Raw genomic sequence first — 72,089 nt, 5'->3', positions numbered from 1 at the left:
GGTATGGGTGTGTGGGTGTGGTGTGTGTATGGGTGTCAGGTGTGTGTTGTTTGAATTGTCCAATGTGGTGTTGTTTTGTCTGTGGGTTTCCATTGTGAGCGCGGCAGTATGTACTGCCAATGGTTTACCGCCGTTGAATGTCCGTCATGGTGATTCGTTGGTCATAATGTGGTGGGCGTAGTTCTGTTGGTGTAATGGTGTGGTTTTGGGACCGCCAGTTTATCACCGACCTTTGGTCTGGCAGATTTGTGTATGCGGCTGAATACTGACGGATTGGAGTGTGTGTGTCATAATATGGTGAACAGATATCTGCGGCGGCTGCAGTAAGTTGGCGGCCATCAGCGGGGCGGTAAGTGGGATTTAAGGGCCTTAGTGTTGAAGTAGATTCTATGGAATCATATGGTCCGCAATCTTGAAGGGAGATTGAGGGATTTATTAAAGGTTCAAGCACTTCAGTTTCTAAGGGCCCGGATGAACTCCCAATAGCTCTTATTAAACAGGAGGCTTCCTTATGGGCTACTTCTTAAGCCCACTGCTCCAGTACTGATATCTGTCTGGTGAAATTCCAACTTCCTGGAAAGGAAGTATTATTGTACCCTTATATAAAAAGGATTGCAGGTCTCTCCTGCCGTTTATAGACAAATCGCCTTTCTTGACGCAACACGCAAATTATTTGCCAAGAGTTTGTTACTTCATCTTCAAGAATGGGCATTTGCCAGTAAACATATACCTACTGAGCAGGTGGGTTTTGGTAAGAACTGCGGAACTCTTGATAACATTATGGCTCTTCAAACCTTAATAGAAAAGAATCTCATGGCTAGGGGCATGCCCATGTATTCCGCTTTCATTGATTTCCCCACAGTGTTCGACACGGTTGACCTTGGACGCTGTGGTCAAAATTGTTAGCATTAGGAATTCCTGTTAATCTTTTGAGGCTAATTATCACCCTGCACTCCTCTACCTGGACTCAGGTTTTAACAGGAGGGAAGCATGGATGTCAAGTGGAGTGGAGACGCACAATGGCTTAAAGCAGGGGTGCCTCCTTGCATCCCTTCTCTTTTCGCTTTATACTTATGTCCTGCCTTACAGAGTTGGTCTCGTAAGAGGGGGAGCTACCTAAACCTGTTTTAATGAAAGTTAGTTGCCTACTTTACTCAGACCATGTGATTTTGCTGAATCTTACCCCAATAGGCCTTCAAAGATGTCTCTGTGCGTTGTAGAAATATGCGGAAGAACATGTTCTAAAAATAAACATATTCAAGAGTAAAGTTATGATTTTTAGAACAAAGAGGTGCAGAATTAGGCAAAATAGTAATTGCTCTCTGTGGAGTGCCAAGATAGAAGTAGTGCAGTTTTATTACTTGGGTAGAATCTTTTCAAGTAACTGCCTAAATAAAGATCATATACACCATAGTAAAAGTAAGGTGTTGTCCCAGGCCTCTGATATTCACAGATTGTATAAGTGTTGTTGGCAAAAGCGTTTTGCAGATATCCTATTGGTTTACAAGATAATACGTACGCTCAAAGTGAGTTATGCCTGTAAAGTGATGGGTGAGGGCACAGGTCTTTTTCTAAGAAAGTAGTGGAGCACACATGGCGCTAAATTTGTAATCTGAATTCTTTGGCTTTTTCACCTGCTTTTTGGCTTGAATTTGGGTTACCCTCCACTTTTGTGCTTGCTATGGCAGCTGTCCAGATGTAGGGGAACAGTGTGCTGGGTAGTGAAACGGGACCATTCGAGCAGCACTAAAGCATGAAATCTTCGGGGCGGGGCCAGACAAGATGGCAGGCTACATGTGCATTTTACAGCTCCCAAACCTCAGCTATAAATCCTGCCAAAATCCTTTCAGTTCTTAGCCATCTAACATCCCTCTGTGCTTCCCTGTGCCCTACTAAGAAAGGGGGATCTTATTTCTCCAGTAGACGGCTCTGCGCCACCAATGGACCAATCAGTACTTCCGAGGCCTGAGTGCTGCTGTGACTGGCAGATGGCTACGCTGCTTGCACCTGGGGACTGACAGCCAACAAATGTAAAACAATACCCTTGCTCTATGTCAGCAGTCTCAATCTGTATCCTACCTTGGTGGGCTCTGTTGCCCGCTGGGCTTGAAGAGTTGCTAAAGAGCCTTGTGATCGTGTCCAGTGCTGACAGAGACAGTGAACAGAGCAACCCATGGCCCGCTGTTGTGAATCGGCCGGAGCTTCTAATGCTTGGGCCCTGGGGCTTTCCGCCTTGGACTTGCAGTGGGGAGAGCGGAACTGCAGCTGGAGCTGGGGCAGGGCCTTGTAGGTGGGGCTCCCCCTGCCGTTCAGAATCTCTGGGCTCGACCGGGCTGCTCCTTCTCTGCACTGGAAATATCACCTGCCCCACGAGGTAACAACACTGTGGTGGCTTGAGTGAAAGCCCGGCCGGGGTTTTATAGACTGAGTCCAAAGCTTGTATGGCTGGGCCTGCAGCCTGGGCTGCCAAACCGTGGCAGGGGCTACGAGGTAATACACAGCGGCCAGCCTAGAACTTTTTTGAACTTGTGCCCTTAGTCCCTCCTGCTGCCATATCAGACTGAAAAGAGCTGTGCCCTCTGGATTGACCCCTAAATTGTAGTGCAAGTTTAGCCAAACATGATTGCACTACTACTCCTCATCTATAATAAAGGTCCAGCTGACCAGTGGGCATGGCTTGGCCGCTGTGAGGTTCCATTCTGGCACTGCTATTGCGAGTGACATATCCTAGGGCAAAGGTAGGATCCTTCAAAGTTCAGCACCCTATGCCTTCCTACTAAGGCCTGGTGGCTGTAGTTGTGATACCTCCCCTATCTTCTCCCCCTTACGGGACACACCTACAGTAGTGGTGATACCTCCCCTATCTTCTCCCCCTTACGGGACACACCTACAGTGCAACAGACTAGTATCAGTCAACCAATACCCATAGTCTAGCAACTACTTGTTGTGGATCCAGGGGGACCTGTCTGATAACACTACGTTTGGGGGTAGTGTAGATGGGGATCTCTTTAATAGCTGGACGGCCTCCCCTCTTCACATTTGGTTGCCTCTGCTATCATTACTATTAATCCGGATTTGCACTGTACCTCCTTGTGTGGCACCCTCAACGGAAGACTCTGTTCTGACAGTCTTGATCAATCTAGCACTAAAATAGGGTGCCAACATCTGGCCCTCGTTACCGTCACAGCAAACTCCCAACCTAGCGGTACCAGGTGAACAACCCAATACCAGTCATCATAGTGAAAGATAAGAGTTTGAACTCAGTTTAGCCAAACAAGATAATCAACTATACCCACTTGGTGCTGCCCCTGCCCACCCGGAGAAAGGGGAGTGAATGTGGCGCCGGACCACCTGGAGGGGAGGGTTGGCCCTTGATTCTCCTTTGTTGGCAGCCTTAATGGTGGCAGTTCAGGTCCCTATAACCAAAGTTGTCAATAGGATAGAGGCAGTGGCGGTAGATGTTACCTTACTATGAGCTGATCTGTGCAAGATGTCAGAAAGAGAGACTGATACGGAACAAAATGTTGCAGTACTTCAGCGGGAGATCCACTGTTTTGGACATACAAAAAGTAACACTCCACTTGGATGATAACCTTGAAGACTCTGAGGGCTGGTCTAGAAGAAATAACCTCTGTTTTGTGGGATTCCCAGAAAAGGTGGTGAGGTCTTCCGCTGAACATTTTCTGAAAGAGTAGATCGAAATGACCCTTAAACCAAAAAGGCTTTCAAACGTTTTCACAATCGAAATAGCCTGTAGAGCATTGGCACCCCTGCTGAAGCTGGGAGCGCCTCCAAGAGTTATTATTGCCAAATGTTTCAACTTCCGAGACTGCAATGCTATACTGCAGTGTACCAGGTCATGGAGCCTCCGTCATATCAGGGTACACATATCTCAATCTTTCCAGATGACATCTAGTGGGTACAAGAACAGAGGAAAACTTTTATGGCAGTTAAAAAGAGACAAAAAGGATACAACTTGAGATATAGCCTCCTCTTCCTGGCGAAACTCTGGATCCAATATAGAGGATTTGCCTTGTTCTTTTACAAAAAAAGATCAGAGGGTGGACGGAATGGTGAACAATGGCAACATTCACCCCAGTCACAAAGATCTGGATTTAATCCATTGTTTTTTTCGCCCACCCACATCCCAGTTTTGACCCAGCCATATGCAAATCAGTCTTGACCATGTTCCCCATGGGAACAGTCCAGCTTAAAATACTAAGCCAGGTCCTCCCTGGACCGGAAACAAGCATCCTGGGACTGGTTTCAGGGTATCACCCTTCATCAGCCAGGCTAGCTTGAAACCAGTGGTGCAGTGAGCACAGGACCCAGATCTGTGACTGAGGGTGAGTGTTTGGAAAGTTTCAACACTCCATCCATCATTTTATTTTGTGTTACGACGTTGCCTTTTTCTTTTACACTCCAGCTGAAGCAAACAATTGGTTAGACACTCTGCCTCAGAACTCCAGCAGATCCTTTGTTTGCAAACCCCTCAGCAACAAAGAAAGTCTCTGTGATCAGGTCGACATAGGAAGAGGAGAAAGGTAAGTGGGGACACCACCTTTCAGGTGGATAGGATCATCATCGGCGCAGATGGAATGCTGCCGGCGGTGGATTCAACGCTGGATTCCAGAGACTTGCTCCAGGCTAACTGTTCCATCCTGGGAACAGCTAGAGAGGACTCTAAGACAGAATAAAGTGTGGTAACAATTTGCGGTCCCGAGTGTTTTGTCCTGCTGCACCCAGGCCTCTTTGGAATACATTCTGACACTGTTGTTTTGGTGGTGATGGTCGCTTCACCCTTCCGGGAGAGCTTTAATGTAGATAATGCAAATTAAGTTATCCAATACCAGCATTCTTAAGATGGCTTATATGCATATATACTGCGTCCCCATGCTTAGCTGCAGATGTAATTATGGCAGGGGACTACAATTGTGTCCTGGATGGGGACAAAGACTAACTCCCACCCCGCTGACACACAAAACCACACATGACAGTGACATTAAGAAATTTAATTAGAGAATTGCACCTAAGCGACATGTAGCAGACCAGACATCCGATGCACAAAAATGCCCCTGTTACACACCAGACTAACCGATCCAAGATACGGCTGTGGTGTCTTCACCTAGAGGCCCTCACGACCCTCCCTTTGCTGTAACAGTCCAGGGCATGTTAACACATTGGGCCTGATTACAACTTTGGCGGAGGGGGTTAATCTGTCCCAAATGTGATGGATATCCCGCTCACCGTATTACGAGTCCATTATATCCTATGGAACTCGTAATACTGTGGGTGGGATATCTGTCACATTTGGGACGGATTAACTCCCTCCGCCAAAGTTGTAATCAGACCCATTATTTCTGTGAGAATTAGGGCTCTTTGAGGAGCCGGGCTGTGGACAGGGAGGTGATGAAGGTTGTGCTACAAGGTGTTTGCCTCAAAACATCTTATGGGGTTAGACAACAAGTAGAATGGGATATAAAAATCATGAACAGACTGTGGAGGACATTGAGAAACAGCTACCTGCCCACCCTGAATGCACACAGGCCTGGCGAGATGCGCACTCACAGCTCCTAAATGATTAGCACTGGCTAGAAAAATATAGCTTTACAGCTTACCGTCAAAGGATTCACGCCAAAAGAGACAAAACAGGTGCAATGCTAGCCCGTCTGGTTAGACAGGAGAATTCTAGGGCTCCTATCCTTAATCTACATAATGATGCTGGACAGCTAGTCCACACCCAACATGCCATAAATGGAGTATTCCACTCCCACTTATGTATGGTTTATGCTAGTTGGCGAGGTTCCTAATCGAACAACATTGTAGAATTCTTCTTGAACACTGACCTCCCCAATCTTCCCCCTGATACTGGCCAGACTTTAGATGACCCCATCACTCATGAGAAAATCCTTGCAGTCATTCAATCATTAAAAACTGTGAAAACCCCTGGGAACGATGGTCTCCCAACATAATTTTATTGTAAATATGCAGACTTGCAGTTGGACAAACTACTGGATATCTACGAGGATGCCCTACAGTCTGGTAGACTCCCACCTTTGCTACAGGAACTCTGATTGTCATGATACAAAAAACAGTCAAAGACCCCCACTCTGGCTTCTGCGTACCGGCCTATTTCTCTCCTTAATATTGATGTTAAGATACGTGGGGCCAGATGTATCAAACCTTTTTGCATTCACAAACGGTGCGAATCTCAAAATTCATCCGTTTGCAAATGCAAAAATGCCTTTCACGATGTATGAAAGGCATTCACAGTGCAAATATAAGGAATCGCTAAAATAGTGATTCCTTGCAACTGCAACATGAATTTGCGTGTCGCAATCTGCGTATCGCAAATAGCAACATGATATAGCGAATCGCTATCTGCGTAACGCAAATTGCAACCTGGATTAGTGAATCGCAGATAGCGATCCACAAAAACATGTCGCTATTTGCGATACACAGATTGCGACACACAAATTCTGTTTCACAATGCTATGCATTAAAAATTCGCAAATAGCGAATATTCGCAAAATGGCCTTTTGCACATGCAATTTGCCACGAATTGAAATCAGGTGGTAACCAGGTGCAACCTATATAAAGAGGCCCAGAATGAGTCAGCCTCTTTTCCATGATGGCTGCACTCTACATGATGGCGAGGAGGATGAGGAACCTGGCAGGTTTGAGGAGAGGGAGTAGGAGACAGGAGCGCATTTTTAGAGTGCGCATAACTCTTTTTGACAAGACAGAGGAGGAGATATATGAGAAGTACAGGTTAAGCTCTGCCATAATACTTGACCTGATAGCTGATCTACAACCCGTATTGCAGCGCACTACACACAGGACCAATTGTATACCTGCCCATGTGCAGGTATTATCCTCCCTGCACCAATTAGCCTCAGCGAGCTACCAAGGGGTTATAGCAGCAGCTCGAGGGGTCTCACAGAGTGCCCTCTCACGATTTTTCAATGCATATCTCAATGCCATGCTGAGCACAATTCAACAGCACATAAGATTCCCCAACACCCCACAGGAATTACAGCAGACAAAAATCTATTTCTACCAGATTGCCTAATTCCCACATGTCAGAGGTGCCATCGATGGAACACATGTACCTATCTGTCCACCATCGACCACAGAGTATGTTTATCGGTACCGTAAAAATTCATAATCCATTTACATAAAAGCAATTAGCAATGCCTCCAACATTATAACCGATCTTGTGGCCAGATATCCAGGTAGAATACCTGACTCCTACATCTTTTGCCACAGTGGAATTTACACAAGACTACTAGCTGGGGATTTTGGTGAAAGATATCTACTGGGTAATGTAATAGTTGACAATGTTGCATTGATGTAAACGTGATGTAAGATGTGACAAGTACTCATTTTACTCTCATTTCAGTCTAGGAGACAGTGCCTAAGCAGTTGCCCTACCTGAGTCCTGCAACGCCAGCCAAGATAAGGTACAATGCTGCTCACAGGACAACCGGCAGTGCTATGGAGAGGACCTTCGGACTGCTGAAGAGCCGCTTCAGGTGCATCCACAAGAGTGGTGGTGCACTACAAAACAGCCCTGAAACAACCTGCAAAATCGTGGCTACATGTGTGTAGGAAAATGCCCCTCATGGCATGGTTACCCCCAACCTTTTGCCTTTTGTTGATGCTAGTTATGATTGAAAGTGTGCTCTGATCCTGCTAACCAGGCCCCAGCACCAGTGTTCTTTCCCTAAACTGTACCTTTGTCTCCACAACTGGCACAGCCCTGGCATACAGCCAAGTCCCTGGTACCAAGGGCCCTGTGGCCAGGTAAGGTCTCTAAGGGCTGTAGCATGTATTATGCCTCCCTGGGGACCCCTCACTCAGCACATGCACGCTACCTCACAGCTTGTGTGTGCTGGTGGGGAGAAAATGACTAAGTTGACATGGCAACCCCCTCAGAGTGCCATGCCAACAACCCACCGCCTGTGGCATCGGTAAGTCACCCCTTTAGCAAGCCTTACAGCCCTAAGGCAGGGTGCACTATACCACAGGTGAGGGCATATTTGCATGAGCACTATGCCCCTACAGTGTCTAAGCCAAATCTTAGATATTGTAAGTGCAGGGTAGCCATAAAGAGTATATGGTCTGGGAGTTTGTCAAACACGAACTCCACAGTTCTATAATGGCTACACTGAATTCTGGAATGTTTGGTATCAAACTTCACAGCACAATAAATCCACATTGATGTCAGTGTGGGATTTATTGAAAAATGCACACAGAGGGCATCTTAGAGATGCTCCCCGTATACCAGCCCAAATGCTAGTGTTAGACTGACCAGTTCCTGCCAGCCTGCCACATCCAGACGGATTTCTGGCAACAAGGGGTGAGTGCCTTTGTCACTCTGTGGCCAGGAACAAAGCCTGTACTGGGTGGAGGTGCTTCTCACCTTCCCCTGCAGGAACTGTAACACCTGGGGGTGAACCTCAAAGGCTCAAGCCTGGTGTTACAGCGACCCAGGGCACTCCAGCTAGTGGAGATGCCTGCCCTTCCGGACACAGCCCCCACTTTTAGTGGCAAGTCCGGAGGAGATAATGAGAAAAACAAGGAGGAGTCACCCACCAGTCAGGACAGCCCCTAAGGTGTCCTGCGCTGAGGTGACCCCTGCCTTAAGAAATCCTCCATCCTGTTTTGGAGGGTTCTGCCAATTGGATTAGGGATGTGCCCCCCTCCCCACAGGAAGGAGGCACAAAGAGGGTGTAGCCATCCTCCAGGACAGTGGCCATTGGCTACTGCCCCCTAGACCTAAACACACCACAAAATTGAGTATTTAGTGGCGACCCTGAACTGAGGAAATCAGATTCCTGCAACCTGAAGAAAGAAGAAGGACTGCTGACCTGAAAGCCCCCCAGAGACGACAGAGACAACAACTGATGTGGCCCCAGCCCTCCCAGCCTGTCTCCAGACTCAAAGAACCTGCACAGCGACGCTTCCAGCAGGACCAGTGACCTCTGAGGACTCAGAGGACTGACCTGCACCTAAAGGACCAAGAAACTTCCAAGGACAGCGGCTCTGTCCAAATCTGCAATAAAGAAACCAACTTTAAAGAAGACTCTCACTTGGGAAGCGTGAGTCTTGTCATTCTGCACCTGAGTCCTCGGCCCGTGTCCAGAGAGACTAACACCGCAGAGAGGACCCCCAGGCGACTCCAACGTCGTGGACACCCTGAGTTGACCTCCCTGCACCCCCACAGCGACGCCTGCAGAGAGGAACCAGAGGCTCCCTCTGACTGCGACTGCCCGGTAACGAAGGAACCCGATACCTGGAAGAAGCACTGCACCTGCAGCTCCCAGGCCCGAGAGAAACCAACTACCGGTGCAGGAGTGACCAGCAGGCGGTCCTTATCCTTGCCCCATTGGTGGCTGGCCTGAGAAGCCCCCCCTGTGCCCTGCCTGCATCGCCAGAGTGACCCCTGGGTCCCTCCATTGATTGCTATCTACAACCCGACGCCTTGTTCACACACTTCTCCTGGCCGCCCCTGTGCCGGTGAGGGTGTATTTTGTGTGCCTGTTTGGGACCCCCCTAGTGCTCTACAAAACCCCCCTGGTCTTCTCCCTGAGGACGCAGTTAATTATCTGCTAGCAGACTGGGACCGGAGCACCCCTGTTCTCCATAGGCATCTATGCTATTTGGGCCCTACTTTGACCTCTGCACCTGACCGGCCATGTGTTGCTGGTGCTGGGTGTTTGGGGTTGACTTGAACCCCCAACGGTGGGGTGCCTATGCCCAGGAGACTGAACTTGTAAGTGCTTTACTTACCTGAGAAACTAACTATTAAACTGTTGATTTTTGCAGTGTCTACTTTAAAAAAAGCTTATTGCCATTTTTGCCAAAACTGTGTATATTACTGTTTTAATTCAAAGTTCCATACTTACCTATGTGAAGTACCTTACAATTTATTTACTTACCTAAATTCTGAATCTTGTGGTTCTAAAATAAATTAAGAAAATAATATTTTTCTATATAAAAACCTATTGGCCTGGAGTTAAATCTTTGAGTGTGTGTTCTCATTCATTGCCTGTGTGTGTTCAAGAAATGCTTAACACTACCCTTTAATAAGCCTACTGCTCGACCACACTACCACAAAATAGAGCATTAGTATTATCTAATTTTGTCACTATCAACCTCTAAGGGGAACCCTTGGACTCTGTGTACACAACCTCCTACAATGTGCTATGTTGCACAACATTGCAACAACAAGGGGCATACCTGTGGAACCCACTGAGCCGGACTCAGATGAGGATGGTGATCTCTTACCACCCCCTCACCCAGTAGACAGGAGCAGTGCAGCAGAGGGCAGACAAAGATGTGCTGACATCACGCGCAACCATTTCTGATGTAAGTATTTACAATACCACGTCTATTTTATGTATTGCTGTAGGTAGCATCTTTATTACCTTGACTTCAAGTAACATGTGTGAATAGGACATAGCTATGCACTATAGACAAACAGGTGCGAGTAACATTGTCACACTATTAGCATCATAGTATAACTGTATTGCTACATGTTAAGCTAGTCCCCTATACCCCTCAACATTACTTCCTACGTTAACACACTCCACTTGAGTGCTCAGTGGAGTTCACTGGCACCTCTTGTAGCGGGTTCAAAGGCAGTACTGTGTCTGGTACTGCAATGCCTAGGATCCATCACAGGGGCTGTGAGACTGCTGAGGCTAGAAAGCTCCTCACTATCCCCACCACCAAGTTTGCTGTTTGTAGCACTCCGTGCTGTCTGCATTGCATCCAGAACATTGGTGATTTTCACCAATACCTGTGCAACGTCCCTGCTGCAATGTGCCATCGCCATCTGTATGCCCACAGCAGGTCGTGATATCAAGGCATTTGAGCTAGCGAGCCGACTGACCGATCTGCAGAAGCCATCCAACCTGCCCATAAATTGGTGATGGCGCCTACGGTGGCTGACAAGCTCCTGCTGAATCTCAGTGCAGAATTCCCTAATGGTGTTTGTCATCTCCTTTGTGTTTTCTGCTGCTGTTTGCTGTCCCTCATGCAGCTTGTACATCCCATGTTTTCATTGAGTGCATCCAACTGCTTGTGCAGTACTCCCTTATTATCATTGTGAGACACCAACTGCCTGTGCATTGATCTCATGTGTTTGCATTGCAGACGCTGCACTTTCAGCATGGAAGTTTCAAGGCCGCCAAAGAGTGATGGGCCCTCTCCTTCATCAGTGCACTGTCTGCCTGCATCGTGACCCCTCCTGAGGGGAGTGGACTGACACTGGGGCAGGGACTGCTGTCTTACTGTGGATCTAGCCTCTGGGGGTGGTGTGGGTACTTCATCCGGCATTTCATCTGAGTCCAGGTTATACTCTGGGAGAGGAACACTCTTGCCCTGCGTCTTGTTGGTGCAATAATAATGGACTCACTGGTGTTTGAGTCGGACTATGGCTGTGTTTCATTATACCCCACATTTCCACCTTCTGCTGCGGCAGGGCCCAGGACATCTACAACGACAATGTGCAGCATGTCATTTTTGAATATTTCACAAAATGTTGCATAATAGGTATCAATGTACACTAACATTGTATCACTATGAGTTGTTTGTGTTGTTGCTCTATGTGGCTGAACACTAACTTGCTATTTATGTGATATTTGCACTTTAGGGGTGTGGACTACCACTCCCATGAGGCATTGCTGCTTTGTATGTAAGATGTGGCATGGACTACTTATCACACTGCATCGAGCTAATAGCTATTTCTTAGGGGACATTTGTACATGCACATATGGGATACACATCATCACTGCCCTTACCTTTGCTGGTGCTATGTGTCCCTGAGGAGTCAATGTCAGTGACACCACTGACAGCTTCAGGAAGCAGTGTGGACTCCACCATGTCTTCCATTGGTGTGGACGGTGTCTGGGTGGGTGATCCTTCTTCGGTGCTCCTTGCCTTCTTCAGCTTGCTGGCTACCCTCTCTTTGACACGGGAATGCACGTTGTGCAATTGCTTGCGTATCTCCTCAGCAGAGCGCTGCGCAACACCCAATGTGCATATCTTGGTCTGGATGTCTGACCACAGTTTCCTCTTCTCACTTTCAGGTACCTGGAGTGAGTTCTTCCCAAAAAATTTGTCGTGGTTCCTGACCACCTCCTCAGTGAGCACCTCCAACTCCTGCTCACTGAATTTGAGCTTGCGCTTCCTGTCTCCATTCTCCTTCACATTCTCATCATTGGCCATGTTGCTGTTTGGTCCTGGCTGGCTCACAAGGCTGCCTTCCTGCTCCTGGGCTGTGTCTCTATGCCTGCTCCTGTGGGTGTGGCTCCTGGAAACAGCATGGGCTGACTCACTTCCTGGTTGTGATGTCATCAGCCTGTTCTGGTTTGCTGTTTTCGCAATTTGCAATTTTCAAATACCGATTCCCTATTTTTTTTTGCGATTTGGTATTTGCAACTTGCAAATTGTGTTTTAGAATTTTAAGAAATCGCTATTACCGACTCGCAATTTTAATACATTCCGTTTTTTGTATTTCTTAAATAGCGATTTCTTAAAATTCGCCATTTAAGAAATGCAAAGCGGGAGCTTGATACATCCGGCCCTTAGTACTGTTCTTGCCAACCGACAACGCCCTCACCTCCCATTCCTGGTACAAGAAGACCAATCAGGGTTTATTCCAAAACGTAATACACTGCATAATTTGAGGAATCTTGTGCATGTTTATCATACCACATTACACAGGCCTGAGAACCTAGCACTCATCTGCCTCGACACTGAACAGACTTTCGATTAATTGAATTAGATGTATCTCTGGCAGGTTCTTCAAAAAATTGGCTTAGGACCCAAATGTGTCCTGTAGATACAATTGTATGCGGACCACTGTGATTGTATATGAACTGGAGGGGAGGTTTCTGACTTGTTTTGCTTTAAGGGGCATTAGGCAGGGTTGCCTCCTCTCGTCACTTTTATTTGTGCTGGTGATGGAACCCCTGGCAGTTCATCTCTGGCAGATAATGAGTCCATGGGGGATCACTGTGGGGAGAACCACACATGTGATCTCCCTTTATGCGGATAATGCTTTGCTGTTTCTCCGTAGATTCCAATCTCTGTCACAGTTCTTATACAGGTAATACATGAGTTCGGAGAAATCTCTGTCTTGCGGGTTAATGATGCTAAATCTAGACTATACCCAAAGGGCTCCCTGATGGGCATCAATCAGGAGGATCTCCCTTCGATGGATATCCCATGAGAGCGCCAAGATGTCTGTTATTTAGGTATCCATCTTGCCCCTACAGAAACAGAATTTTTGGAACTGAATATTGGGAGAGTAGTCAGAAACCTTCAAGCTTCGGTTTGATTTTGGAGAGATCTACCTCTCTCTCTAATGGGGAAAATAGTGATTGCCAAAATGATAGTGCTTCCTCGTCTGTATGCCATACAGGGTACCTTTTGCAAGATCTTTCATTGGTACTTTCGGATGCTTGATGCTGTATTCGTCAATTTATTATGGGTGAATAAACGGAAACGGGTTAGTCTAGCCACGCTTAAGAGACCGTGGCCTTCTGAAGGCATAGAGGTTCCCAACCTAGAATTTTACTATATAGGGGCACACCTACAGCATGCTGTCTACTGGTTGGTGGAGGGTGATTCTTGGGTAAGAATGTCATTGGATGCTCCTATGTGAGCGCAATTCTCCCTACCTTACTGATGAGCAGCCCCAGGGTTCCTCCTGACACATCTTTTGTGATCCGACATGTGGCCCATCTATAGGAAGAAATGGTTAAGAGTGTGATACAAAGGGCCCCATTCCACACAGATCTTGCAATCTGGATACTAAAACGCTTTCACAAAATTGAGGAATCTATGTCACTCCTGAGATGGAGGGAAGTGAGATGTCTTACGCTAGGTGATCTTTACCCTGTAGACTGCTTCATAATGTATGTTGAGGTGGTTCACTCATTCTCTTTAGGTTCAGGTCAAGTCTTTCAGTATCCCAAACACTCAGCCATAGCCCATGGAACTTGGTTCACATTTCCGGACAACGAAGCACGCTCTGTCACCGTTGCCACTCTATTAGACATGGCCGGGGGCTGCCGTTTAATATCACATTTATATAGGGAATTGCATGCTTCTCACGACAGCCTCTTCTGATTCAGACCAGATGGGGCGAGCTATTCCTGGACCCATTACCTACCTGAGACTGGGAACATATCCATGAAGGGGTACGCATAGCTAGCTCAAACGCACAGTTTAAATTGACACATTACACTTTCATCCACCAAACTTATCTTTCCCCTGTCACCTTAAGTAGGATTTTTTCCACACGTTCAGGCAGATGTTCTCTATGCCATAACCCGGCGACTGACTTTGTGCATATGTCATGGACCTGTGTGTATAAATCCCCATACTGGCAACAAGCCCTCATCAACCTAAATAGGGCTCCTGGGTGGGAACTCCCACTAGAACGCAAACAAATATAATTGGGCCTCATTCCTTCCCTGCCCACATGGAAACTTAGTAGGAAGTTTATCCTGCCGGGCCTAACATTGACAAAACAACATATACCATAAGGTGGTTGAGTCCCAATCCCCCTAAATCTTCTGAATGGCTTGGAGACATCATGGAGTGGGCAACGGCAGAGGAGGTCTGTATGAAATATATCCTATTCATATGTGTTTACGATCATTTTCCGCCACTTGCTCTGTTTTTAAATGAAAAACCAAATGAAGATTGTTGTTTTGAAAAAAGTGTGACATCTTCCACAGCTGGAAAGGAAGAAGTGCACTTTATTCTGCTCTTACAAAAGCACTGGAAATGTTTGAGGCTGCCTAGAGCGGGGATTTACCATCCCCAAAACCTTTTTTAAAACATTTGTTGAAGAAATAATTGTCCTTAGTGAATAAGAAAAGGGATATTTTGCTTTTTTTATAATATGCAAGGAATGAAATAATTATTGAAAGTAGATTCTGTAAAAAAAAACAATCGTATCAACAATTCAGGGACATTATATTTAGGTTCTGAATTTACCTGCCCAAAACCATACAAATTCAGAAGTTATAGTTATCTCAAGTAACTATGGCCCTCATTACAACATTGGCGGTAAATCCCGCTTACCGCCGTGCAGAAGACCGCCAACACACAGCTGCGGCGGCGGAATTCCGCTACAGCTATTATGACCCACAGCTCAGAATCCGCCAAAATCCAGACACCCACACAAGTCCGCCACACCAAAGGTCAGTGATAAAATGGCGATAACAAAATCGACACTGTCATGCCAACAGGAATACGCCCACACTATCACGACCCATGAATACACACACATTTACAAAACACAACCACATTGGACAAATCGAAATACACACACCTGATACACATACACACACCACTCCCACACACCCAATCCAATATAAAACACACACCCACATCACCCACAAACCCTTACGACCAGAATTGCGAAAGAAGGCCAGAGAGAGACACCACCAGAAATAACACAAGCATCCACAGACACACAACATCATCACCCACACAACATCCACACACCTCAGACAACAGACACAGACACATCCCCTCACACATCACAACACACACCACCCCACACATCACCCACACCACATCATGGCACCTCAACGACACCCCAGGTTCTCTAAGGAGGAGCTCAGCGTCATGGTGGAGGAAATCATCTGAGTAGAGCCACAGCTTTTCGGAACACAGGTGCAGCACACGTCCATTGCTAGGAAGATGGAGCTATGGCACAGAATTGTCGACAGGGTCAACGCAGTGGGACAGCATCTAAGAACTAGGGATGACATCAGGAAGAGGTGGAACGACCTACGGGGGAAGGTGCGTTCCGTGGTCTCAAGACACCAGATTGCAGTACAGAGGACTGGTGGACCCCCACCTCCTCCCCCACAACTAACAACATGTGAGAAGCAAGTCTTGGCAATACTGCATCCTGAGGGCCTCGCAGGAGTAGCAGGAGGAATGGACTCTGGTAAATCAACTCTTAACTATTATGATCCCCACCCTGCCTGCATGCCATCACATACCCCCACCCTCAGCCTCACCCCCATCACTCCAACACCTCACATATGTCCTACTATCACAAACCACCCATCCCAACACCAAGCCCTGCATGCAACACCAAAGCAGGGGCACCCATCCCCAAAGCATGTCCACTACAGATACCCACACAGACCCCAAACCAAATATCACACAAGGACCTATACAAGAATGCAAGCACTGGAGTACAGGGTCACTCACCCATTGCACACGATGACACACACAGATGCAATAATCATGCCTTTGCACCCCTGCAGGACCCCTACCCAACGTCACCAGACAGGAGGTTCCAGACATGTCCACTCCCCCCACAGTGATGACAGCAGCTCTGTACAACTGGATCAAGATGACCAGCCCGGCCCATCTGGGACCTCGGGACAGTCAGTTCCCCTGACACTGGCACAAGCCACCACAGAGCCTCCCCCCTCAGGAAACACCAGCACAGCACCCACCCAGCGGGCCCATCCCTCTGTCCCCAGTACACGTCAAGCAGCAGTGTGTCCACCACTACAGGGAACCCAGGCAAACCCACCACCCCAAGAAAATCAGGGACCTGGGGGAAGTGGCAGTGGGCACACGGTTCAGGGGACAGAGGAACAGGAAAACAGGGGAACTGGGAGGTCTGCTGTGCGACAGGGGGAGGACAGGCCCAGGGAACCCACTCTCCATGAGGCCCTCTCCAACATCATTGGAGCGTACCATCATTCCCAGGAGACGATGGCAACGGTACTGGCCAACTTTCAGGAGACCTAGCGGCTGCAGGAAGAACACTATCTGGGGATCAGGGAGGAACTCAAGTCCATCAACACCACCCTGGTCACCATTATAGGGGTGCTGCAGGACCTTGTGAACACCAGGAGGGACACTGTGGCACAACAAGGGGCCCCTGACACTAGCCTGGATGATGAATGGCCCACCACCTCCGCCGGCGCTAGTGGACAGGAGGCACCGCCACAGGACCACGACACCAGCACCCCACCCCCTGCAGATGGAGAGCCACCCTGCAAACAATCCCTGAGATCCAGGAACAAGACAGAGAACCCCGCCAGGAAATGAGACCCCCCTGAATGTCATCCTTCTGTCCCACTTTGTCACCATGTCCATCCTTAAACTGCCCTAGCTCCACTTCCTATGCCCCTTTGGACAATGCACCTGTGAAACAAAAAGACTGGACTCTGCCATGGACATTCCTCCACCATCACCCCTGGCCATTTTACAAACCCCTCCACTTATTTGCACAAAAATAAACACAAATCAATCACAAAACAATCTGGAGTCAGTCTGTGCTTTCACAAATGTGTATTTACAATAACCATGGAATATAGCAATGTCAATTTTATTGTCAACATACCGATGTAACACAGCTCTAGTCCATGAGGAAATATAGCAGAGGTCACACAGTGGGACCCACATCTGTGAAATGGAAAGCCAAAGTGACAAGTCAGGGTCCATACATTGGGTGAAAGTGACAGACTTATGATAGTTCAAACAATAGAATGAGATGTGTGAGGCAGTGATATCTTCTTACCTGTGTCTCACTGGAAGTATTGCTGGATAACGTTGTTTCTGTTGTCGATATCCTCTTCTTCTGCCTCCTCTTCTTCACTGTCCACAGGCTCCACAGCTGCCACAAGACCTCCAGCTGGACCATCTTCCTGAAGAAAAGGCATCTGTTGTCGCAAAGCCAGGTTGTGCAGCATACAGCAGGCCACGATGATCTGGCACACCTTCTTTGGTGAGTAGTAGAGAGAACCACCTGTCATATGGAGGCACTGGAACATGGCCTTCAGGAGGCCGAAGGTTCTTTCTATAATCATTTTAGTTCGCCCATGTTCCTCATTGTAGCGTTCCCTTACCCTTGTCCTGGGATTTCTCACTGGGGTCAGTAGCCATGACAGGTTGGGGTACCCAGAGTCACCTGCAAATGTCGAGGGACAACTGTTAGACACACACTAACCCGTAGGGACAACCCCAGACAACTATTCACAGGGTATACGGTCCTTGTCCTCACCTATTAGCCACACATGGTGCCTCTGGAGTTGCCCCATCACATAAGGGATGCTGCTATTCCTCAGAATGTAAGCGTCATGCACTGAGCCAGGAAACTTGGCATTCACATGGGAGATGTACTGGTCTGCCAAACACACCACCTGCACATTCATTGAATGGTAGCTCTTCCTGTTTCTGTACACCTGTTCACTCCTGTGGGGGGTACCAAGGCCACATGTGTCCTATCAATGGCACCTATGATGTTGGGGATATGTCCCAGGGCATAGAAGTCACCTTTCACTGTAGGCAAATCCTCCACCTGAGGGAAAACGATGTAGCTGCGCATGTGTTTCAGCAGGGCAGACAACACTCTGGACAACAAGTTAGAGAACATTGGCTGGGACATCCCTGATGCAATGGCCACTGTTGTTTTAAAAGACCCACTTGCCAGGAAATGGAGTACTGACAGGACCTGCTCTAGAGGGGGATCCCTGTGGGATGGTGGATAGCTGACATCAAATGTAGGAAGTTGGCTCTGTATGCACTATTTCAAAGTAAGGGATAGTATGCACAGAGTCCAAGGGTTCCCCTTAGAGGTAAGATAGTGGCAAAAAGAGATAATACTAATGCTCTATTTTGTGGTAGTGTGGTCGAGCAGTCGGCTTATCAAAGGAGTAGTGTTAAGCATTTGTTGTACATACACACAGGCAATAAATGAGGAACACACACTCAGAGACAAATCCAGCCAATAGGTTTTGTTATAGAAAAATATATTTTCTTAGTTTATTTTAAGAACCACAGGTTCAAATTCTACATGTAATATCTCATTTGAAAGGTATTGCAGGTAAGTACTTTAGGAACTTTGAATAATTACAGTAGCATATATACTTTTCACATAAAACACAAATAGCTGTTTTAAAAGTGGACACTGCAATTTTCACAGTTCCTGGGGAGGTAAAGTATTGTTAGTTTTAGCAGGTAAGTAAACCACCTACGGGGTTGAGATTGGGGTCCAAGGTAGCCCACCGTTGGGGGTTCAGAGCAACCCCATAGTCACCACACCAGCAGCTCAGGGCCGGTCAGGTGCAGAGTTCAAAGAGGTGCCCAAAACACATAGGCTTCAATGGAGAGAAGGGGGTGCCCCGGTTCCAGTCTGCCAGCAGGTAAGTACTGGCGTCTTCGGAGGGCAGACCAGGGGGGTTTTGTAGGGCACCGGGGGGGACACAAGTCCACACAGAAAGTACACCCTCAGCAGCGCGGGGCGGCCGGGTGCAGTGTGTAAACACGCGTCGGGTTTTCAATAGTTTCCTATGAGAGACCAAGGGGTCTCTTCAGCGATGCAGGCAGGCAAGGGGGGGGCTCCTCGGGGTAGCCACCACCTGGACAAGGGAGAGGGCCTCCTGGGGGTCACTCCTGCCCTGGAGTTCCGATCCTTCAGGTGCTGGGGGCTGCGGGTGCAGGGTCTTTTCCAGCCGTCGGGAAATTAGAGTTCAGGCAGTCGCGGTCAGGGGGAGCCTCGGGATTCCCTCTGCAGGCGTCGCTGTGGGGGCTCAGGGGGGACAACTTGGGTTACTCACGGTCTTGGAGTCGCTGGAGGGTCCTCCCTGAGGTGTTGGTTCTCCACCAGTCGAGTCGGGGTCGCCGGGTGCAGTGTTGCAAGTCTCACGCTTCTTGCGGGGAGTTGCAGGGGTCTTTAAATCTGCTCCTTTGAAACAAAGTTGCAGTCTTTTTGGAGCAGGGCCGCTGTCCTCGGGAGTTTCTTGTCTTTCTTGAAGCAGGGCAGTCCTCTGAGGATTCAGAGGTCGCTGGTCCTTTGGAAAGCGTCGCTGGAGCAGGTTTCTTTGGAAGGCAGGAGACAGGCCGGTAGGACTGGGGCCAAAGCAGTTGGTGTCTTCTGTTCTTCTTCTGCGGGGGGTTTTCAGCTCGGCAGTCCTCTTCTTCTTGTAGTTTCAGGAATCTAAATCTTTAGGTTCAGGGAAGCCCTTAAATACTAAATTTAAGGGCGTGTTTAGGTCTGGGGGGTTAGTAGCCAATGGCTACTAGCCCTGAGGGTGGGTACACCCTCTTTGTGCCTCCTCCCAAGGGGAGGGGGTCACATCCCTAATCCTATTGGGGAATCCTCCATCTGCAAGATGGAGGATTTCTAAAAGTTAGAGTCACTTCAGTTCAGGACACCTTAGGGGCTGTCCTGACTGGCCAGTGACTCCTCCTTGTTATTCTCATTATTTCCTCCGGCCTTGCCGCCAAAAGTGGGGGCCGTGGCCGGAGGGGGCGGGCAACTCCACTAGCTGGAGTGTCCTGCGGTGCTGGAACAAAGGGGTGAGCCTTTGAGGCTCACCGCCAGGTGTTACAGCTCCTGCCTGGGGGAGGTGTTAGCATCTCCACCCAGTGCAGGCTTTGTTACTGGCCTCAGAGTGACAAAGGCACTCTCCCCATGGGGCCAGCAACATGTCTCTAGTGTGGCAGGCTGCTGGAACCAGTCAGCCTACACAGATAGTTGGATACAGTTTCAGGGGGCACCTCTAAGGTGCCCTCTGGGGTGTATTTCCCAATAAAATGTACACTGGCATCAGTGTGCATTTATTGTGCTGAGAAGTTTGATACCAAACTTCCCAGTTTTCAGTGCAGCCATTATGGTGCTGTGGAGTCCGTGTTTGACAGACTCCCAGACCATATACTCTTATGGCTACCCTGCACTTACAATGTCTAAGGTTTGGCTTAGACACTGTAGGGGCACAGTACTCATGTACTGGTGCCCTCACCTATGGTATAGTGCACCCTGCCTTAGGGCTGTAAGGCCTACTAGAGGGGTGACTTATCTATACTGCATAGGCAGTGTGAGGTTGGCATGGCACCCTGAGGGGAGTGCCATGTCGACTTACTCGTTTTGTTCTCACCAGCACACACAAGCTAGCAAGCAGTGTGTCTGTGCTGAGTGAGGGGTCCCCAGGGTGGCATAAGATATGCTGCAGCCCTTAGAGACCTTCCCTGGCATCAGGGCCCTTGGTACCAGGGGTACCAGTTACAAGGGACTTACCTGGATGCCAGGGTGTGCCAATTGTGGAATCAAAAGTACAGGTTAGGGAAAGAACACTGGTGCTGGGGCCTGGTTAGCAGGCCTCAGCACACTTTCAATTCAAAACATAGCATCAGCAAAGGCAAAAAGTCAGGGGGTAACCATGCCAAGGAGGCATTTCCTTACATCAGGTCTGGCTCCAACTGGGCACACAGTTCATGGATTGTTGCACGATCAAGTCTGTAGGTGACTATTACGTGTCTCTCTTCCATTGTCGACAGGTCCACCAGCGGTCTGTACACCGGAGGATGCCGCCATCTCATCACTTGCCCCAGCGGATGTGCCCTATGGACGAGAACAGCGAGTAGAGAGTCAGCCAACACTGAGGTATCACAAATTGTCATTAGCACACATATATTAATCCGCAATGTGTCTGTTACTGTCTGTATGCAAGGCCTACATAGGTGTGACGCAGTTATTATTATTGCCATGTGGCCCCCTTAAAAGGCGGCTGCCTGACCTGTAAGGTGGGACAAGGGGATATGAGGTAACTGCACTGGCGTTGTACACCGTCGCGGTAGGCAGTTGAAGACCGCAGCGCAATTCTGCATTGGTTAACATTGGACCCTATGGGTCCCAGGAGCCAATGACGATGTACGCCGGCGGTGACTGTACGCACTGCCGCAGACGTGACTGCCATTTTCTCTATGTTCACTCACTTGATACCTGACCTTCAACAGGAGAGGACCTACACTGCAAGTGCTGCTGTGACCTCAGTCTGGAAGTGACGATGGCTCCTGTGTCTGGGGAAAGGGCCCCTGCCTTCACTTCGGAGGAGTTGGGGAAGTTAGTGGATGGGGTCCTCCCCCAGTACACGCTACTCTACGGTCCTCCAGACAAACAGGTGAGTACACTGTGAGGATGCTGCATGGGCAATGGCTGTTTGGAGTGGTGTGGATGGAAGATACATGGGGGGGGCTGAACCCTGCATGAGCGGATGGTGAGTGTCTGTGCATCAGGGCAAGGGTGGGAATGTGGGCCAATGACTATGACGGTGTGGACGGTGAAAGATTTACCTTTTCCCCTGTACTATTCCTCTAGGTCAGCGCCCACCAGAAGAAGGATATTTGGCGTGCCATCGCCAAGGAAGTCCGGACCCTGGGGGTCCACCACAGACAGAGCACCCACTGCTGGAAAAGATGGGAGGACATTCGCCGCTGGAGCAAGAAGACGGCGGAGGCCCAGCTGGGGATGGCATCACAACGTGGGAGGGGTGCCTGTCGCACCATGACCCCCCTGATGTTCTGGATCCTGGCGGTGGCGTATCCGGAGTTGGATGGGCGCTTGAGGGCATCACAGCAGCCACAAGGGGGTGAGTATAGACACATTCATCTGACTCTGCGCGCATTACGAGGTGTCTGGGTGGGGGAGGTGGGCAGTGGGTTCCCCTAGGCCAGGGCAAAGTTGGTAGGCAAGGTCCCTTGTGAGGCAGGCTATGTGGCACCCCAACCCCACCAGTGGTAAGAGCCATCTACACCTAGTCAGGCTCCTGTGACTTCCATGTGTGCAGCAATCAGGCATAGGCCTTGTACCCCATGGCCTTGTGAATAATCTAGGAACTGTTAGTGCATGGCGTAGTGCAGAGGTGTGCTGTGTCTGTAGTGACCGCCAACGGTAGAGGTATTGCATGCACTGAACATGTCTTTATTCTGTCTCCCCCCCCCCTTTTTGTGGTCTCCCTGTTCTTGTGTGCAATAGCATCATCTGGCAGAGGAGCATTTGCACCGGAGCAGGAGGGAGCTGCATCACACTTGGCCCTGGAGGGTGAAACAACAGAGTCTGAAACCACAAGTGGGACGGGGGTGAGGGGAGCTCCACGGCGGGGCCAGGAGGTAACAGCAGGGACAGCGACTCCTCCTCTGATGGGAGCTCCCTTGCGGTGGCGGGCCTCTCTGCCCTCCGCATCCACAGGTACAGCTGCCACCCCCCCTACCAGCAGCCCCTCAGCGTGTGTCCGTGCCCGCTCACCCAGGAGGGTGGGCATCTCCTTCGCCCCAGGCACCTCAGGCCCTGCCCCAGACAGCCCTGCTGCCCTCAGTGAGTACGCTATTGACCTCCTGAGATCCCTCACTGTTGGGCAGTCTACCATTGTGAATGCCGTCCAGGGTGTTGAGAGGCATTTGCAACAAACAAATGCATACCTGGGGGGCATTCATTCTGGCCAGGCAGCCCAACAGAGAGCATTTCAGGCTCTGGCCTCAGCACTGATGGCAGCCATTGTCCCTGTGTCCAGCCTCCCCCCTCCAACTTCCTCCACCCAGACCCAATCCCCTGTACCTCAGCCTATCCCAAGCACACCATCAGACTAGCATGCACACACCTCAACACACAAAAGTGTCTCAGGCAAACATAAGCACCGCACATCCCACAGGCACTCACACAAGCATCATACCCATGCAGACATACCAACATCCACTGCCTCCACTGTGTCCCCCTCCTCCACGTCTCTCTCCCAGTCTCGTCTCCACTCACACCTGCATGCACTACATCTTCAGCCACTACCTCCATCACCAGCACGCACATCACCACACACCGCTCACGTGAACTTACCACCCCCACTACCATTCACACATCCACAGTGTCCTCTTCCAGTGTCTGTGAGCCCTCCTCCCAAAGTACACAAACGCAGGCACACACCCACCCAACAGCCATCCACCTCACAACAGCCTTCAGCCCATGCACCTTCACCCAAATTCAGCAGACGTACACCTCCTACAACCACTACCTCTTCCTCCACTCCCAAACCCCCTCCATCTACCCATCCCAGTGTGTCTAAAAAACTTTTCCTGGCTAATATTGACCTCTCCCCTACACCTCCCCTCCCCGCCCGTCCCCTAGGGCCAGGCTCTCCAGGTCCCAACCCAGCACCTCAGCCACCACATCACCAGGCACAGTGGTGCCAGCAACTGCAGGCTTTTGGAGTGCGCCAACCATCAGGGGTGACAGTGTGCCTCGGAGCGAGGGCAAGGAATTTCCGCCACCTGCAAAACTTAAAAAGTTGCCCACATGCCGGAGGGAGAAGCAGAAAATACCTGCCACCAAGGACTCAGGGAAACCAAAAGGGGATAGTGGCAAGACACCAGCGCTACCATCCAAGGTGGGGAAGGGCCAGAAACTGAAGGGCAGGTCAGGAGAGGGCATGGTGGCACCGACTGAGGGACCAGTGTCACACCTTTTGTCCACATCGACGCCAACCTGTAAGGAGGAGAAGACCACCACCTGCACCGCCATCTGCACCGCCACAGAGCCCGCCACCATCACCGCTGCCATTGAGACCACCACCAGCACCGCAGTCACTGTGCCCACCACCAGCACCGTAGTCACTGAGCCCGCCACCAGCACCGCTGCCACAAAGCCTGCCGCCAGCACCGCCGCCACAGACCCCGCCGCCAGCACCGCTGCCACAGAGCCCGCCGCCAGCACTGCTGCCACAAAGCCCGCCGCCAGCGCCGCCGCAACAGAGCCCGCCGCAAGCACCGCCGCCACAGAGCCCGCCGCCAGCACCGCTCCTAAACAGCCCACCGCCAGCACCGCTCCCACAGAACCCGCCACAAGCACCGCTGCCACACAGAGATTGCCGCAAGCACCGCCGCAACTGACACCGCCGCAAGCACCGCCAGCGGCCCCGCGACATCCTGAGCCAGTGGCACCACCGCAGACATGGCTGCCATCCCCAGTGGTCAGTCGTCCGAGGCTGGTGGTGAGTTCCAGGAGCCTGGGCAGCTTCAATGATGCATCACTTTCAGTGGAGAGATACATCCACTACCTCTGTCCTTGGCAGGATGAAGCATTCTGGGCACAAAGCCCCCTCCAGAACCAGTGGAGAGATACATCCACTACCTCTGTCCTTGGCCAGATGAAGCACTCTGGGCACAAAGCCCCCTCCAGAACAAGTTGGGAGATACATCCACTACCTCTGTCCTTGGCAGGATGAAGCACCCTGGGCACCAGGCCCCCTCCAGAACCAGTGGAGATTCACATCCACTTGAGAGACTGTGGCTTTGCACTCCCCAGGATAAAGCAGTGGGTAAACCACCCACTGAAAAGACTTGAGAGACTGTGGCTTTGCACTCCCCAAGATAAAGCAGTTGGCAAACCACCCACTGAAAAGACTTGAGAGACTGTGGCTTTTCACTCCCCAGGATAGAGCAGTGGGCAAACCACCCACTGGAAAGACTTGAGAGACTGTGGCTTTGCACTCCCCAGGATAAAGCAGTGGGCAAACCACCCACCGGAAAGACTTGAGGGATTGTGGCTTTGCACTCCCCAGGATAAAGCAGTGGGCATGGAGCCACCTTGTGGAGCAGTGGCGTTGTGCGTTCATCAAGCTGAGTTGCCCCCCCTCTCCCTCCCCCTGTTTATTTTCCATCTGATGCCCCTCCAGTGTTCTCTCAGTTTGGAGTCAGGTATCAAGTGTGGGCCTCGCCCATGGATTTTTGGTCCAGTGGTCCACGGACAATGATTGGTGCATTATCCGGACTTGTGTAGTTGGTGTACATAATTGTATATACGGTATTTAGAGTTTTGAGTACTGGATTTTTATTGATTACAATCGTTCAAATCAATTCCTTTTGTCCTTGCGTTATTGAAGGGGGTGGGGGGGTGTATATGTAATGTTGCAGCATGTATTTGTGTATATGGTGTTGTGAGTGAGGGTGGGGGTGGGAGTGTTGCGTGTGTGTGTGTCACTCTCTTTTCCCTCCCCCTGTGTTGTAGGTGCAGTACTCACCGTGGTCGTCGCCGCCTTCTCTGGAGCTCCTGATAGAGGACCAGGAAGACGATCGCCGGCAGGATGTGAAGTTCTGGCTCCATAGCGTCGTGGTTCCTCGTGGGGTGTGGAGAGGTGAGTGATTTCCCCTTCTGTGTACTGTTTCCGCCGTGTTTTTGATCGAGTTGGTTCTGCCCCGGAAAAGGTGGCAGGTTGGCATCTTGTGATAGGGTGGGCGGTACATTGTCTTCCGCATGTCTGTTGGGTGTTACCGCCGCGCTGTTTGTTTGTACCGCTGTGACGGTCGGAGTGTTAAAGTCGCTGTCTATGTTGGCGGTTTCCGCCTTGGTCGTAATCCCATTTTTTTTCCGCCGGCCTGTTGCTGGTATTACCGCCGCTTTAACACCGACTGCCAGGGTTGTATTGAGGGCCTATAACTCATATCCTGAGGTAACTATAACTCGCTCTCCCGACATGCACAGTTTTGTCCTCAATAATTTTACTGCAAATGTTACACTGATATTATATATTATGTTATGAAAGATGTTATTAGTGATGTAATATGGGGGGTAATTAGCAGTGCATGGCGAGGGCACGAGTTATAGTTACCTTAGGGCACGAGTTATAGTTATTTGAGATAATAATAACTATAACTGCTGAATTTCGATGGTTTTGTGTGAGTAAATTCAGAACCTAACTATAATGACCCTGTAGCCTTTGCCTCTTTAAGTGAATTTCTATGCTTTTTAATTCTATTTCCTAACTAAAAATTCTCTGTAATCTTTGTTTTTTTCAGTGAATTTTTATGTTTTACTTAATGATAAATAATCTTAATTACTTTACGTTACTCCAATTACCACTGCTTCAGTCGTGCATGATGGGGCTTCGCCGCAGGGCCTAGCCTGTGGCCAGGCCCTGTAGCCAACTCCCTATAAGCACCAAACATTGCACCACACACAGCCCTTGGCTGTGTGCGGCCAGGGTTTGTCACAGAGCCTGCCCTGCAGCCAGGCCCTGTGGTCAACCCCCTATAAGTACCGCACCCCACACCATGCATGGCTTTTGGCAGTGCGCTGAGAGGGTTGAACAACCCTCCCTTTAAGCACCTACTCCCACGCCACTCAAATACTTTTTGCCATGCACAGTGGGGTTGCTCACAAAGCCTGGCCACAGCCAGGCCCTGCGGCTTACCCCCTATAAGCAGTCAATGCCATGCGTCCCAAGGCCTTGCCAAAGTAAAGAAAAGGGGTCAGGGTATATATATCTTAACCCCCAAGCCTTGATCCTGGGGTCCACCTGGGACGCCGCTGAGCCAGAAAAGTATTTTTTAACAATGTTTGCCGCAACTTTACAGCAAAAAAAAAAAGAAAAAAAAAAAAAACATGCGCGGTCCCAACCGCTTGTTTAGTAGATAGTCCCCCGGTGGGCCAGGTCTCAGGGGCATGCCTAACTAAACCATAAAAGGGGCTCTTTCTGACCTGAGGACCACTACCCCTCCCGGGGCTTTATACAAAAAATGGAAGTGGTGCAGCGCAGACCCCCCTCCATTGTGGGTGAGAGCCCTAGGGACCACCACCTCCATAGAGCGTTAAATGAGGGAAGCAGCATAAACACCTTTCCTGGGCTTTTCTATGCCCCGAGGACCACCACCGCCCCAGGACTGAATAAATACAAATGGAGACTGCAGACCCCCCATGGACCACCACCTCCCTTAGGCCAAATACATAGTTAAAAGGGGGAGAGGGGCTGTGATCTTGGCCCACAGGACCCTATTCCCGGGGGCCTGGCCACCAGTGCCTGGTTCCCTTGCCCCACTCAAGGTACCCCGTGTGCATTGTGGGGACCATGGGGGGAGCTTCAAGGCCCCCGTGGTCCCAGCCAACTCCCTATCTCCTTTGCGAGCCAGCATCACTCTGGCACGTAGGGAGCTGCTACGAATGCAGCTCCCTGCATGTAGGAGCAATCGTTTCATATGTTTCCCTGCCCGCATGGCTGTGGGCAGGGAGACAGATGAAAACTCTGCTTCCAGCAAGTGGGAGCTGTTTAACAGCTCCCGCTTGCTGAAAGTAGAGGTAGTGTTTGCTATCTCCCGAGATTGAGCACCTTGGGAGACAGCAGGAGCTGGCCCTGGGGGGTTGCGGTACCTAGAGCCATTAATGGCTCCAGGAAGGGGGCTGTGCAGCCCCCTCCTTTAAATAACACAGGTGGGCTCTGGGGAGGTCGTGGTCCCCGGGACATATATGGCCAGAGAGGGGAGGGCGATATGGCCCCTTTCCCATTTTCTATTATGTATTTGACCCTGGGGAGGTGGTGGTCCCCCGGTGCCAGAAAACCCATGGAGGGGGGTCCGTACAACCCTCATCCTTCCTAACATAAAACCCTGGGGAGGTGGTGGTCCTCAGGACTCTCGGACCACAATAGAGGGGGGTCCATGCGTCCGCCTTCCCATTTTTTTGTATAAAGCCCTGGGGATGTGGTAGTCCCCGGAGCACCACTCCTCTGTTTTTGGTGTAGTTAGACATGCCCTCATGACTTGGCCAAACCCAGGACTTTATAGAAAACAAGTGCAGGAGTCTGTGCTCGTTTTTGTAATTTTGCCACAAATTTGTGAAGTTGCCGTGAATTAGCCGCAACATTTTTAAAAAATATACTTATTTGCCTTAATGGGGTCCTTGGACCCCAGGACCAAGCAAGGGGGGGTCAGGATATTTATACTTATACCCTGATATATATATATATATATATATGTATATATATATATATATATACATATGTATATTCACTTAAAAAAACAAAGGTTACAGGGACGTTATAGTTAGGCTTACATTTTAAACCTACAGAATCATAGAAATTAATCTGTAATAGTTAGAGTTATCTCATTAACTATTACACGTGCCCCAAGATAACTATAACTCGCACCCCTGCCATGCACAGTTGTTTCATCAAAAATTGTACTGCAAATATTACATTAATATTATCAATGATGTTATCAAAGATGTCATGAGTGCAGTAATTTGTGGAGTGATTAGCAGTGCATAGCGAGGGTGCAAGTTATAGTTACTTTAGGGCAAGAATTATAGTTACTTGAGGCCCTGTAATCAACCCTCTATAACCACCAAACCTTGCGGCCAGTCCCTTCAACCAACCCACAAAACCACGCAACCCTGAGAGAGAGAGAGAGAGAGAGAGAGAGAGAGAGTGAGAGATTGAGAGAAAGGGAGCGATTTAGGCTTTGATGAATTATATACTTAGAATGAGATATTTTTTGACAAATTGAAAAGAACACTTTATTTGTCAATTAAAAAGAGTGAGATCATCTTTCAGTTTGAACCTTAAACTTTTTAAGTTTAAAAGAAATTGAAGAAAAATGACAGCGCGCACACCTGCAGTAGAACCCTCAACTTTCAGGATGAGGGTCTGGGACCTTAATCTTCAGACTATAGATTACTCCTTACTGGAATGCTTCCACACATACCCATGACAGTCAACCAACACATGTGATTGGAAACAAATGTGAATGTTCCATCACTGGGAAGGGTTAACAGTCAAAACACTAGTGAATCAACAAAGGCACTGCTGATACTAGGATTTCAACCTTCAGCCCACTGAGTGACAGCACAAGACCTTGACCATTAGCCCAGAAATGACTCTGTCCTGCTCTGCATCCAAACATAACTATAACTTTTGTACCAAACTTCTTGTTAGTCTGACTCTGTGAAGTCATTGCTTGGACGGACCATTGCAGTGGCAATATCTCTCTCGTTCTCTCCCATCCCTTTATGGGATGAAGGAGAGAGACAGACAGTGACAGGACCGGCCAGCATTGCTCCCACAAATACGGGGGCTGCTTTAAAAAGCACCTCCCTGCTTGCAGGAGCAATGTTTTCATCTCTTTCCCTGCACACATTATTTGTGACATGTAAACATAATATCAAACAAGCTCTGAGAGAGCAATGATTTTACATTTATTTTTACATGGTGTACATGGTGTTTTTGACAAAAACAAAGAGTACTTCTGCACTGTTATAAGGCACCAGAGGCGAGTGAGGCAAGGACCTGAAAATACCCCCCTCTAAGAAACAGCCTTAATACTGGAAGGACAGGGTGTGGTTTTGGTGGGCGATGTTGATGTAATGTGGGAATGAGGCGGGAAGCATTGCCCACATTGATTAGTGGCTCTCAGGACGGATTTTCCGGACCATAGCCTTTCTAGTCCACAAGATAGTAAAACTGTCCTCTGGATCTTTTGGAATCTAAAATGGTGGCCACTTGGTATTCTTCATATCCATCAATTAAAAGAGGTTGGGGTGGTGTGGTGAGGCGGGTACCAGATGTGACTGGTTATATCAGTGAAACTTGAAACACAAGGTGGATTTTAATGTGAGGGGGTAAAGAATGTCAAACTGTCACTGGATTGATGATGTCAGTAATGCCATAAGGGCCAATGAACTTAGGCAGGAAGGTTTTTCGACCACGTAAATTCAGGTATTTTGTAAACAGACAAACTTTATCTCTAGGGGCAGATAGTGGTTCTGGTTGGCGTTTTGTATTGGCTAATGCCTTACATGCCTACTTAGCTTGGGCTAGATTGTGCTGTGCAGTGCGCATACGAGTGTGTAAAAAGGCATGGTGATCTTGCACAGCAGGGAAAGCAGAGTGGATGGTTTTTTTTCAAGGTGTGATTCGTGGGTGATAACCTTTTAGGCAATAGAACCGAGACATGCCTAGGGATGTTTGTTCAGCATTATTGTGGGTGAATTCAGCTGCCCATAAGTATGTGTCCCACTCTCTCCATAAATCTAGCACTAGGCATCAAAGATACTGTTCAATAGTTTGGTTAGATTTCTCAGCTTGGTTGTCGGTTTTGGGGTGATGACTTGATGATAATTGGGCATCCATTTTTAGGAGGCGATAGAATTTTGTCCAAATGCGTGAAATAAATTGGCACCCTCTATCGGTGACAAGGACAGACAGTAAACTGTGTAGTCGGACCATGTTGCTTTGTGACTATGAATATTAACACTTCCAAAGTTCGGCGATGCTGCGATTAACCTTAGGTGGTGCTGTCACGCAGCCTCGCCACCGTGGGGTTACATTCCCACATTCTCTGTATTATAGAAAACAGGACAGCACTCCAAATGGCGACTTATATATACACATATCAATGGTTTCCATCCAAATGTTACCCATAGTGCAAAAACATTTCTGCAAAATGGACTGGAGAGCAATCTGTTTGCAAACAGCAAAACTAGTGAAACAAAATTTGCTCTGTTTTCTACAGTGGAACGAAACTTTATGTAACCAGGCCTGTTTTCCTGCCTTCAACTGGTTAATATTTCTTCTGCACGAATTGTGCGCGAGTTTATTTGTAAATTGTATCCTCAGCATAACTTGTAAATAAAAACCATCCTTAGGGAGCGTTGTGGTCCATATATAAAGTGAGTAGCAGTAACCTTTTGGCTTCCTCTAAGGCAGCCCAAATGATCTGCAAAAAAACGTTGTTTTGAGGCAGACCACTTTATTTATAGCGCAAAAGGAAGGAAAAAAATGAAAAATTGGCCAGTGAGCTGTCATAACTTGTTTGTATTTTTGTGTTTGAGGTTGGAAAGAACCAGCTCCCAGACGCATCACAGTGCTTTACAGAAAGTTTTTTTTTGTGGCAGGAGTATGTCAAATATGAGATGCTTTGCACAAAACTGCAGACTCTCGTTCAATTCAGATGAGATGAGCCAGGTTGTTATTGTTACACACAGAGCCCCATTCAAAACATAGTTGTAAATGTGTGGGTGCAAGTTATGTGATTGAATAGTGATAGGGTACGGTACCTCAAAGAAAAGGCAGCTTAGCAGCTTTGTGTCATTGCTGGTCGCCGTCTCTTACGAGGAGAGATGCGAGGCCTTGCAGAGATGATATGGAACCAATCCCTGTTCTTGACCATACCTACCAGTTAAGTCTAACCTATAAACTTGTGGTCTGATCATAAAAGGGGAGAGGGCCCTTGTGGGTTGGTGCGTGAATCCCCGGCCGAGTTGTCGACCTGCATGAAGCACAAGACGAAAATAGGACAGGCACCTCAGGGGGAAGGGAAGGGGGGGCACCTCAGCCACTTGAGTACACGACGCCAGATCCACGAGGGGACTCCATGACCACTGGCCCATCCTGGGGAGAGCAAAGCCACAGTCCAAACAGTCCATACAGTGGGTGGCCTGCCCACTGGGCCATCCTGGGGAGTGCAAAGCCACAGTCCAAACAGTCCATACAGTGGGTGGCCTGCCCACTGGGCCATCCTGGGGAGAGCAAAGCCACAGTCCATACAGTCCATACAGTGGGTGGCCTGCCCACTGGGCCATCCTGGGGAGAGCAAAGCCACAGTCCATACAGTCCATACAGTGGGTGGCCTGCCCACTGGGCCATCCTGGGGAGAGCAAAGCCACAGTCCAAACAGTCCATACAGTGGGTGGCCTGCCCACTGGGCCATCCTGGGGAGAGCAAAGCCACAGTCCATACAGTCCATACAGTGGGTGGCCTGCCCACTGGGCCATCCTGGGGAGAGCAAAGCCACAGTCCATACAGTCCATACAGTGGGTGGCCTGCCCACTGGGCCATCCTGGGGAGAGCAAAGCCACAGTCCATACAGTCCATACAGTGGGTGGCCTGCCCACTGGGCCATCCTGGGGAGAGCAAAGCCACAGTCCAAACAGTCCATACAGTGGGTGGCCTGCCCACTGGGCCATCCTGGGGAGAGCAAAGCCACAGTCCATACAGTCCATACAGTGGGTGGCCTGCCCACTGGGCCATCCTGGGGAGAGCAAAGCCACAGTCCATACAGTCCATACAGTGGGTGGCCTGCCCACTGGGCCATCCTGGGGAGAGCAAAGCCACAGTCCATACAGTCCATACAGTGGGTGGCCTGCCCACTGGGCCATCCTGGGGAGAGCAAAGCCACAGTCCATACAGTCCATAACAGACCCCACTGCCACTGGAGGAGGCAAGTTGGCCAGAGGACATCCTGCAGCCCTGCCCGAGATAGATCCTGCCCTGCCACGTCTGCCAAAGGGCCAGCGGTTCTTGCCCTGAAGGGCCCAGTTCAGCGGTTCTTGAGACGGCGGGGCCCAGTTCAGCGCTCCTTGCCTTGAAGGGCCCAGTTCAGAGCTCCTTGCCTTGTAGGGCCCAGTTCAGCGGTCCTTGCCCTGAAGGGCCCAGTTCAGCGGTTCTTGAGACGGCGGGGCCCAGTTCAGCGCTCCTTGCCTTGAAGGGCCCAGTTCAGCGGTTCTTGAGACGGCGGGGCCCAGCGGAGCGGTGCGTGAGACGGCGGGGCCCAGCGGAGCGGTGCTTGAGACGGCGGGGCCCAGTTCAGCGGTTCTTGCCCTGAAGGGCCCAGTTCAGCGGTTCTTGAGACGGCGGGGCCCAGTTCAGCGGTTCTTGAGACGGCGGGGCCCAGTTCAGCGCTCCTTGCCTTGAAGGGCCCAGTTCAGCGGTTCTTGAGACGGCGGGGCCCAGCGGAGCGGTGCGTGAGACGGCGGGGCCCAGCGGAGCGGTGCTTGAGACGGCGGGGCCCAGTTCAGCGCTCCTTGCCTTGAAGGGCCCAGTTCAGCGGTTCTTGAGACGGCGGGGCCCAGTTCAGCGGTTCTTGCCCTGAAGGGCCCAGTTCAGCGGTTCTTGAGACGGCGGGGCCCAGTTCAGCGGTTCTTGAGACGGCGGGGCCCAGTTCAGCGCTCCTTGCCTTGAAGGGCCCAGTTCAGCGCTCCTTGCCTTGTAGGGCCCAGTTCAGCGGTCCTTGCCCTGAAGGGCCCAGTTCAGCAGTGCTTGAGACGGCGGGCCCAGTTCAGCGGTTCTTGAGACGGCGGCCGGTCTATGGCCAACTGCTAATTGCCTGGTGGTGCCCTCCTGGGCAGCGGGGATGGTGCTCCTTCACTGCCCACCTGGGCTGTGGGTGGTGGGGCCCTCCTGGCCAGCTGGGCTGGGTCCTCCCTGGGCAGCGGCTATGGGGGTGGTGGGCTCTCCCGGGGCAGCTGTGCCGGTTCCTCCCGGGGCAGCGGCTATGGGGGTTGTGCGCTCCTCCTGGGCAGCAGGCCTGCTGCCTGACCTCTCCGACTTGCTGCCCTTGCCCTCCTTAGTCGTGGGCCTGTGGCCCTTTCCTCCCTTTGGAGCTGTGGCTGGTGACTGTCTCTGGGTGGTATCCGGGGGGGATGTAGAAGGCGGGCTCCTGCGGCGACCCTTCCGCCTTCTGCTCCTCTTCCCAGGGGGTGGGCTGGCTGTCCCCTTGCTGCTGGGCGAAGATCCAGACATGCGGGCTGGCGGGCTCCAATACCCCTGCACCCTTGTCAAGGGGGCTGCAGGGCTGGTGGTGGCTGAGGTGCTCTTCTTACCCCGACGAGAAGGAGGGGGGAGCTCAGGGTCAGGAAAGAAGTTAGTAGTGGCGAGGAAGAGCTTCTTGGGACAATGGAGAGTGGTAGGTACAGTGGGAATGGGAGTGGAGGGAGAGGATGTGGTTGTAGGTGAGTCACGTTTGCTGTCTTTGGGTGCAGGTGCAGGAGGGATAGGCTGTCGTGAGGTGGATGGCTGTTGGGTGGGTGGGTGGCTGCGTTTGTGTGGTGTGGAAGAGGGGGTGACAGACACAGTGGGAGAGGACACAGGGGACGTGTAAATGGCAGTGGGGGTGGTGACTGCACGTGTGCGGACTGGAGTGGAGGGTGTGCTGGTGATGGAAACACTGGCTGATGGTGAGGTGAATGGAGGTGTGAGTGTAGACGTCACAGGGAGGGAGGAGGGAGACGAGGAGGTGGGGGTCACAGAGGTGGTAGTGACTGTTGGCATGTCTGCATCGGAATGTTGCGTGTGTGAATGTCTGCGTGATCTGTGGTGCTTATGTTTGGATGAGCTTCTCTTGGGTGTTGAGGTGTGTGCAGGCTGGTCTGATGGTGTGGGTGGGACAGGCAGAGGAACAGGAGACTGGGAGGAGGGAGTTAGTAGAGGCAGGCAGGAGACAGGGACAATGGCTGCCGTCAGTGCTGAGGCCAGAGCCTGGAACGATCGCTGATGGGCAGCCTGACCCGAATGAATGCCCTCCAGGTACGCATTGCTGCGATGAACCTCCCTCTCCACCCCCTGGATGGCATTCAAAAGGGTAGTCTGCCCAACAATGAGCGTTCGGAGGAGGTCAATGACCTCCTCACTGAGGGCAGCGGGGGTAACAGGGGCAGGGCCTGAGATGCCTGGGGCGAAGGAGATGCCCGGCTTCCTGGCAGAGCGGGCACGGGGCGAACGCTGAGGGGCTGCTGGGAGGGCGGAGATGGTGCGCTGGGTGGCGGCTGTACCTGTAATGGCGGGGGGCACGGATGGTGCCACCCCCGCAAGGGAGCCCCCTTCCGAGGACGTGTCCGTGTCGCTGCAGGGTCCAGTCGTCCCCGTCGTGGAGCTCCCCTCGCCCTCCGTCTCACTGGTCCAGTCTGACTCTGTGGCATGGCCCTCCTGGGCCATGTGAGATGCAGCTCCCTCCTGCCCCGATGCCACTTCTCCTCCGCCTGATGATGCTGATGCACACAAGCACAGAAAGACAAACAAAAAGGGGGGGGGAGAGAGAAATAAAGGGATATTGAGTACATGGATCTCCGGTACAGTTAGCGGACATGACAGACACAGATGCCCCCTGCACTAAGTTGCGCACTTGGGGTCCGCTACGCATTCCGTGGAACATGCCCTACACGCCTAGAGTTGACAACTGCAGCCATGGATGACACGGCCCAGGGATGGCTGTACTGACAAACTACTGAGGGTGGTGGCTGGGGACACAGGGGCTTACGGGGGTGCCCAGCCTACAGATATCGCCCTGGCCTAGGGGGACCCCCAGCCCTCCTCCCCCACCCAGACACCTCCACTGCGCGACAACAGAGTAGATAATGCTTGTACTCACCCCCTTGTGTCTGCTGTGCTGCCCTCACGCGCCCATCCAATTCAGGGTAGGCCACCGCCAGGATCCGGAACATCAGGGGGCTCAGTTGACGGCAGGCACCCCGCCTACGTTGGGAGGCCATCCCCAGCAGAGACTCGGCGGTCTTCTTGGTCCCGCGGCGGATGTCCTCCCACCTCTTGCGGCAGTGGGTGCCCCGTCGATGGTGGACCCCCAGGGTCCGGACTTCCTTGGCGATGGCACGCCAAATCCCGATCTTCTCATGGGCGCGGACCTATGTGACACGTACAGGGAGGGAGAAATACCACGTTCAAGTTTCTCAGCATTTTCCTTTCCAGTGGCCCAATGCCCCCCATCCCCGCCAGGCCCCCCGCCATGCCCCCCGCCAGGCCCAACATGCCCCCCATCCCCGCCATGCCCCCCGCCAGGCCCAACATGCCCCCCATCCCCGCCAGGCCCCCCGCCATGCCCCCCGCCAGGCCCAACATGCCCCCCATCCCCGCCAGGCCCCCCGCAATGCCCCCCGCCAGGCCCAACATGCCCCCCATCCCCGCCAGGCCCCCCGCCATGCCCCCCGCCAGGCCCAACATGCCCCCCATCCCCGCCAGGCCCCCCGCCAGGCCCCCAAGCCAGCCAGTGGCCCCAAATCCATATTGAATTAAACTCACTTGTTGGTCTGGAGGACCGTAGAGTAGGGCATACTGGGGGAGGACCCCATCCACAAGTTTCTCCAACTCCTCTCCAGTGAAGGCAGGGGCCCTTTCCCCAGCCGCAGCAGCCATTGTCCCTTCCAGACCGAGGTCACAGCAACACTTGCAGTATAGGTCCTCTCCTGTGAAAGTTCAAGTCGCAAGTGGATAAGTAGATAGAAAATGGCGGTGACGTCCGCGGCGGTGCGTACCGCGGCGGTGCGTCCCGTCACCGCCGGCGCCCTTCGCCATTGGCTCCTGAAACCCATAGGCTTCAATGTTAACCAATGCGGCTTTGCGCCGCGGTCTTCGCCCGCCGCCCGCCGCGGTGTGCCACGCCAGCGCATTGACCTCACATCCCATTGTCACACTTCACAGGTCAGGCAGCCGCCATTTCCAGGGCCCACATGGCTCAATTTCAACAGCGTCACACAGGCCTAGGCCTTGCATAGCCACTCAGACACGCCATTCACTGCATAGAGAATCGTTTACTGTGCAAGCTGTGAGTACGTACCTGTGGGTTGCTTGACTGTGTGCTCCATGTTGTCCTTCCTAGGCACCGTCCGCTGGGTTGGGCGAGGAGACGGATGAATCCTCCCGTGTACCGACCGCTGGTGGACCTGTCGACAATGGAAGAACGCCACATTATCCTGACCTACCGTCTTAACCGTGCCACTATCCATGAACTGTGTGCCCAGCTGGAGCCCGACCTGATGTCCCCCATCCGCCAACCCACAGGGATTCCCCCTCTGGTGCAGGTCATGTCAGTACTCCATTTCTTGGCAAGTGGGTCATTTCAGACAACCGTGGGAATTGCTTCTGGGATGTCTCAGCCCATGTTTTCGAAGGTGTTATCCAGAGTGTTGTCTGCCCTGATGAAATCCGTGAGGAGCTACATCATTTTCCCTGAGGTGGGCGAATTGGCTACAGTGAAGGGTGATTTCTACGCCCTTGGACATATTCCCAACGTAATTGGTGCCATTGATGGGACCCATGTGGCTTTGGTTCCCCCAAGAGACAGGGAGCAGGTGTACAGGAACAGAAAAAATTACCATTCAATGAACATCCAGGTGGTGTGTTTGGCTGACCAGTACATCTCGCATGTAAATGCCAAATTCCCTGGGTCAGTGCATGACGCCTACATCCTCAGGAATAGCAGCATCCCTTACGTGATGGAACAGCTACAGAGACACCGTGTATGGCTAGTGGGGGACTCTGGGTACCCCAACCTGTCGTGGCTACTGACCCCAGTAAGGAATCCCCGGACCAGGGCAGAGGAACTGTACAATGAGGCCCATGGGCGTACTAGGAGGGTGATCGAACGCACCTTTGGCCTCCTAAAGGCCAGGTTTCGCTGCCTGCATATGACAGGTGGATCCCTAATGTACTCACCTAAGAAGGTGTGTCACATCATCGTGGCCTGCTGCATGCTTCACAACCTGGCTTTGCGCCGCCAGGTGCCTTTCCTGCAGGAGGATGGTCGAGACGGTGGTGTTGTGGCAGCGGTGGAACCTGAGGAGAGTGACGAGGAGGAAGACGACGGGGCTGAAACAGACAACAGGGACAGAATCATTGAACAGTACTTCCAATAGGACACAGGTAACATTTCAAAGATAATTTAGTAAATGTTAACTACTCTCCTGCATCTCTGCTGCCTGTCTATTTGCCCCAGTGTATGATGACTGAGTTTTGGCTTTTCCCTCCCTATTTCAGATCTGGGGTCCCCACTACGAGTCCTGTGCTTCGTTTCCCAATGGACTACAGCTTTGTGGCAGCTGTTTGTTGACTTCACCATGTACAAGGACATATTTGCACTGTCATGTCAATTACAATCTATTGAAATCACAGCCAGACTCCAGATATTTTGGTGCAAAATAGGTGTTTATTTAAGTGCTCAAAATGGGATGGGTGGTTTCAAGTGGGTGGGGGCTATGGTGAAGGAATGTCCATGGCAGAGTCCAGAGTAACAGTCACACAGGTGCATTGTCCAGAGGCCTGTGGAGAGATGGAGCATGGGCAGTTCAAGGATGGACAGGGTGACAATGTGGGACAGTGGGATGACATCAGGTGGTATCCATTGCTGGCGGGGGTCTTGACATCCTACTCTGTCTTCTTGCGAGATCTCAGGGCCCTCTTGCGGGGTGGTTCTTCTCCTGCAGGAGGTGGGGGTCTGGTGGGCTGCTGCTGTGCGGGGGCCTCCTGTCCACTAGCGCCGGCGGAGGTGGTTGGCTGTTCTTGGTCCAGGCTAGTGGCAGGGGCCCTTGGGTGTTGTTGAGTGTCCGCCCTGTTGTTGACGAGGTCCTGCAGCAGCCCTACCATGGTAACCAGGGTGGTGTTGATGGCTCTGATGTCCTCCCTGTACCCCCGATAGTGTTCCTCCTGCAGCACCTGGATCTCCTGGAACCGGGCCAGTACCGTCGCCATCATCTCCTGGGAGCGGTTGTATGCTCCCATGATGGTGGTGAGGACCTCGTGGAGAGTGGGTTCCCTGGGCCTCTCCTCCCCCCCCTGTCGCACAGCTGCCCTCCGAGTTCCCCTGTTTCCCTGGGCCTCTGCCCCCTGGCCGGTGTGCCCACTACCACTGCCCCCAGGTCCCTGTTGTTGTTGGGGTGGTGGGTTATCCTGGGTGCCCTGTAGTGGTAGACACACCGCAGATTGACGCGCCCTGGAGACAGAGGCATGGGCCCGCTGGGTGGGAGCTGTGCTGGTGTTCCCAGAGGGGTTTGGGTCTGTAGTGGCCTGGGCCTGTGTGAGGGGAACCGACTGTCCAGAGGTCCCCGATGGTCCGGGCTGGTCATCGGTGTCCAGGTCGACAGAGCTGCTGTCATCGCTGACGGCCTCTTGGGTGGGGGGTGTGGAGAATTCTGGCCCCTCCGCCGCGGTGTGTTGACGGTCGGGTCCTGCAGGGGTATAGAGGTATGGTTATAGTTTCAATGTGTGGCATATGGGTGTATCTGTGGGTTCTCGTGTCCCCAAGTGCTGGCATTCGTGTGTGGGGGCTTTGGTGAGGGTGGCTTGTGGGGGGGATGTGTATATGCATTGGGCATGCTTTGGTGATGGGTGTCCATGCTTAGTGGACGCATGCAGGCCTAGGTTTTGGGATGTGTGGGTTGTGATGGTGAGACATTGGCGGGGAATAGGTGTGCTGGGGGTGGGGGTGAGGATGGTGGTGGGGGTGAGGATGGTGGTGGGGGTGAGGGTGGGGGTGACGATGGGGGTGGGGGTGAGGGTGGGGTTCGAGGATGGGGGTGAGGTTTGGGGTCTGATTTGGCATGCAGGTGGGGGGGAAGCAGTATTGAAGCTTCAACTTACCAGTATCCATTCCTCCGCCGACTCCTGCGAGGCCGTCAGGATGCAGGATGTTCAAGACTTCCTCCTCCCATGATGTGAATTGTGGGGGTTGAGGTGGGGGTCCTCCGCCAGTCTTCTGCACGGCGATGTTGTGCCTGGATACCATGGAACGCACCTTCCCCCGTAGGTCGTTCCATCGCTTCCTGATGTCTTCCCGATTTCTGGGGTGCTGTCCCACTGCGTTGACCCTGTCGACAATCCTCTGCCATAGCTCCGTCCTCCGGGCAATGCTGGTGTATTGTATCTGTGTGCCGAACAGCTGGGGCTCTACCCGAACGATTTCCTCCACCATGACCCTGAGTTCTTCGTCTGTGAAGCGGGGTTGTCTTTGGGGTGCCATGGGGTGGTGTGTATGATGTGTGGGGTGGAGTATGTGTATTTAAGTGAGTTGAGTGTGGTGGTGTGTGTTGTTTTGTGTGTGGATAGTGTGTGGGTGATGGTGTTGAGTGGCTGTGGCTGTTATTTTTTGGATGCTGGTGTCTCGCTCTTGCCTTCTTGACAAATTTTTTAGCGTAGGGGTTTGTGGGTGATGTGGGTGTGTGTTTTATATTGTATTGTGTGTGTGGGAGTGGTGTGTGTATGTGTATCAGGTGTGTGGGATTCAAATCGTCCAATGTGGCTGAGTTTTGTTCGTTTGTGTGTATTCTGACCGCGGCGGTGTGTCCCGCCAATGGAATACCGCGTTTGAATGACCGCCGCGTGGATTCGTGGGTCGTAATGGGATGGGCGTAGTTCTGTTGCCGTGACGGTGGAGGTTTGGTCACCTCCACCTTTCCGCCGACCGCTGGTCTGGCGGTCTGTTGTGGCGGTCGGATTTTCGGAGGTTTGCCTTCTGCGGGTCAGAATGACCGTGGCGGGTTTCCGCGACCGCGGCGGGATTATGGAGGATTTCTGACCGGCGGTAGGCGCCTTTTACCGCCGAGGTCAGAATGACCACCTATGTCCCCAGCTTTCAGTAATGACTCAGTGGAGGGGTCCCTGGATTCCAATTATGATTCAGTGGGGGGTCCCCAGGTTCCAGTAATACTAAAGGGGGGGGGGGTCAACAGAAGTCAAAAGGTTGGGAACCACTGCCTTAGTGCATTTAAATAACTATGAGGCAACTGGCATACGCATGCACCAGGGTGCGTTGTTTTGGAGTCCAAAAGGAAAGGCACTGGAGGATGAGTGGAAGTGAGAAGGTTCTGGTAGCGACTGCACAAGTAACACAAGGGTTACTGCATCTAGGAAACTAAAGGCATCATGAGATACATAATAACATACTCTAGTGCACTATTTTCACAACACACAGGGGGTCATTCTGACCCTGGCGGTCACCGACCGCCAGGGCCAACGACCGCGGAAGCACCGCCAACAGGCTGGCGGTGCTTCCTGGGCCATTCTGACCGCGGCGGTAAAGCCGCGGTCAGAAAAGGGGATCCGGCGGTTTCCCGACGGTTTTCCCCTGGCCCAGGGAATCCTCCATGGATTCCGACCCCCTTCCGGATGGCGGGAACGGGTGTCGTGGGGCCCCTGGGGGCCCCTGCACTGCCCATGCCACTGGCATGGGCAGTACAGGGGCCCCCTAACAGGGCCCCATAATGATTTTCAGTGTCTGCTTTGCAGACACTGAAAATCGCGACGGGTGCCACTGCACCCGTCGCACCCCAGCAACTCCGCCAGCTCCATTCGGAGCCGGCTTCATCGTTGCTGGGTCTTTCCCGCTGGGCCAGCGGGCGGCCTTTTGGCAGTCGCCCCGCGGCCCAGCGGGAAAGTCAGAATGACCGCCGCGGTCATTTGACCGCAGTGCGGTCTTTTGGCGGTCTGCGCCCGGCGGGCGCCGCCCGCCGCCCGACGGGGTCGGAATGACCCCCACAGTGTTAACCTATCAAGGATATACCTTGTTTCCTCACAGGAAATATGCTCTCACTTTTTTGCACCAAAGTCAAATGTCAAGTAAAAAAGTTACAGTGAGAAAAATGTGTTCTCAATCTTTTGCACCAATGTCTTGTTACCTACTGAGCCACATGTCAAGTAAAGAATTATTGGTTCTTTTAGCAATGACTATAGAGAGAGCAAACTAACCATTGCTAACTATTGTGTTTATAATGTACCTTTTGTGCATAGTCATTTGTCTTTCTCTTTTCTTTACAGTTACCTGTGACGAGCTAAGATGTGCAGCGAAGCAGACGGTGGATTCAGGTAAATTTTGTGAAGCATTTCGTGAAGCGCTACTAAATGAGAAGGGCCAGGAAGTTGAGATCCCAAAAAGCTGACGCAAAGACTGTAGTCAGCTGCTGCGAGGTGTGACCCCAACTGTAGTGGTAGGCAGGACAGACAGGAAACCGTAGGCAAAGTGTTGGTGGAGTTTCGGGCATGGCTTAAATAGTCAGGGGCGGCCCGTCACCATGGCAGAGGAGCATCGTCCAACTGCTAACAGGCAGCAGAAAAATAAAATGATAATAAGCTATTAGCATTTTATTTTCCGCTGAGTCTAGGGCGGGGCAAGTATCCTCTGAGTCAGCAGGGAGGAGGAGTAGTGCTGCACTCTAAGTGGGCATGTCAGTTTGTCCGGCGGTAAGAGGCTAGCCAAACTGACATGCGCACTTAGAACTCTCTACTCAAGCTGTATTTCACAGATGGGTGGAGACCAAGCAGAGGCTCCCACTTCCTCCCTGAGAGACAGCTCAGCCTTACACATCATGAGAGAAACGTCTGGATTGGGCCGGAAGGGGAGCAAGGCAAGCACCGAGGCAGTGGAAGCAGCGTAGATGAGGCGGAAGGTGCATGTAGTTTTTTTTTTATTGCCCCGGCTACACATGCTGCCCCACCAGCCCTTCCTGGCAGCAGCCGCCACTGTAAATAGGTTAAACGAAGCGCACTTGAAGGCTCCATGTGCTGTTTATACGAGTACTCTTGCACATGGCAATCACAATGGCAGGTGTGATACGCAAGGCCTGTGCTGCCGTCTGAGTCATCCTGTTCAATGCTTGCCTCGGCAGGATGCCCGCAAGCGGCTGGCCAATGATGACAGGCCCCTGTGTTCTGGGCGATATGAGCGAGAGGAAGATGCATGGCCATGTAATCAATAAACATTACCACAATACCATAATGATATCATACACGGTGAAACACAAACACAACATACAAACAAGCATACCTGAGCTCTTAGGCAGCAATGACTGCACGTTTATTATTACACAGTGTACATGGTGTTTTTGACAAAAAACGAGAGTGCGTGTGCACTATTATAAGTCACCAGGGGCAAGTGAAGCAGAGTTCTGACACTTTGGCTTTGGTTTTTTGCCCCATCCGGCTGTAATTTGCTAGTTCAGGCTGCCCCTTGCTGGTGGGGCTGTAAGCGACTGCCTTACCATCCCTTATGGAAGCGCGTGGGTGCGTGACGATGCACTGTGGAGAATTAGGACATTTCTTTTGGTTCACATGACTCCCAGGTACATCAGTAAAGTTGGGTCTACGCTTAGATTGACACGTCCTTGAAAATCTGTTGCACTCATATAAATGTTTGGAGTACATATGTTTCCATTTTAACTCTTTGTCTGAGACATATTTACCTTCAACGAATCCTCACGTGCAGGGTTAGGAAACTTTTTTATATATCTTTTTATTATTTTGTGCAGAGAAGCATTCATATAACAAGTCCTAAACTTGGTTTAAACCAGTGCACGTGCACCATAAGGAGTAAATGAAGTAAAAATGAGACATAGCAAGATCGACATTCCACAGAGCACATAGCCTTAATGTACATAAATGCAATCAGTGGGATGAATTCACAACTGTAAATAGTCTGCATGACGAAAGGGCCACAGACTTCATTTTTTAAATTCTTTTTCGCACATCCACTCCATTAAAAAATGTCTGTTTCTGCGCTTTCAACGTACTTCATACCAAAAAGCCATACCCCTAGAGAATCGAGGGGACTCCATTGCCCTCCTGTGTTGAAGTCTGGAAGAACCTATACCTTCTGGCACCTTTTGACCCTGTTACTCTGTCCGCAGCTCCGTTATTCCCAGAGGCGCAATCTATGGATCTAGAACAGTGGTCCCCAACCCTTTGACTTCTGTGGACCCCCACTTTATCATTAGTGAAACCCGGGGGCCCTCAATGGATCATTATTGGAATCTGAGGACCCTTACTGAGTCATTACTGGAAGCCGGGGACCCCGGCCTAAACATTCTTGATGATTTGAACAACAAAACAATACACAAAAAACACAGAAAGAAGCATTCCATCAAACACGTAGACAAATGATAACACATTTTATTTAATTTGCAAACAAAATATATATAGATTTTTAATTTTAATAGGAAGGTTGGAGCTTTTCTAAATCCATTTGAAACCACACACTGTTCATACTATATTCTGTTTGATGCACCTGCACTGGTCCCACTAATCAATCCGAGAAACTAATTTAATGTTTGGCCTCCAATTTCATATTCCTTGGCATTTACAGTACGTTTTTAAATTCTCAATTGTGCATTTAGACAATTTATTTATATCCACTGTATTAATCTGTTAAGATTAGTTAATTTTCTAAGCAGTCATGGACCCCCTGAGGAGGCTTCATGGACCCCCAGGGGTCCCCGGACCAAAGGTTGGGAATCTCTGATCTAGAAGTTTCGAGGCCTGTAATGTGGTGGCCAGACTATTGTGTATCCCTTGCCAATATTGAACTATCACCAGGCACGACCTTAATTAAACACTTTCATGAAGTTTATTCCTTTTCGCTTAGAAAGAAAAATGCGGATACATCTGCGACATATTGCTAAGATTTGTGAATACCGATACATAGGTGGGGAAAGCAACTGGGAGTGGGATAGGGAAAGCAGCACACAAGGAAGAGCCACTTGGGGTGTGAAGCACATGCCTAAGAAAGCAACTTGGAGCATGGAGGAGGCATAGCATTTGGTGGGAATAAGAAGCACACACAAGAACTTTGAACATAAGGAAAGCCATTTAATAAGAAGCAAGCAATGACAATAAAGCCAACCAGTGGTAAGCAATGGGAAAGCTATAGTCGCTATAGTCCCCTGTAAATTCTTGGTAAACCCATAATAGGTCTTTTGCAACCCTAGCCTCGACATAAACATTGAGTTGCCTTTGGTGAAACTTCAAAAACCTTCTACTTTTCAGTTTCTATTTTTTTTTCAGTGCTTCCTCTGTGGAGGTTTGGTTATATATTATTCCTAACCTCTTCAAATAAGTTAGTTAACAAATATTTATCCATTTGTTGCTTTTTCAGTAGGAATCTGCAATACGTTTTTGACCTTGACTCTAGAACCCATTCTTTCACCCAGCCATCTGCTAGGCAATTTATGTTAAACACATTTTGCCAAACAGCCTTCAGAGAGGAGAGATCACAAATCTTAACAGATTTAAATGTGGTTTGTTCAGTTCCAACTATACTTGGAAATATCGGAACAACTGTATATGCAATAGTTGCCTTGCCATGTATACCCCTGAACGGTAAAGGACCCAGTGTAAAATATGTCTGTTTGCGCTTGATTCTATGACAGACAGCATTAATCATTGTCGTGTTTTTTTTTTACAAAATAATGCCTTAAATTCAATTCGGTCAATACAATTCAATTCATACGTTCAATAGCACTTATCTAAAAAGGAAAATGTATGTTTAAATATTATTTACTATTTTGCTTTCACCTTTCTTGAAAACCGCCAAGCAGCATATACTGCACTGTTTGGGAACGAGTCTTCTTTGCACTTTTCATTTTTAAAGGTATTTTGGTTTGACGGTGCTGTAGGCAGTATCTTAGGTAGGTACCCACCCACAGTGGATTATAGCGAACGATCCTCTGGATTTTGTAGCTCCTAAAATAATGCGAAATAACAGAACCTAGAGTTATGAGCATCTCACACATAACTTCTAAATCTGAGTGGCTAATCACTTACTGTAGTCAGGCTGGCTACATTTATGTCATAAAGCACCCTACACACCAATAGAAAATGTATGCGATTTACTTACTTTGCCGAAGCTGAGCGTGCACGTATTAAATTAATTCGAGCGTAATTAAATGTTACAGACTATTACAGAACCACCAGAAATGTGCCTAATGCATCTATCGTGCACCGTTTCAGCTGAGATTCATTTTTAACACTGTCTGATAAAAATGTCTTCTTTAACAGCAAGAAAGTGTGACTTGAGAAGGAGTAAAGTTTGAATGTTACAAGGTGCAACTTACTGACTTTTAAAATTGTCGGTTACTATCTAAGCAAAAAGGTTTATGCAAAAAAGATGCTGGCAACCTCCCTGTGCAATTCTTTTTTTTTTTTTTTTACTATTGGTGATACCCATTTGATCTCTTTTCATTCAATGTAATGAGTGTAACCTCCGCCACTAAGGACCTTTATGCCAACTACTGTGAGGCTTGTTACCTACCTTATCTATGTCCCCATTAATCCATCCGCACAATCGTAAGGCAAACCAACATATAGCAAAAATACAAGTAAATGTACCAACAACCCTACCAAATTATGGTGCCACTGACGACACTATGGGGGTCATTCTGACGCCGGCGGTCAGAGACCGCCGGGGCCAGGGTCGGCAGGAGCAGCGCCGACAGACCGGCGGTGCCCCGCAGGGCATTCTGACCGCAGCGGTTCGGCCGCGGTCAGATGCGGGAAACCGGCGGTCTCCCGCCGGTTTCCCGTCGGTTTCCCGCTGCCCTGCAGAATCCTCCATGGCGGCGGAGTGCGCTCCGCCGCCATGGGGATTCTGACACCCCCTACCGCCATCCTGTTCCTGGCGGGTCACCCGCCAGGAACAGGATGGCGGTAGGGGGTGCCGCGGGGCCCCTGGGGGCCCCTGCAGTGCCCATGCCCATGGCATGGGCACTGCAGGGGCCCCCGTAAGAGGGCCCCACAAAGTATTTCAGTGTCTGCTATGCAGACACTGAAATACGCGACGGGTGTCACTGCACCCGTCGCACCTTCCCACTACGCCGGCTCAATTCTGAGCCGGCGTCCTCGTGGGAAGGTTGATTTGCCCTGGGCTGGCGGGCGGCCTTTTGGCGGCCGCCCGCCAGCCCAGGGCAAATCCCAAAATACCCTCAGCGGTCTTTCGACCGCGGAGCGGTATTTTGGTGGGGGAACTTTGGCGGGCGGCCTCCGCCGCCCGCCGAAGTTAGAATCACCCCCTATGTATTAATTCGCATAGCATGAAACCAAACATTCACTGGTTTTGAAACCGTGGTACTTTCCAAACACATCGATAACAAAGAGAAGCAGAATAAATGTTGTAGGGTGCATCTATGCAATATGAAGGCAATGAATATGACTTTATTCAGAGATATGTTTTAATCCCTCCATGGTGGTATTTGAAGGTGGGAATATAGATCTGGGTATTTCATGTTGAATTTAGCACTGGGGCATTAACTAAGTTGTTGTGAGACATAGTGCAGTTAAGGGAGCAAGTAAAATGGTCCTCCTAACTGCTCATGTCGTAATTAAATACAGCATCTATCTGGGTTCAGAGAGCCCCCCAGGTTCCAGTCCCCAGTGCCAATACACCTGCTGCATCATAGACAGCGGTGTCCCTGATCTGGAGATTGCTGCCAAGTTATTTTTTAATTGGGCACTGATTGAGTATTTAAGACTTTGCAGACTTATTAAGATTTTAAGACAGGTCCTGCCTGGCATAAACTTTTAGGTTGGTTAAAAATAGGAACATCAGTGAATGCTGAAAGTAAGCTTGCCTTTAGTCTGAAAAGATATTTATCCTGGTAATTTACCTGCACTTTGTTGATATAGTTTAGGTGGGAGAGAGGCCTCAGCCAATCCCTGCATGCAAAACCTGGTGGGCCATTAGGGAGTCATATTTGACTCTGTGAGCATTTTATTTAACAGTAACAACTTTATTGAGTTTTGAGAAGTACAAAACACAGGTACACAAAAACAGTTGCCCAAACAAGTTCAGTATCTCCATGACAAATCTGTGATTGTTCCATCTTGAGGCATAGTGACAAATTTCTAGCATAATTTAAAAAAAAGTAGAGAAACACCCACCTCCTTCACACCCAAAGCCCCACTTTAAAAGAAAGTTTCCCCTGATAGAATCTGCACTCAAGTTCCATCACAATACTTTGCTTTTAGGTAGGCAGGGTTGTCATCTACATAAGCAGTTTAGCAGTGTCTCCTCTGGAGTGTTGTGGCAGTCATCAGGTATCAGACCAAAGAAATGCAGATTTTACCACCTATTAATGTTAAATATATTCCATTCTTCAACGTAGGAAGATAAGACAAGGAGGCAGTTCCTTCTGATAGGTAGGTCAATAGCAGGCCCATGCAGTTTCAAAATCTATTGGCTTCTGCTCCATGTTATTGTCTAGTTTCTCCATAGCATGTGGTCCCATAGGTGCATGTGTGAATGTGAGATGAGTGGTGAATCTATCTTTCTCCAGCGGGCCACCAGTGTGATCTTTGTCACCTGCAGGCAGTTCCAGAGTAAGATTTTCTCTGCTCTGGTTTGATGTTGTAGGTTAGGGGCTCTGGATGTTATTAGCGGTAGGGAAGTCTAGTGGAATAGCATAGATAAGGATAGTCTCTCACCAGGGCACATCCCCTCCAGCACTTTGGGCTGCTAGGGGAAATTACCAGTCCAGCAGCAGCTTATAATGGACCTCCCTACCCAGGGTGCTACATATATTTTTATGCAAAACTCTCCATGTGTACCCACTGGATATCTGTTAATTCCGCCACCACCAGTCTCGTCAATTTTTGTGTATATAAATTATAAACATATGGGGGGTGCCTCTAACAGCATGCAGTGACGGCTGGTGGAATTTGAAAGTGGTGGAGCGAGACCAAGCCATTACCCAGGCAAGCCCAGCCAAGTTTCTAGGTTCATATGAGACTAGATGTTCCAGTCCAGGTTTTTTAATCTGCCTTCTCGAACCTGATGCTTTTTTAAGGTCCTTATATGAAACAAGGACTACGAGTCTCAGAATGCAAAGTAACTGGGCTAGCATTATATACTTGAGATACATGTAACCTCACTCACTGTTGTTAATTTTGCACTTGACACATTATGTCATGCACCAACTGCACCAGAAGAAAGGGGCGACGGATCACCACTAAAAGATACAGCCCCACAAGAAGGTGTTAAGCCAGAGACTCAGGCCACAATGGCGGAAAGGGCAAGCTGTTAATCCACCTGCATTAGGAATCCCAATTAGCTTTCTGAGAGCCACGTTTTCAGAGTAAATGGTCACAGACAATCTTAATCTTAAATCTGAGACAATCTTTAGAACTGTCTGTGACTGCTTAATCCGAAAAGTTTCCTGTAACGATTTAAATGTGAATGAAAACTTTCATTTATACGTAAACTATGCAGATGTTGCAGGCGCCGGGTGCACATTCCTTACATTATTATCCTTATTATATGGATTGAAGAGGTTGCAGATGAGGCTTCCAGTGCACCCTGGGACAGGTGGCTGGAGCAGCCCCCACACCCAAGTATAATAAACACATCAAGATTTGTTTATGCTGTGAATTAGACTAACAAATAAAGGGTTTCTGGCAAGCACTTGGCTAGGCTTCACTCGGGATAAAAATGAGGGAATTTATTATACTCATGAAAAGATTTGTCATTTATAGATTGGCGGGTTAGAAAGAGGGGGCGCTCACTCCTGAGAGTGGAATGATGTAAAGGTGCCCTTGAGCAGAGTGCAAGGCTGAGTGGATATCCCAGAAACACCCGCCCCAGATATACTTCCGTACCATGATAATTCAACAAAAATACTATCAGGTATCACTACAGTGAGGGCATGGAAAAGATAAAGGGTCTTTGGGGGGACTAGCAATTTGCTACAGTTTATTCTACTGAACTATGAGCTAGGGAGTGTTGCCCATCTCTGTAGTTCCTCTTTTAATGTGGACAATGAAGGAAGGTAACGTGCCTTATATGGAACTATTGGACGTGGGGGAATGAACAGTCCCAAGGTTTTTTAAAATATTTTGTGACCCAGAGAAAGGATGTGTGTTCTTTGAGGGAATCTATTTCTGCTTGTGGGACTGTCAGATTGAAGAGCTCTGATTTTGCCATATTAATTTTTAAGCCTGAGCTATTTTCATACTCTTTCAACACCCTTTGCAGTAAAGGAACAGAAGTGCCTGGGGATGTCTGCAAATAGCATTTTCTGGTGTGTGTCTTGGCCAAATTCCAGTCCCTTTGTGCTCTCATCGCCGCTGATCTTTCTTGCAAAGGGCTCTATCTTGAGAGCAATCTATAGTGGGGATAGGGACCATCCTTGGCACATGTCCCTCCCCAATGATAAAGATTGGGAAAGTCCTCCACTGAGTGTTACTTTGGAAGTTGGGGTTTTATAGCCTGGCAGGGCAATTGCTATGATGCTGAAGATAAAACCGCTTTTCAGCAACACCTTTCCAGTCCACTCGGTGGAAGGCTTTTTGTGCATTTATAATCACTCGATCCACTGGTATAACTTTCTTTCTTGCCTTCTCAGTTTCGTGGATCACCCTATGTGGACTGTAGTGGGTTTGCTGATTTTTAATGAATCCTAATTACAATTACAATCACAATTGTGTATTTGCAATAACTGAGGGAAATAGCAATGTCCATTGTATTGTCAACATACCTATGTCACACAGCTCTAGTCCATGAGGTAACATACCAGAGGTCACACAGTGGGACCCACATCTTTGAAATCGAAAGGCAAAGTGACAAATCAGGGTCCATACACTGAGTGAAAGTGACAGACAGATGAGAGGTCGAACAATTTTATCAGATGTAGGAGGCAGTGATGTCTTCTTACCTGTGTCTCACTGGAAGTATTGATGGATCACGGTGTTTCTGTTGTCTATGTCCTCTTCTTCTGGCTCCTCTTCTTCACTGTCCACAGGCTCCACAGCTGCCACAACACCTCCTTCAGGACCATCCTCCTGCAGAAAAGGCACCTGTCGTCGCAAAGCCAAGTTGTGCAGCATACAGCAGGCCACGATGATCTGGCACACCTTCTTTGGTGAGTAGTATAGGGAACCACCTGTCATATGGAGGCACCTGAACCTGGCCTTTAGGAGGCCGAAGGTCCTCTCTATAACCCTCCTAGTTCATCCATGTGCCTCATTGTAGCGTTCCTCTGCCCTTGTACTGGGATTCCTCACTGGGGTCAGTAGCTATGACAGGTTGGGGTAGCCAGAGTGACCTGCAAATGTCGAGGGACAACTGTTAGACACACATTAACCCTTAGGGACAACCCCGGACCCAGACAACTATTCACACTGTATAGGGTCCATTTCCTCACCTAATAGCCACACACGGTGCCTCTGGATTTGCCCCATCACATAAGGGATGCTGCTATTCCCCAGAATGTAAGCGTCATGCACTGAGCCAGGAAACTTGGCGTTCACATGGGAGATGTACTGGTCGGCCAAACACACCATCTGCACATTAATTGAATGGTAACTCTTCCGGTTTCTGTACACCTGTTCACTCCTGCGAGGGGGAGACCAAGGCCGCATGTGTCCCATCAATGGCACCTATGATGTTGGGGATATGTCCCAGGGCATAGAAGTCACCTTTCACTGTAGGCAAATCGTCCACCTGAGGGAAAACAATGTAGCTGCGCATGTGTTTCAGCAGGGCAGACAACACTCTGGACAACACGTTAGAGAATATTGGCTGGGACATGCCTGATGCAATGGCCACTGTTGTTTGAAAGGACCCACTTGCCAGGAAATGGAGTACTGACAGGACCTGCACTAAAGAGGGGATTCCTGTGGGATGGCGGATAGCTGACATCAGATCTGGCTCCAACTGGGCACACAGTTACTGGATTGTGGCACGATCAAGTCTGTAGGTGACTATTACATGTCACTCTTCCATTGTCGACAGGTCCACCAGCGGCCTGTACACCAGAGGATGCTGCCATCTCCTCACCTGCCCCAGCGCACGTGCTCTATAGATGAGACCAGCGATCAGAGGGTCAGCCAACACTGAGGTACGAAATAAACAACTTTATTGCACACATTTGTCAATCCGCCATGTGCCTGTCTTAGTGTGTATGCAAGGCCTATATATGTGCGACGCATTTAAAATTAATGCCATGTGGCCCCCTGAAATGGCGGATGCCTGACCTGTAATGTGGGACAAGGGGATATGAGGTAACTGCGCTGGCGTTGTACACCGTCGCGGTAGGCGGTCAAAGACCGCGCGCAATCCTGCATTGGTTAACATTGGACCCTATGGGTCCCAGGAGCCAATGACGATGTACGCCGGCGTTGACGGTACGCACCGCCGCGGAAGTGACCACTATTTTCTCTCTGTTCACTCACTTGATACCTGATCTTCGACAGGAGAGGACCTACACTGCAAGTGCTGCTGTGACCTCAGTCTGGAAGCGAGGATGGCTCAAGTGTCTGGGGAAAGGGCCCCTGCCTTCACATCGGAGGAGTTGGAGAAACTAGTGGATGGGGTCCTCCCCCAGTACACGCTACTCTACGGTCCTCCAGACAAACAGGTGAGTACACTGTGAGCATGCTGTATGGGCAATGCCTGTATGGAGTGATGTGGATGGGAGATGGGGGGGGGGATGAGGCGTGCATGAAACGACAGTGACTGTATGTGCTTCAGGGCAAGGGTGGGAACGTGGGCCAATGATTGTGACGGTCCGGACGGTTATTGTTTTTCCTTTTCCTGTGTACTATTCCCGTAGGTCAGCGCCCACCAGAAGAAGGATATTTGGCGTGCCATCACCAAGGACGTCTGGGCCCTGGGGGTCCACCACAGATGGAGCACCAACTGCTGGAAAAGATGGGAGGACATATGCTGCTGGAGCAAGAAGACGGCAGAGGCCCAGCTGGGGATGGCTTCCCAACGTGGGAGGGGTGCCCGTCGCACCATGACCCCCCTGATGTTCCGGATCCTGGCGGTGGCATATCCGGAGTTGGATGGGCGCTTGAGGGCATCACAGCAGCCACAAGGGGGTGAGTACACTCACATCCATCTGATTCAGATTGGAGGTGTCTGGGTGGGGGAGGTGGGTTGTGGGTTCCCCTAGGCTAGGGCGAGCCTTGTAGGCAAGGACCCTTTGTGAGGCAGGCTCAGTGGCACCCCATCCCCATCAGTGGTAATAGCCATCTACACCTAGTCAGGCTCCTGTGACTTGCATGTGTGCAGCAATCGGGCATAGGCCTTGTACCCCATGTCCCTGTGATCAATTAGGGAACTCAAAGTGCATGGCGTAGTGCAGAGGGCTGCTGTGTCTGTAGTGTCCGCCAACGGTCATGGTATTGCACGCACTGAACATGTCTTTCTACTTTCTCCCCCCCCCTCTTTGTGGTCTCCCTGTTCTTGTGTGCATTAGCATCATCAGGCGGAGGAGCTGTGCCACTGGAGCAGGAGGTAGCTGCATCCCACATGGCCCTGGAGGGCGAGACTATGGACTCAGAATTCATCAGTGGGACAGAGGGCGAGGGGAGCTCCACGGCGGGGACAGGAGCTGAGACCAGCGATACCGACTCCTCCTCTGATGGGAGCTCCCTTGCGGTGGCGGGCCCCTCTGTGCCCACCGCATCTACAGGTACAGCTGCCGCCCCCCTACCAGCACCGCCCTCCCAGCAGCCCCTCAGCGTGTGCTCCGTGGCTGCTCACCCAGGAGGTTGGGCATCTCCTTCGCCCCAGGCACCTCAGGCCCTGCCCCTATCAGCCCTGCTGCCCTAAGTGAGGAGGCCATTGACCTCCTCAGATCCCTCACTGTTAGGCAGTCTATCATTCTGAATGCCATCCAGGGTGTAGATAGGCAGTTGCAACAGACAGATGCATACCTGGAGGGCATTCATTCTGGCCAGGCAGCCCAACAGCGAGCATTTCAGACTCTGGCCTCAGCACTGATGGCAGCCATTGTCCCTGTGTCCAACCACCCCCTCCAACTTCCTCCACCCAGACCCAATCCCCAGTACCTCAGCCTATCCCAAGCACACCATCAGACCAGCATGCACACACCTGAACACACAAGGGTAGCTCTGGCAAACATAAGAACCACACATCCCACAGGCACTCACACAAGCATCATACCCATGCACACATACCAACATCCACTGCCTCCACTGTGTCCCCCTCCTCCACGTCTCCCTCCTCCCTCCCTGTCACGTCTCCACTCACACCTACATGCACTACATCTTCAGCCACTACCTCCATCACCAGCACACCCATCACCACACACCGCTCACGTGCACTCACCACCCCCACTACCATTCACACATCCTCTGTGTCCTCTCCCAGTGTGTCTGTGAGCCCTCCTCCCAAACTACACAAACGCAGCCACACACCCACCCAACAGCCATCCACCTCACAACAGCCTCCAGCCCATGCACCTTCACCCAAAGTCAGCAAACGAACACCTCCTACAACCACTACCTCTTCCTCCACTCCCAAACCCCCTCCATCTACCCGTCCCAGTGTGTCTAAAAAACTTTTCCTGTCAAACCTTGACCTCTTCCCTTCACCTCCCCCACCCCTTCTGTCCCCTAGGGCCCGCTTTTCCAGGTCCCAACCTAGCACCTCAGCCACCACATCATCAGGAACAGTGGTGCCAGCAGTAACCAGCTTCTGGAGTGCACCAAGCAGCAGGGCAGCCAGTGTCCCAAGGAGCGAGGCCAAGGACATTCCCCCACCTCCAAAACAAAAGAAGTTGCCCACAGCCCGGAGGAGAAAGCCAAAACACCTGCCACCAGGGGCTCAGCCAGGACAACAGTTGGGAGTGGCAAGACAGCTGCGCCACCATCCAAGGTAGGGAAGGGCCAGAGAAAGAAAGGGAAGTCGCCGCCAACCTGCACGGCGGACAAGACCGCCACGGGCACCGCCACATGCACCGCCGCCACGGGCACTGCCGCCAGCACCCAGGATACTGTGCCCTTCACCTGCACCGCAGACACTGTGCCCTTCAGCAGCAGCAATCTCAGTGAGGCCGCCACCAGCACCGCTGGTCAGGACACGCCACCAGCAGCAAGCTCAGTGAGCCCCCCACCAGCACCGCCGCTCAGGACACCGCCGCCAGCAGCAAGCTCAGTGAGCCCCCAACCAGCACCGCTGCCCAATGAGCGCCGCAAGCACCATTGCTACTGAGCCCACCGCCAGCACCGCCAGCTGCCACGCTACATCCTGAGCCAATGGCACCACCGCAGACATGGCTGCCACCCCCAGTGGTCATTCGTACGAGGCTGGTGGTCAGTTCCAGGGGCCTGGACAGCTTCCATGTTGCCCCACTGTCAGTGGAGTGTCAGATCCACTACCTCAGTCCTTGGCAGGATGAAGCACTCAGGGCACAAAGCCCCCTCCAGAACCAGTGGAGTATCACATCCACTACCTCAGTCCTTGGCAGGATAAAGCACTCTGGGCACCAAGCCCCCCCTAGAACCAGTGGAGAAAGGCATACACTACCTCTGTCTTTGGCAGGATGAAGCACTCTGGGCACAAAGCCCCCTCCAGAACCAGTGGAGTATCACATCCACTACCTCAGTCCTTGGCAGGATGAAGCACTCTGGGCACCAAGCCCCCTCCAGAACCAGTGGAGAAAGGCATCCACTACCTCTGTCCTTGGCAGGATGAAGCACTCTGGGCACAAAGCCCCTTCCAGAACCAGTGGAGACTGTTATCCACTTGAGAGACTGTGGCTTTGCACTCCCCAGGATAAAGCAGTGGGCAACCCAACCACTGGAGAGACTTGTGAGACTGTGGCTTTGCACTCCCCAGGATAAAGCAGTGGGCAACCCACTCACTGGAGAGACTTGTGAGACTGTGGCTTTGCACTCCCCAGGATAAAGCAATGGGCAACCCACCCACTGGAGAGACTTGTGAGACTGTGGCTTTGCACTCCCCAGGATAAAGCAGTGGGCAAAGCACCCACTGGAGAGACTTGAGAGACTGTGGCTTTGCACTCCCCAGGATAGAGCAGTGGGCAAACCACCCACTGTAGAAACTTGAGAGACTGTGGCTTTGCACTCCCAGGATACATCAATGGGCATGGAGCCCCCTCGTGGAGCTGGTGTTGTGCACTCATCCGGCTGAGGTGCCTCCCCTTTCCTTCCCCCTGAGGTGCCTGTTTTATTTCGTCCTGATGCCCCTACAGTGTTCTCTCTGTTTGGATCGGGTATCTTGTGTGGGCCTCGCCCAGGCATTTTAGACCCAGTGGTCCACGGACTATGTAGGTGCAGTACATGGACTTGAATTCTTGGAGTACATATTTGTTAATAGTGTATATATATTTTTGAGTAATAGATTTTTCGTGACTACAATTGATCAACTCATTTCCTTTTGTCCTTGTGTTCTTCCAGGGGGGGTTAGGGGGGAAAATGTAACATTTCAGTATGTATTGGTGTGTGTGTTGTTGTGTTTGAGGGTGGGGGTGTTGCATGTTGCGTGTGTGTGTCACTCTCTTTTACCTCCCCTGTGTATTAGGTGCAGTACTCACCGTGGTCATCGCCGCCGTCGGTCGTGCTCCTGGTAGAGGAGCAGGAAGACTATTGCAGGGAGAATTTGGAGTTCTGGCTCCATGGTGTCCTGGTTCCTCGTGGGGTGTGTAGAGGTGAGAGTTTTCCCTTTCAAGTCCTGTTTCCACCGTGTTTTTGTTTGCGTTGAATCGGCCCCGGAAAAGGTGGCGGATTGGCCTCTCATAATGGTGTGGACGGTACATTGTCTTCCGCCTGTCTGTTGGCGGTGATCGCCATGCTGTTTGTTTGTACCGCCGTGGCGGTCGGAGTGTTAAAGTGGCTGTCTATGTTGAAGGTTTCCGCCGCGGTCATAATTCCATTTTGTTACCGCTGGCCTGTTGGCAGTCTTACCGCCGCTTTAACACTGACCGCCAGGGTTGCAATGAGGGCCATAATCTTACCCATTCGCCAATATCCAAATTTAAATCCTCGCCATTAACATACAAAACTATTATGCTAGATAAAGTGCAAATCAAAAGTGTCAAGTAGACATACACGGACTAAGAAGGTAAAACACAATCATAATAAAAAAACTTCATAATAGAAACGCCTAAAACCCAGGCACAATTCTTAGGCAGAGATCGTCCTGACCATCACATTATTACATTAACTGGGATGCTTTCCAACTGTATCTCATTTTGTCCGAGAGAGGGCAGGGTTGTTTGCCAGTGCCATAAATGTTCTTGCCCAATGACCCACCCACGCATTCTTTAGATCTCACTGTAGGCAAGCTAGGCTGTTATGCTGGCATTTATAAAGTGCAGTACAAAAATAACAAGCAGCAGCCAACATTAAGACAATAAATCATTATTGTAATACTAAAACCATCATAATAAAAGACACAGTGCTCCGGAACAATATTAATGAAAATTCAACCTAGCCCTCGCTTAATGGTTTCAAAATGTCTAAAGGGCTGGGTTCAGGTGTTAGGTGGGTTGATTCCCCCACTTTAACTACATTTTGGCTTAAAAACATCTATAACCCTTGCTTACCTTGGCATAGAAGAGGTTTGCTGGGCAGGAAAACATATCTTATTCCATTGACGTTAAAAGCGAAGATAAAAATATTTGTCAGAACAGCCCCATTTCCTTCATTAAAGGGAGCAGAGTGAGGCAACTAGAGAGGAAAAAATTCTCAGGAACTGCACCAGTCCTAATGATTAACATTTCATTGCTTGGTCAAGTGCTGACATGAAGGCCGGCCTAGAGGATCGGACTCCTAGGGCATTAAATTCCCTTATCAGTAGTTCACTGCTCTGGCTTACCAGGACTCGACATATACATACCACATGGGTCAGCGTCTCCCTAGTCTGATGGCAAGCCCTACAATCCTGCGGTTGTGTTCCAGCCTCCTTTTTCCATTTAGGTAGAAAATCAAGGGTCCCAATCTTAGTCGTAAGAGGCTCTGTTTGATTTTCAGGGATAGAGGAGCAGATAGGATGGGTGATTCCTTACCTAGTTTATATGAATTTAAGACCAACCATCCATGTGACCATTTGGATAGCCCCTCCATATCTTCTAGCCAACTTAGAAGTTTAACTGATTATTTACTGCTTTCTTAAAGACTAGGACAGGCAATGAATTACCCCATAGGTCACCCAGCTGTGCTATGCGTTTTTCCAAGTGCTCCTTGAAGCTATGGTTACCCCTCTCAAGATTGATTTCCTGGCAAACTAAATTAGCTTAGTGGCTAGACGTAATTTGTAGCAGCCCTTGATAAATGCTGCCGGCCTGGCCAGTGATTGCTTTACTAAGGAAAATTCTAGTCTAACTTGGGCTGGGGAGGCCCTATGTAACCAAAAAACTTGTTTATACAATTTAACTAGTAGCTTATCTAACAGGGCCTCCTCCACCCCCTCAATATTTCTGTCCTGTAAGAAAATGTCGGGAGTAATTTAGCTCTCATAATTATGGACATCGGCTTAAGAGGGCGCCCAAGGATTGACTTTGCTAGGTTTCCAAAAGCACAATTTAGAGCTTGTACCTTCTCCCTGATTACTTCTTTATGGCCTGCAAACGTACCTTTTGAGTCAAACCTGACCCTCAGATATGTGTATGTTGCCACTTCCTCAAGATACTGCCCGTTCAGATGCCACTTACGATGTAAAGTGGGTTTGCGGTTGACAGGAATTATTTAAGTTTTACCTTGATTTATTTCCAGCTCACTGGCCTGCACATGTCCTCCTAAACTATTCAGAAGTTTCTGTAAGCCTACTCTAGAGTTGCTAAAGAACAACAGATCATCTGCACAAAGTAGGTTAGATATTTGGCGACTGCCAAGGGTTGGGGTGGGCTGGCTGATTATCTTAATCTGGAGATAAGTCTGCTATATAGAGATTGAAAAGAAGCAGAGCTAACCCACAGCCCTGCTTCATGCCAGCTGTGGTCTTAATAGGCCTGGATAAATAGGAACCATCCCCAAGATTGATTTTTACCCAGGTATTAAAGTAGAGCATAATAATGGCATTCAGTAAGTTTGCTGGCAGCCCCCACTGCTGTAATTTTGCCCACAATTTGTCTTGAGGAACACAGTCAAATGCGGCTTTAAAGTCTACAAAACACATATAGAGAAGCGTCCCTGTAGCCTTTACTCTATTAATTATCAAACGTAATGCCATAAGGTTGGTTAAAGTGCCCTGCTTGTTGGTAAAACCTATTTGGTTAAAGGGGAGCCTGCCATTGTCCAAGGCCCACCATTCTAAGTGTTGCAAGATTCCTATGTAAAAAGTATTTTAGGTCCACATCCAAAAGGGTGATTAACGATAGTTAGATGGTAGGGAGGCCTTCCCTCCCTTATAAATAGAATGGATTATTGAGCCCTTCGAGCTGTTCGGAACAGTACCTGTTGCCAAAATATAATTAAACATTACAGTAAAAAAAAGCGGCCCATCTTCTTATAAATTGCTTAAACAGGGCTGGGGTAATCCATTAGGGCAGGGTTATAAATGTAGTAATAATGTAGATTTCTGAAACATTTTTTTTCTAAATGTGGATATTCTAAAAATCTGGCATGGACCCGGCTCTCCAGGACTGACTTTGCAGAACCCTGCATTAGGGTCAGGTGCACAGTCTGGGTGTGATTTTTCTATTATCTTGGTTATTTTGAGAGGAGTAAACATAGTGTACTCATGGACCTCATACCCATTGGCGTCCTTCTTCCATTGAGTTGGACCAGCATCTGCCGAAGATGATTCCTTAAAATGGGATTTCAAGTATGCCACCCACGACTTCTCATTTCAATTTGCATTGTTGGCGGTCCTGGGGCCTTTTTTATGTTGTTGACCAATCTCCAGAAGCATCTAGCATTTTCAGATGCGATACATAATATAATTTTGCCCATAGCATTTCCTGCTTTGATTTTTCAAAAAGCCAAATGCCCCTTGTTAGAAGTTTCCTTTCCTTCCGTAGGGATTTTAGGATTGTTCCATCTTACAGATGTTTCCGCAGTTGCCTCCTGAGCCTATTCACCACCAATTTCCTCAGCTGTACTGCTTGTGGCATAAGTATGCTGTTACTGTGCCCCGAATATGCACCCCTAGACCTACCCTTCACAGAATATCGATATGATTTTTTTAGAATGATTCCCATATGGTGACTGCATTTAAAGATTTGTTGGCTATAATTTCCAGGATTGCGACCGCTTCCTCCGCTTGTGCTTTGACCAAATGCAAACTCCATTTCAGTCGCTTAAAGTTTTCAGAGCGGAGCTACCTATTGAGGAGATTTGTTTCTTCCTGGATATATGCTTTGCTCTGAAATGTGACTATTTGAGGGTTATGGTTGCTTCATGGATGATCTTGAATTCTAAAATCACTCACAAATTTAAATAAGAAAGCGTTTATCAGGGTATAGTCTTGATATGAGACCACCTTTTCTGAGGCTATTGTCCAGAGAGGGGGGGATCCGGTGGCAACCGCCCATTCAGTGCAAAGAGCCTGCTAACTCACAGCTCTTAATTAACTTATCACCAATTTTATCTTTCTTTCTCTGGCGAGGCAAATTTTGGATAGGCAATATTTTGCACATGGTCCTCACTTGGTGAGTGAAATAAATTAAGATTAAAGTCACCTAAAACAAGCCAATAGGCAGAGTTGGATGAATTGTTTAAGAGTTTATTGGCTTCCATCATTTTCTTTTTAGGATTGGCATAAACATTAATCAAGATGAGAGGATCACGTATATGTTTTGTCCAGCTGTCCAGGTGAAAGAGCAGTAATGGCTGATCTCCCCTCTGTGGTCCTGACAGCTTAGCCATAAATCTAGGGCTGATGTAAGTTGCTAAACCTCCTTTTCCCCTTCCAAATGTGTTATGTTTCACTGCTGGCTTATTAAATTCCTTGTAACCGATTAAAGGGAGACTCGTAAGTGCCCTTGTTTCCTGCAGCATTACAGTATCCAAAGAGCCCAGAAATTGAATAACCTCTGGATCTTCCAGCTTGGACTGAAGACCCCCTATATTCCAAGAGCAAATACTCAATGGTCCTTGCGCATGAGATGACCACTGAGCTATCATTCAGCTTTTTGGGGATATTCTGGAAGCTAGTACTGTTGGAAGCCAGGACTATTTATCCTGGGGGGTGGCCATTTCTCAAAGATTGTCTGGCTGAGATCCTTCTTTGGCACTCTTCTACCCGTATTTCTATTTTCAGATCTAGTTGAACTGATGTCCCTTCTCCTACCTCTTCTTTAGCAGTATTGGACTTCCCATTTGCCCCTCATAAAATGGAGCAGGGCATCACTTCCTTCTTTTTTGAGAACATTCCTGCAGTAGCGGATGCGGATATCTTTCCCCAGGGAGAACATAACCTTAATTCCCCAAATCTTGTAGGATATTTTTCCTTTCCATAATTTGCACTGGGAGATCTGGTGATGCAAATACCACTAGAGTTGGGTCCGATTGTTGACTTCCCTGGGTTTGTATAAATTTTATAGCAGCAATGTCATCTGAGGTCACAAGTCCCAAGTCCGGGAGAGCATTTATTAGTTTGAGAACAGTAGAGCGGTTAAGCACATCCTGGGGACCTCTAGACTTATAATTTGAGATCCATAGCAACAGGAGTCCTTGGGCCAGCATGGACTGATTTGAATTATTTACAAGGCTTAACTGTTCTGTGGGTGTGCCTATTCAATCTGAACTCGGGAGGCTGTCCCATACTGTGGCGTCTACCCCTCCTAACCTGGATGCCGTCTCTACTTGCCTACCCAAGGGGCGCCTAGTTTCTTCCTGATTAACTTCAAAGGCCTGCATTGGGATAATTACGTGCCGATCCTGAGGGGGCCTAACAGTACTTCCTAATTCTGGCCCTTCCATTGCTGGGGTGGGGGGCCAAGGCCCCCAAAGACATATTGCCTTTTGTGAAGGTTCTGGTGAAATTAGCCCCACATCATCATCCTGTGGTTTGCTGGTTAGTACTTCTGTGATGTCTCTGGGTGCTACCTGGGTGTTCTTTCTGCCCTTCCTTGCACGTTTCTGCTCTCTATTTGTCAAATGTTGGTGGGGATGCCCTTCCAATTCCCTGAGATCTGCCGAATGGGTAAAGTGTTCCGAAGTGCTTTCTTGGCTGGTCAGGGCTATTGATCTAGTGGCACTTCCCTCTTTATTTATTGTTCTTCTAGCTAAAGATCCGGGCAGGATATACTGATTCACCTCCAATCGCTAGGACTTGGGGAGTAACAGGCAGACCCAGGGGCAGTGAGATCTCCGCATTCTCCTTTTTGCGTGGGGATTGAATCTCTTTCAGGAGTCCTTCGAAGGTTGCTGGCAGTTGTACCAGACGATCTACTAGCTCTTTACAGAAGCAAATAGTAAAGTCATTGAGTTGATTCGATTTTTTTGTATTCTTGTTATCAGTGAGTTTAGTTCTTGTAACTTGCCATCAGTTCCTGCCACGAACACAGCCAATGTATTTAACAGGCCTACCTGGATGTCCATTTTGTGAGAATGAAACTGTAGGTCTGTTACTGTTCACAATTGCAGCATATATGTCCGTGGCAGGAACTGAGGTGGCTGCAAACTCTTTGATCTCACTTCTTTGGATTACCCTTGGGAACCGTCATTGGACTGAGGAGCCTTGCTCGGATGTGCTTGTGGATGGACCCTCTGGTTCTACACTTTTTGGGCTGAAGGCAGGGAAGAAATGAAACGAAAACTGGATTTGGGGCTCATTATGGGGACCTGGGTGTGAGAAAGTAGCCTCTTTCTAGCCTTGTTACCCCCACTTTTGGCCTGGTTGTGAGTATATATCAGGTGTTTTCACTGTCTCACTAGGATCCTGCTAGCCAGCACCCAGTGCTCATAGTGAAAACCCTATGTTTCCAGTATGTTTGTTATGTGTCACTGGGACCCTGCTAGCCAGGACCCCAGTGCTCATAAGTTTGTGGCCTATATGTATGTGTTCCCTGTGTGATGCCTAACTGTCTCACTGAGGCTCTGCTAACCAGAACCCCAGTGGTTATGCTCTCTCCTTGCTTTCCAAATTGTCACTAACAGGCTAGTGACCAATTTCACCAATTCACATTGGCATACTGGAACACCCTTATAATTCCCTAGTATATGGTACTGAGGTACCCAGGGTATTGGGGTTCCAGGAGATCCCTATGGGCTGCAGCATTTCTTTTGCCACCCATACGGAGCTCTGACAATTCTTACACAGGCCTGCCACTGCAGCCTGAGTGCAATAACGTCCATGTTATTTCACAGCCATTTACCACTGCACTTAAGTAACTTATAAGTCACCTATATGTCTAACCTTTACCTGGTAAAGGTTGGGTGGTAAGTTACTTAGTGTGTGGGCACCCTGGCACTAGCCAAGGTGCCCCCACATCGTTCAGGGCAAATTCCCCGGACTTTGTGAGTGCGGGGACACCATTACACGTGTGTACTATACATAAGTCACTACCTATGTATAGCGTCACAATGGTAACTCCGAACATGGCCATGTAACATGGCGGCATGACATCTCCCCCAGCTGACCGGCCACGCACCAAATCCTCTCAGGAACTCTCAGGAAATGAGTGGGGCAATGCTGGGAGAGGGAGACAGTGCCACAGGGAGCGAGGCCAGGCAAGTTGGGGCGGCCAGAGCACAGTGAGGCCTATCAGGAAAGACAGCAGGGCAATCAGCGTGTCAGCTCCCTCCTTGACCCCACAGTCTAAGCCTACAGAGCCGTGGGCCACCGCAAGCCACAAGTCTGTCGCAGTGGCAGAAGGGAAGCAGCGGGTGGCTGGTGTCCCAATTCACTCCACTTGGCTCTGTGCAACGACCTCCGGAACGCCCCCTGGGGGCCAAAACACCCACTGCAGACTCAGCAGAAGGGCAGCAGAAAGGCAGGCAGGGAAGCAGAGGGCATCTCGATGTACTGCAACTCGGTTCGCTCTGCACGTCCCCCGGGGTCACAGCAGCCGGCAGCAGCAGCTGCGAGCGGGGTCGGCGGAGAAGGTGGCGTCTGCGCTCTGCTGTCTCAGCGCTCTGCCATCTTCTCTGTAACATAGCATCCTCTGTCAGCCATTCTGGTGTATTTGGACAGGTGTTCCTCTCTTTTTCTCTCTGTTCTGGAGTTTGCTTCAGTAATTGGCATTTGTCTAAGTACTCAGACTGAGCTGTCACTGAGACCAGCTCAGAAGTGTATATGCATGAATAAATGTCATAGCATGCCAACAATGTATCCCTCTGGGTTTATCACTGTGTTTCCTAGATCTAGTCAAATTTCCTAATTTCTTGCTTTTGCCTGAATTTCCTTGCTATGTATGGGTCTACTTTGTTTCCATGGACATATTGTGTATTCTACAAGCAGAGTGGAATGAATTGTACTCAATTAGTATCTAACACATGTATTTGCTGTCTAACTGATGTTAGTTAAGAGCGTGAGGAGATGAATGGGGGAGTGCCTCTATACTTCTATAAAGCTTTAAGAAGGTCTTCCTCAAGACATGAACTTTGATGCGGCCCTCAATTTCCTAACATTTGCCATTGCTCCAATAAAACTGCCATGGAGGACTGCTTTAAAGGCCTGCCTTTGATGTCTTCCCATTTTGATTGTTATTGAAGTATTTCCGGAATTGTGTTTGCAGTTCATTTCTCAAGACAGGGTCTTGCAATAATGAGGGATGCAGTATCCATCTTCCCCTGTTTTTAAGTTTCTACTGCCAATTCACCTCAACTATCATGAGCATGATCAACAAAGTGATCGGCCTGATCAAGTGTGTAGTTATAGCAACTAGAGTACTACTGATAAATATATAATTGTTTTTCAAGTACGTACTATGAACATGGGACAAAGATGTAGTCTAACTGATCCCTATGTTGTTCTCACATCCCAGACATCATTAAAATATTCTAGAAAGATAATGGTGGTCATTACAACCCTGGCGGACGGGTATTAAAGCGGCGGTAAGACCGCCAACAGGCCGGTGGTAAAAATCTTGCAATTACGACCATGCCGGAAACTGCCAACAAAGACAACCACTTTAACACTCCGACCGCCACGGCGGTACAAATAAACAGCGCAGCGGTCACCGCCAACAGACAGGCGGGAGACAATGTACCGCCCACACTATTACAACCCACCAATCCGCCACCTTTTCCGGGGCAGATTCACCCCGGATAAAAACAGGGCGGAAACAGGATTCCGAAGGGAAAACGCTGACTTCTACACACCCCACGAGGAACAAGGACACCATGGACCCAGAACTCCAAATTCTCCCTGCAATAGTCTCCCTGCTCCTCTACCAGGAGCACGAACGCCGGCATCGGAGACCACGGTGACTACTGCACATACGACACAGGGGAGGGAAAAAACAGGGACACACACACGCAACACCCCCACCCCCACCCTCACCCACTACAACACACACACTAATTCGTATTGATACATCACAGTTACACCCCCGAGCCCCCCGGAAGAATGCAAAGACAATAGAAAATGAGTGTAACCATTGTAATATATTAAAATCAAGTAGGCAAAAATGTATATATACACCATGTACAAAATATATACCAAGCATAGTAGTCCAGGTAGTGCTCCAATTAAGTCAGTGGAACACTGGGCCCACACAGTATGGGCGAGGCCCACACAAGATCCCCGACCATGACAGAGAGAACACTGCAGGGGCATCAGAGAGCAACAAAACACGCACCTCAGGGGGAGGGAAAGGGGGGGCATCTCAGCCGGTAGAGTGCACAACGCCAAATCCATGAGGGGGCCACATGCCCACTGTTCAATCCTGGGGAGTGAAAAGCCACAGTCTCTCAAGTCTCTACAGTGGGTGGGTTGCCCACTGTTCCATCCTGGGGAGTGCAAAGCCACAGTCTCTCAAGTCTATACAGTGGGTGGTTGCCCACTGTTCCATCCTGGGGAGTGCAAAGCCACAGTCTCTCAAGTCTCTACAGTGGGTGGGTTGCCAACTGTTCCATCCTGGGGAGTGCAAAGCCACAGTCTCCTAAGTCTCTACAGTGGGTGGGTTGCCCACTGTTCCATCCTGGGGAGTGCAAAGCCACAGTCTCTCAAGTGGATAACAGTCTCCACGGGTTCTGGAGGGGGCATGGTGCCCGGAGTGCTTCATCCTGCTAAGGACAGAGGTAGTGGATGGATCTGTCCACTGGTTCTGGAGGGGGCATGGTGCCCAGAGTGCTTCATCCTGCTAAGGACAGAGGTAGTGGATGGATTTCTCCACTGGTTCTGGAGGGGGCATGGTGCCCAAAGTGCCTCATCCTGCTAAGGACAGAGGTAGTGGATGGATCTCTCCACTGGTTCTGGAGGGGGCATGGTGCCCAGAGTGCTTCATTCTGCCAGTGACGGACTCCGTAGCCAGCGGTGCTTGAGGCGGCAGTGCCCTGTTCAGCGGTTCTTGAGGCGGCAGTGCCCTGTTCAGCTGTGCATGAGACGGCAGTGCCCTGTTCAGCGGTTCTTGAGGCAGCGGTGCCCTGTTCAGCGGTGCATGAGATGGCGGTGCCCTGTTCAGCGGTGCATGAGACGGCGGTGCCCTGTTCAGCGGTTCTTGAGACGGTGGTGCCCTGTTCAGCGGTGCTCGGAGCGGCGGTCTCCATTGCAGTGACTCAGCTGCTGGCGGTCCTTTATTGCCCAGCGGGGCTTTTGCTGGCAGTCCTTCATTTCCCAGCGGGGCTTTTGCTGGCGGTCCTTCATGGCCCAGCGGGGCTTTTGCTGGCGGTCCTTCATGGCCCAGCTGGGCTTGTGCTGGCGGTCCTTCATGGCCCAGCTGGGCTTGTGCTGGCGGTAGCCTCCTGGGCAGCTGGGCTGGTGCTGGCCTCCTGGGCAGCTGGGCTGGTGCTGGCCTCCTGGGCAGCTGGGCTGGTGCTGGCAGTGGCCTCCTGGGCAGGTGGGCTTGTGCTGGCGGTGGCCTCCTGGGCAGTTGGGCTGGTGCTGGCGGTGGCCTCCTGGGCAGCTGGGCTGGTGCTGGCGATGGCCTCCTGGGCAGCTGGGCTGATAGTAGTCTTCTCCGCCCTGCTGCTCTTCCCAGAATTGCTGACTTTCTTGTGCCCCTTCCCCACCTTGGAAGGTGTCGCAGCTGACTCCACACTCCCACCTGTACCCCTGGGAGCGGCTTTGGTGGCTGGAGTCTTCCCCCTCTCCCGCCGGGCACTGGCCAACTTCTGATGCTTCACAGGTGGGGGACTGTCTGTGCTGTGGCTCTGGGCCACACTGGCTGCCCTGGTGGCCGGTGCACTCCAGATTCCGGTGACTACAGGCACGACTGGTCCCTGAGATGTTGTGGCTGAGGTGCTAGTTCGGGACCTAGGAGACGGACGGGGTGGGGGAGGTGTGTGAAAGAGGTCAAGGTTGGACAGGAAAGGTTTTTGGGACACACTGGGACGGGTAGCTGGAGGGGGTTTGGGAGTGGAGGAAGAGGTTGTGGTTGTAGGAGGTGTTTGTTTGCTGACTTTGAGTGAAGGTGCATGCGCTGGAGGCTGTCGTGAGGTGGATGGCTGTTGGGTGGGTGTGTGCCTGCATTTGTGTATCTTGGGAGGGGGCGTCAGACACACTGGGAGAGGACACAGGGGTTGTGTGAATAGTAGTGGGGGTGGTGACTGCACATGGTGTGGTGGTGGGTGTGCTGGTGATGGTAGTAGTGGCTGTAGAGGTAGTGCATGCAGGTGTGAGTGTAGACGAGACAGGGAGGAAGGAGGGGGACACATTGGAGGCAGTGAATGTTGGTGTGTCTGCATGTGTGTGATGCTTGTGTGAGTGCCTGTGGGATGTGTGGTGCTTATGTTTGCCTGAGCTTCCCTTGTGTGTTGACGTGTGTGCATGCTGGTCTGTAGGTGTGCTTGGGATAGGCTGAGGTACAGGGGATTGGGTCTGGGTGGAGGAAGTTGGAGGGGGGAGGCTAGACACAGGGACAATGGCTGCCATCAGTGCTGAGGCCAGAGTCTGAAAAGCTCGCTGAAGGGCAGCCTGACCAGAATGAATGCCCTCCAGGAATGCATTTGTTTGTTGCAACTGCCTTTCTACACCCTGGATGGCATTCAAAATGGTAGACTGCACAACAGTGAGGGACCTGAGGAGGTCAATGGCCTCCTCACTGAGGGCAGCAGGGGTGACTGGGGCAGGGCCTGAGGTGCCTGGGGCGAAGGTGATGCCGGGTGTGCGGGCACGGGCGAAGGCTGAGGGGCTACTGGGAGGGCGTGCTGGAAGGGGGGGGGTGGCGGCTGTACCTGTAGATGGGGGGGGGGGCACAGATATTGCCGCCACCAAAAGGGAGCTCCCATCAGAGGACAAGTCTGTGTCACTGGTCTCAGCTCCTGTCCCTGCCGTGGAGCTCCCCTTGCCCTCCGTCCCACTGGTGAAGTCCGATTCTGTAGTGTGGCCCTCCATGGCCATGTGGGATGCAGCCCCCTCGTGCTCCGGTGCCACTGCTCCTCCGCCTGATGATGCTAATGCACACAAGAACAGGGAGACCACAAAAAGGGGGGGGACGACAGAAGAAAAACATGTTGAGTGCATGCATTACCGCTACCGTTGGCGGACACGAAAGACACAGAAGCCCCCTGCACTACGCCGCGCTCTTGGGCTCCACTGTTCAATTCCTAGGAAATGGCCTACTAGGCTATGGACGACATCTGCACACATGGATGAGACAGGGGCATGACTAGGTGTAGTTGGCACTCTACAGAGGTGCGGTGGGGTGCCACATGGCCTGCCTTACGGAGGGACCTTGCCTACGTAACTCGCCCTGGCCTAGGGAAACCCACAGCCCACCTCCCCCACCCAGACACCTCCACTGAGCGCAAAATCAGCAGAATGCGAGTGTACTCACCCCCTTGTGACTGCTGTGATGCCCTCAAGTGCCCATCCAACTCCGGGTACGCCACCGCCAGGATCCTGAACATCGGGGGGGGTCATGGTGCGACGGGCACCCCTCCCACATTGGGAGGCCATCCCCAGCTGAGCCTCCGCTGTCTTCTTGCTCCAGCGGCGAATGTCTTCCTATCTTTTCCGGCAGTGGGTGCTCCGTCTGTGGTAGACCCCCAGGGTCCGGACGTCCTTGGCGATGGCACGCCAAATATGTTTTTTCTGGTGGGCACTGACCTACATGATTTGTACAGGGGGAAGAGAAAGTTATTACCAACTGCACCGTCAAAGTGATTGGCCTCCATCCCTACCCTTGCCATGTGGCACATGCACTCACCGTCGGTTCATGCACGCCGCACTCTCCCCCCTTCCTTCTTACTTCCGCCCCTCTCCACACAGGCATAGCCATACAGCATGCCCCAGTGTACTTACCTGTTTGTCTGGAGGACCGTAGAGTAGCGTGTACTGGGGGAGGGCCCCGTCCACGAGTTTCTCCAACTCCTCCGATGTGAAGGAAGGGGCCCTTTCCCCAGACACTCGAGCCATTGTCTCTTCCAGACCGAGGTCACAGCAGCACTTGCAGTGTATGTCCTCTCATGTCGAAGATCAGGTATCGAGTGATTGAACAGATAGAAAATGGCGGTCACGTCCGCGGCGGTGCGTACCGTCACCGCCGGCGTACATCGTCATTGGCTCCTGGGATCCATAGGGTCCAATGTTAACCAATGCAGCATTGCGCTGCGGTCTTCGACCGCTTACCGCGACGTGTACAACGCCAGCGCAGTTACCTCACATCCCATTGTCCCACTTTACAGGTCAGGCAGCCGCCATTTCAGGGGCCCACATGACTACAATTTCAAGTGCATCACACATACCTAGGCCTAGACTCAAAACTCATACAGGCCACTTTTTCGATTATGATTGGTGTTCTGTTTTATCTGTGGGTACGTACCTCTGAGTTGTTTGACTCTGTGCTCGCTGTTGTCCTTCATAGGCACCGTCCGCTGGGACATGTGAGGAGATGGCGGCCTCCTCCGGTGTACCGACCGTTGGTCGACAATGGAGGAAAGACATGTGATAATCACATACAGGCTTGACCATGCCACAATCCAGGAACTGTGTACCCAGTTGGAGCCAGACCTGATGCCAGCTATCCGCCATCCGACAGGAATCCCCCCTCAAGTGCAGGTGCTGTCAGTGCTCCATTTTCTTGCAAGTGGGTCATTTCAAACAACAGTGGCCATAGCATCAGGGATGTCCCAGCCTATGTTTTCCAACATGTTGTCCACAGTGTTGTCTGCCCTGCTGAAACACATGCGCAGCTACATCGTTTTTCCTCAGGTGGAGGATTTGCCTACAGTGAAAGGTGATTTCTATGCCCTGGGACATATCCCCAACATCATAGGTGCCATTAATGGGGCACATGTGGCTTTGGTATCCCCCCACAGGAGTGAACAGGTGTACAGAAACCAGAAGAGTTATCATTCGATGAATGTACAGATGGTATGTTTGGCAGACCAGTACATCTCCCATGTGAATGCCATGTTCCCTGGCTCAGTGCATGACGCCTACAACCTGCGGAATAGCAGTATTCCTTATGTGATGGGTCAACTCCTGAGGCACCATGTGTGGCTATTAGGTGAGCATCTGGAAGCTAGTCAGTGGGAATGGTTGTGTGGGTCTGGGGATATCCCTCCAGGTTAGTGTGTGTCTAACAGTTGTCCCTCGCCATTTGCAGGTGACTCTGGTTACCCTAACCTGTCATGGCTACTGACCCCAGTGAGGAATCCCAGGACAAGGGCAGAGGAACGCTACAATGAGGCCCATGGGCGAACTAGGAGGGTGATCGAGCGGACCTTCGGCCTCCTGAAGGCCAGGTTCAGGTGCCTCCATATGACAGGTGGATCCCTATTCTACTCACCAAAGAAGGTGTGCCAGGTCATTGTGGCCTTCTGTATGCTTCACAACCTGCCTTTGCGACGACAGGTGCCTTTTCTGCAGGAGGATGGTCCAGATGGCGGTGTTGTGGCAGCTGTGGAGCCTGTGGACAGTGAAGACGAGGAAGCAGAGGAAGAAGACATGGACAACAGGGACTCAGTGATCCAGCAATATTTCCAGTGGCACACAGGTAAGAATACAGACCTGCCTACTACATGTACTTAAACACTACTGCCTCTTTACTGTTTGTCGTTTTCACCCAGTGTATGGTCACTGAGTTGTCACTTTCCCTTACGATTTCACAGATGTGGGTCCCACTGTGTGACATCTGCTTTGATTCCTCATGGACTAGAGCTGTGTGACATAGGTATATTGACATTACCAATGAAAAAGCTTTTTGCCACAGTTATTGCTAATCCAGTATTCCAAAATCACAGACAGACTCCAGATTGTTTTGTGCTTTAAGGGTGTTTATTTAAGTGCTCAATATTGGACGGGGCTGTAGAATGGTGAGGGGTGATGGCGGAGGAATGTCCATGGCAGAGTCCAGTCTATAAGTCTCACAGGTGCATTGCCCATATGGGCATAGGAAGTGGAGCTGGGGCAGTTTAAGGATGGACAGGGTGACAAAGTGGAACAGTAGGATGACAATCAGGGTGGTCTCATTTCTTGGCGGGGGTCTTGGCATCGTTCTCTGTCTTTGTCCTGGATCTCAGGGACCGTTTGCGAGGTGGTTCTCCCTCTGCAGGGGGTGGGGTGCTGGTGTGGTGGTCCTATGGCGGTGCCTCCTGTCCACTAGCTCCGGCGGAGGTGGTAGGCAGTTCATCGTCCAGGCTAGTGTCAGGGGCCCCTTGTAGTGCCACAGTGTCCCTCCTGGTGTTGAGTACTTCCTTCAGCACCCCTACCATGGTGCCCAGGGTGGAATTGATGGTTCTGAGTTCCTCCCTGAAGCCCATATAGTGTTCCTCCTGCAGGCGCTGGTCTCCTGAAACTGGGTTCCCTGGGCCTGTCTGCCCCCTGTTCCACAGCAGCCCTCCCAGTTTCCCCTGTGTTCCTGGGCCTTCGTCCCCTGGACCGTGTGCCCACTACCACTGCCCCCAGGTCCCTGTTGTTGTTGGGGTGGTGGGTTAGCCTGGGTTCCCTGTAGTGGTGGACACACAGCTGATTGACGAGTCCTGGTGACGGAGGTATGGGCCTGCTGGGTGGGTGCTGTGCTGGTCTTTCCAGAGAAGGGAAGCTCTGTGGTGGCCTGTGTATGGGTGTGGGGAACCGACTGTCCCGAGGTCCCCGATGGGCTGGGCTGGTCATCTAGATCCAGTTGGACAGAGGTGCTGTCATCACTGTGGGCCTCTTCTGTTGGTGGTGTGGACCCTCCAGTCTGGTGACGTTGGGTAGGGGTCCTGCAGGGTATAAACGGATGGTTATTACATCTGTGTGTGCCATGGTGTGCAATGGGTGGGTGACCATGTACCCCCGTGCTTGCATTCCTGTGTGGGATCTTGTGTGATGGTGGTTTAGGGGGGTGTATGGGTATGTGCAGTGGGCATGCTTTAGTGATGGGTGTCCATGCTTTGTTGTTGCATGCAGGGCTTGGTGTTAGGATG

Source organism: Pleurodeles waltl, chromosome 9 (assembly GCF_031143425.1).
Source record: "Pleurodeles waltl isolate 20211129_DDA chromosome 9, aPleWal1.hap1.20221129, whole genome shotgun sequence".
NCBI lineage: Eukaryota > Metazoa > Chordata > Amphibia > Caudata > Salamandridae > Pleurodeles > Pleurodeles waltl.
Note: the sequence above shows the minus strand (reverse complement) of the source record.